General features: G+C 41.8%; 3 protein-coding genes and 1 pseudogene across 3 annotated transcripts; all 4 read left to right on the top strand.

Annotated features, from left to right (window-relative positions):
* The first annotated feature begins 8,556 nt into the window (after positions 1–8,556).
* LOC103300947 (olfactory receptor 7A10-like) lies at positions 8,557–9,510 on the top strand. The gene has a single exon (XM_008157874.2). It carries the CDS (start codon positions 8,557–8,559, stop codon positions 9,508–9,510), a length of 954 nt encoding a protein of 317 aa, XP_008156096.2.
* A 19,839-nt stretch (positions 9,511–29,349) lies between these two features.
* LOC129149273 (olfactory receptor 7A10-like) lies at positions 29,350–30,303 on the top strand. Its single transcript, XM_054716834.1, has one exon. The coding sequence runs from the start codon at positions 29,350–29,352 to the stop codon at positions 30,301–30,303; it is 954 nt and encodes a 317-aa protein (XP_054572809.1).
* A 25,939-nt stretch (positions 30,304–56,242) lies between these two features.
* Positions 56,243–57,196, top strand: LOC103304480 (olfactory receptor 7A10-like). The gene has a single exon (XM_008161358.3). It carries the CDS (start codon positions 56,243–56,245, stop codon positions 57,194–57,196), a length of 954 nt encoding a protein of 317 aa, XP_008159580.2.
* A 6,852-nt stretch (positions 57,197–64,048) lies between these two features.
* On the top strand, positions 64,049–65,328 carry LOC129149556 (spindle and kinetochore-associated protein 1-like; annotated as a pseudogene).
* Positions 65,329–72,089: the final 6,761 nt, after the last annotated feature.

Genomic DNA, 72,089 nt, shown 5'->3' with positions numbered 1-72,089 from the left:
GTCATACTGAGCAGTTGAGCGGCCTTAGCATATCAATAGCATATTTTGCTATGATTGGTGAATGGATGACGGGACACTTCACATATTAGGCTTTTATTATATAGGATAGATGTCTTTGAAACAGATGCCTCATACATCAAAAGTTTAATGTCAGGTATTTACACTAGTATCATGCTACTAGGATTTATAACTAATCTCCTAGTTTTATCATCTTATTAAACTCAGTGTCCAGAATTCCTAGAATACTACCTGGGACGATTGATTATCAAGTATATATGTCAAAGTGGCTTCTATATGGATATGAGGCAGGAGAGAAAGAAACCAAAACCCCCACATCTGGGCATGATCAAAGAGAAAACAGTTTATGGCAGGAAACCCCTGCAGTGGTTAGAGGTCACAACTACAAGGACTGACTAGAACCAGATCATTCCAAGATGGAAGAAAATTGACCAAAGACCTACCCCAAAGCTCATTATACCATCATTACAATGAAAAGTGACACCACAAATAGAAAGGTGGCCAAGGGGGACAAACTCCATGACACTTCCACAACAACCCTGTTAGGAACAAGGCTCCCTTCCACCCAAAAGGCAGAGTCAGAATTTGGTGCCACAGCGCTTGGAGACCACCACCCCCCTCTTCCACCTTGAACACACATAAAATCCCAGGAACTAACTGACCACCGGTGCAACTCACTCTCACGTTGGTCCACTCATATGGGTACATTTCTTCTACAGTGGCACACACGCCCAGGCCTCTTTCTTTGTCTCTCTACCAGAATAAAACTTGCTGTATTCTCATTTTTATTCATCCTTGAAAACTTTCCTGGATGAATCAAGAAACTGAAGGTCACCTGACACTCGAAAGTTCCGGATTGTGTTGGGGCAGGGCCAGCCCCCAGCATACAAGCGGTCCAGTAGCACATACATTCATGAGAGGTACAGAGACAAAGAGGAAATGAGGCATATGTGACATTCTGAGCAAAAGATGAAGTATTGGAGATACTACCCTTTCCCCATTGGGTACTCTTGGCTCCTTCTTCCTAAATTAATGACCTTATGTGCATGGGTTTATTTCTGGGCTCTCTGTTTTCTGTTTCTTTGATCTGTGAGTCTGTTTTTATGCCAGTACTGTACTGCTTTAATTATTATACCTTTGTATGTAGTTTGAAACCTGTGAGCATGATGATTCTAGCTTAGTTTTACTTTCTCAAGATTGCTTTGGCTATTCAGGATTTTTTTGTAGTGCCCTACAAGTTTAAGAACTGTTTGCTCTATTTCTGTGAAAAATGACATTGGAATTTTGATAGAGATTGCATTGAATCTATAGGTTGTTTTGGATGTGTTTTTAATTCAATCTAATAAATTTGAAGATCTAATTGCTTTATTAAGTGATTCAGGAATCAGACAACATCCCACCTAACAAGTAAGACAAATTTCTGAAGGGTTGTACAAGAGTAGAAGGTTTTTACAGAAAAAAAAAATGTAGCATAAGGAAGCTCTTAGTAACAGAAAAGAAAGGATTTGCAGGGGGGGAGGGGGTAGGGGGACCTTGACATCTTTTCTTTGAGAGAGGAGAACAAGAAGGTTTTATCATGCAGATTCCTTCTTCTTTCGACAGGGATGGAGAGGGCCCATGTGACAGATTACCTCACTGGTGCTTCACCAAAAGATTCCAACCTGGCTGATTAAAATTGTATTTCTGGGAGATATAGAAATTTCCATTAGATCCAGTATTAAATCTGGGTTTGGCATCCTGGACTTTTAGCATGAGTGATGCCAATATTAATTCTTCCTATCAGTGGCCAGCATATACCTTTCCATTTTTGCATCTTCTTCAATAACATTCAGCAATATGTTATAGTTTTCAGTGTACAGATCTTTCACTTCCTAGGTTATGTTTACTCCTAGTATTTTATTCTTTTTGATGCAGTTCTAAGTGGATTATTTTCTTAATTTCTCTCTCTCACAGTTTGTTATTAGACACCACAGATTTCTGTAAATTCATTTTGTATCCCACAATGTTCCTGACATTCATTTTCTGGTTCTAAAAAATTGTTTTTATTTTAAATAACTTATTGGAATTAATGAATGAAATAAACTGAACTTATTTAAAATGCAAACTTTTCTGAATTAAAGGAGCCATACAGAAATTAAGAGTACAAGTAATTATCCTGATCCTCTGCTTCCTTATTTCTGGTGATGATGTGAGGTGATAAACCTAATTCAGTCCATTTTGTTAATAAATAAAATATTTAGAAATATTTGGTGAGTCTAAGAACTCCTTCACAGGTAACAAGTATATGTATGCATACATGTGTGTGCATTTTATCTGAATTTCTTTCTACTAAACGCACACACATATATGTCCAACACAGACTCATTAAAATTTTAATCTCTCATGTTGAAAGAGAACTTGAAAAAATTTGGAGCGAATGGAAGATAAAAGAACAAATGGTTAAATTAAAGTGAAATTAAAAGAAAGTAGAAATGTAAACACAAAGATTTAAAGTAAAATTGTTGAGGAAGATGGCAGCAGAGCTGGGAGAAGTTGCTCTCTCCTCTCCCAGCCTGGACTTGGAATCACAACTAAATTATACAACAATCAACCTGGAGATCCAACTGAAAAATATTTGTAGAAGAAGCCACATCGGGACCAGTGCCATCTTTCCTGGGGCAAACACTCCCCTCCAATCTGCACCAGCCTAGGGGACTGCACAAGCCCCATGCTCCAGGCCCCCATGCCATCCTGTCTGAGCTCACACCACACAAAGAAGGGTGCTGTCTGAGCCTGTACTAGGAATGGTTAGGCAGTGACCTTATTTCTAGAAACTCATATCAATGCAAAAGACAATTACTTTAACCTGCATAACAACATTAGCCTGTTTACTGTAATCTCCCATATCTGACTCCCCTCCCTCAACACCTTGTTCTGTCTTCAGCTAATGATGGTGGCTAAGGTGGTATTTTCAGGATTACTTAATTTTCCACGGTTTCCATCTAGGTTTTCTGATGTGCACTAAGTGACAAAATAGCCTATGGATGGATTTCTCAGAACATATCCCTGTTCGTTAAGCAGTGCATGACTGTATATCTCTCATTCAAAATCTTAAGCAAACACAATTTTTGGTGAAGATGGCCTACAACTACTTGCCCCTTACTCTACAACAGGACCAAAACTTGCTACTTAAAGAGTGGTCCTCAGACCAGGACCTCAAAACCAGCATTTTCCTGGAACTTATGAGAAATGCAGATGCCCCAGGCCCACCAGCACCTGCTGAATCAGCATCTGTACTTGAACTACAATCGTGGGTGACTCATATTGATAAAGACTAACAGGAACTTAAGCAAACATAACCAGTCAGGAGGGTCTATGGGAGGAGCTAGCACTAATGGAATTTCTCACACTGTCTGTAATCATGAGAGCCCTACAGGAAGAATTCTATGTTGATAAAACTCCATGGTTCTAACTTCCCCTACCCTCTTCCTTTCCCTCCATAAGGACCCCTCCATCTTGGCACACAGGCCAGAGTGTGCATGTAGCTTGTCATGTCTGCATGCATGAGTTGCAATACTTTCTTTTTCCTGAATAAGTCCTTTTGGTGATGAAACACCCAGTCAATAATATTGTTTACTCAATAATATGCACTGTGAAATTGGAGAAGGGCTCATCTAGACTAGGAATTTTTACCTTCTAAATATGACATAATTATGTGTGTTGGGTATTGCAAGTATTAGCAGCCTACCTTCAGATTTTCCCTCGTTGGGAACCACTGCACAGTTTGAGAACTGAAAGCATCATGACATCTAATCAACATCTATTCCTTACTCTGATTATAATTTTAGGTTGGTCACTAAACTTCTTCAAGCCCCACTAGTGCAATGGAGAATGAAGTTGATACTTTGATCACTTCAGAGAAAAGACTTTTATAAACTTTAAATCAAATAATGCATATAAGGTACTAAACACAGATTGTATAGCATTAAATTATATAATTATGTCTCATAATTAACACAGGTCTTACAATGTGGGACTAAATAGTAGCTCTTATCTTCTAATATAAGTATGAAATTTCTCATTGATTTGGCAAATGTGTCATGAAGCCAAGGAGGGTGGTGCACAAAGCTTTACATCAAAGTCACACAGTCCTCTCCCTTGTTGAAGAGAGAAATTGCAATTCTCTGGACGTATCATGGCTTGTGCCTCGCAACAATTCAGCACTTTGAAAATCCAAGGTTCCTAGTCAAGCCAGTCTCCACGGTCTTGGACTTTAGAGAAAATTTAATTCAAAGTTGGATAAGGTTCTGGGAGATGAAACCACAAGAGGGACATGAAGAAGGAGTAACAAAAACAAGATTCACTTAACATCTAACCTGGTCCCTTGGGAACAGAGAACAGCTGGAAAATTTTCCATTCTATTCAGACCAGTTTGTCCCACAGGGAAACCGTGTCTCAGAGGTGGGAGCAACAATGCAAACAGGTATCTAATGAGCAGATAAAGGGAGGAGTAATATCTCCTCTAGGGCAGACTCCCAACCTGTTTGAGGTTAGGCTGGAACAGAACATATTTGTTTCTTTTGGAGTCTCAAGTCTGACTCTGAGACTAATGCTTGACTCCTTCCTGCTCTTTTGTCTGAGAACAGAGCTTCAGTCTCCCACATTAACCATCCAGGGAGCAATTCAGACTTCTACAAGGAGCCCTTCCTTTCAGAGACCCATCCAGGTGAGTCTGAGAGTGCAGCAGATGCTGTGGGAAGATTCAAGGAATGCATCCCAGAATTTCTCCCTGAGGTAACCTGAGAGCCTAACCAGGCCAGCTCAGAGCTGAGAAACTACCATATCTGCTTGCTAGGTAGGCGAATATATAGTTAATACATTTAGTATGCTAAATTAGTTTTCTCCTAAAAACATTGCTGTTTGGCATAGAATTCCTTTATATATGTATGATGGATTTAGGAGAATGGATGAAAATGTATTAATTTTGTGTGGTCAATTCCATCAGTCTGTCATATTGTGTCTTCTCCCATTATTTTTAAACGTAAACAGTTCTACATCTTTCACCTTGGCAAAAACATTCTTTTGCATTCAATTAATGATCTTTTCCATCCAATTTCTAAGCATAATCTATTTATGTTTACATAGGTAGAAATTATAACTGTAGACACTGCTTACACAACTGCCCTTTAAAAGTATATTTCTGTATTTTTATTTGCACACCCTTTCCCATATATCTGGCATTGAAGACCTATATTGATGTGATTAAAGACTTGGGGGGGGTGGGGGGGTTGGCGTTTCTTTTGTTTTACAATTTTATTCAATTTTAGTAATGTCATTATTTGAATACACAATATTTAACCATGTTTATTTTCCCTGCCATTTTTATATTACGAATATTTCATTCCTTAACTTTTTTTCCACATGAAAGCACACATTTATAAAACTACATAAATGAACAAAGTCAGTGGGCTCCCTGCTCATTTGACCTCACATTATACAAAGAAGCCCCAGTACAATAAGATAAATGTGCTATGATATCATATTCTCAGGGGTAATATGTGAAGAAAGGAGATCAATTAAGCAGGATTTTATAAAAAGTATTCGGGGATGATTTGAACGTTGACAAGGAACATAACCAGGACTAATGCTCACCCATCAGTTGTGTCACAAAAGAGATGAAACCTCAAAGCCAAAAATAACAAAGGAAAGATGCTATGGAGCCATATAAACACCAGAGTGATCTAATAAACGTGGCATAGGTGCAGGAATCACAATTAGATCAGAGGCTGGGGAGGACGCTGTGATGAGGCCAGTGGAGCAGGGAAGGTCCAGTTGGAGTGTGGTCCCTTGAGTCCCAGGTAACTTCAGCACCCACGCTGGCTGCATCTTCTCTCTGCACCTGGCTCTCTGCTGGGCTTTTCACTGTTATTTTCCCCTCATTATCAGGAAATGGCCTTTTAAGGTGTCCTAGCATTTATTGTGTTAAATTCCAGATTTGTTTCACTGTTTCCCAAAATAAGACATGCCTTTTACATTGTGACCCAGCATTTTTGCACACAGACAAAGAAACACGCGCACACACACACACACACACACACACACACACACACATGCATGAGTGAACAAAGGGAGCCATGAAATGATTATGTATGTACCCTCACTGTGTATGACACACTCTAACACTTTCTTTTGTGCCTCCTTGATTCCATTCTATTTCATTCTTACAACTGTAATCTGACACCCTAAATGGCTCCTGATCTCAGAATATAGAGAACTTCCTCAAGCTTGTCCTCCACACCTAACTTCATAGAATACATGTTTGTTCGGTCACACTAAACTAAATCTGAAGGGGGAGAATGAGTATCTATAACAGGCTATTTGCCTCAGGTACTCACAGTCTAGTAGGGAACAAAGACATGGAATTAAATAAAAGTCTCAACGTGGGTGCCCTAACACTTAGATTAAGAGCATGAGAAAGTGACATTTTCCTGTGCTAATGTTAGAAAAAGAAAAGATCCATGCAGGAGAGGATCCAGTCGCTCTGAAGAGGACTTGGGAGTTTGGAGGGTGGAGAGGGGGGTGAAAAATTCCATAAAGGCCAGTGGGGTGACCCCAAGCAGAGGAAAGCAAGCCCATAAAGGCTCTGAGCCCTGAAGCTGTGGTGTCAGGTGAAGCTGAAGTCAAGCTCAATGTTTAGGAGAGCAGTGTGAGGGAAGTCAGGGCTCTGTGAGGGTGGAGCTGGCTAAAAGTTCAGACACTTCAGCTTCGTGTTTGAAGCTACGAAATTTTGGCTTCTATCTCCAGTGCAGTATGACTAGGGGAGGAATTTTAATCAGAGAGTTCAAAGATCAGCATTAAAGTACTCTCTGAGTCAATGTGTGAATATGGCTAGAGGGGTGCCCACCTGTTAGATGGGAGAGATGACAGGGAACTGAAATATGTCTGTGGATTGGAGACCGAGGTGTTGGTAAGCAATAAAGACATTTGAGATGTAGAATAATCAGCCTCATCCCATCACAGTGGTAACCATTCATTTACCAACAAGAAGGAAGTACACCAAGCTCTCTGCATACAGTATATTGATTATCTGCCCCACCATCAAGGGCCGATGCATACTGCAATCTTCACCTTCAGGTGAGGATATTAACAATTATTAGGCTGTAGCCCTAACTGGTTTGGCTCAGTGGATAAAGCATCAAACTGAGACTGAAGGGTCCCAGGTTCAATTCCGGTCAAGGACACATTCCTGTGTTGTGGGCTCCACCCCCAGTAAGGGGTGTGCAGAAGGCAGCTGACCAATGACCTTCCTTCATCATTGATGGGTTTCTATCTCTTTGTCTCCTTCTCCTTTTCTCTCTGAAATCAATAAAAATATATTTTTAGAAAAAGACAAAGAGGGAATCTTAAAAGCAGCCAGAGAAAAGAAGTTAGTTACCTACAAGGGAGCACCCATACAACTCTCAGCTGACTTCTCAACAGAAATGTTGCAGGCCAGAAGGGAGTGGTAAGACATATTCAGTGATGAATATCAATGACCTACAACCAAGATTACTCTATCCAGCCAAGTTACCATTTAAAATTAGAGGACAGATAAAGAGCTTTACATGCAAGAAAAAGCTAAAGGAGTTCATCACCATCAAACCAGTATTACATGAAATGTTGAAGGGTATTCTTGAAGAAGAAGAAGAAGAAGAAGAAGAAGAAGAAGAAGAAGAAGAAGAAGAAGAAGAAGAAGAAGAAGAAGAAGGAGAAGAAGAAGGAGAAGAAGAAGAAGGAGAAAAGGAAGAAGGAGAAAAGGAAGAAGAAGAAGAAGAAGAAGAAGAAGAAGAAGAAGAAGAAGAAGAAGAAGAAGAAGAAGAAGAAGAAGAAGAAGAAGAAGAAAAAGAAGAAGAAAAAGAAGAAGAAAAAGAAGAAGGAGGAGGAGGAGGAGGAGGAGGAGGAGGAGGAAGAAGAAGAAAAAAAGGAGGCAAAGAAAAATATCGCAAACGTGAACAATAGAATGGCAATAAAAACATATCTATCAATAATTGAAACTAAAAATCAAGATAAATGAACAAAGAATCTAATGAACAAAATAAACTGATGAACAAAATAGAACCAGAGGCATGGAAACATGGAACAGACTGATGAATCTCAGAGGGAAGGGGGAGAGTAGGAAAGATATTATCCAAAGAACTTATATGCATATATGTATTACCTATGGATACAGACAATAGGATGGTGAAAGCCTGCAGTGGAGTGGGAACTGTGTAAAGGGGATGATGGGATGAAAAAGGGGGACATCTGTAATACTCTCAATTATAATGATTTTAAAACAAACAAACAAAAACCTGTGTAATCCATGACCACCTTGGGGAAAAGGTCTGAGGAGGACAGAAATTACTAATCAGAGATGTCATGGGTTGGGATGTGTGTTTTAAAGGGTTTGATATGTTGAAAAATAGATATTGATTACTTTACTGCAAAATATAATTATAGCATATCAACTATGTTAGTAATAGCCATTTGTTTAAAAATTGATCATGCTATTTTTCCTTTACTGCTAGTCACCTACACCACATGGGACACAGCAATGATACCCCAATTTCAGAATTTGTTCTTCTGGGATTTTCAGAGGAACCAGCACTGCAGCCCCTCATATTTGGGCTTTTCCTCTCCATGTACCTGATCACTGTGTTGGGAAACCTGCTCATCATCCTGGCTGTCAGCTCAGACTCCCACCTCCACACACCCATGTACTTCTTCCTCTCCAACCTGTCCTTGGTAGACATCTGTTTCACCTCCACCACCGTCCCAAAGATGCTGGTGAACATCCTGACACAGAGCAAAGTCATCACCTATGAAGGCTGCATCACCCAGATTTATTTTTTCCTACTATTTGCAGTGTTGGATGACATCCTCTTGACCGTGATGGCCTATGACCGGTTTGTGGCCATCTGCCACCCCCTGCACTACATGGTCATCATGAACCCCCGACTCTGTGGACTGCTGGTTCTGGTGCCCTGGATCACAAGTGGCCTGAATTCCTTGTTACAAAGTGTAATGGTGTTGCAGCTGTCCTTCTGTACAGATATTGAAATCACACACTTTTATTGTGAAATGAAACAGGTCGTCCAACTTGCCTGTTCTGACACCTTTCTCAATAACATGGTGATGTATTTTGTAACTGCACTACTGGGTGGTGGTCCCCTCGCTGGGATCCTTTACTCTTACTCTAAGATAGTATCCTCCATACGTGCAATCCCATCAGCTCAGGGGAAGTATAAGGCATTTTCTACGTGTGCATCTCACCTCTCAGTTGTCTCCTTATTTTATGGTACCAGCCTAGGAGTGTATCTCAGCTCTGATGCTACCCACAGCTCACACTCAAGTGCAGCAGCCTCAGTGATGTATGCCGTGGTCACACCCATGTTGAACCCCTTCATCTACAGTCTCAGGAACAAAGACATAAAGAGAGCCCTGAGAAGATTCTATGGGATGGCAGGTACAGAAGGGACAATCATCCTGAGGTAGAAAAAGTGCTCCAAGACCCAAAACCAGAAATTGAGATTCTTTCATCAGATGGTAGTTTTCAGACCTGTTCCTTTTATTCTGTCTTTGAATTTCCTTTTTTTGTTTCAACTCTCCTATACAATTTAAGTAACCATTTTATTAAGCTTTCTGCTCTGTCTGTTATATGGACAGTAGTCCCCTTTGTCTTTTTTGACCTTCACAACGTTTTTTCCAACCTTGATTAGAAATATTTGGAAGTTTTCATTTAATTCACTGGCAACATTGATGTCTTAACAATAATTTCTTCTCAAATGACATGTATCATTGTACATAACATGTTCTTGTATTCACCATGTGTACCTCATTCTTTGTACATCAGTACCTTAACTGATCTTCCTGATACTGTAGACTTTATGGTTGTTCCCTATAAGTCTCATTCTTTTGATAGTGATGCAATAAGATAGGAATGCCTGGGCACTGGCCTGGGTCCTACTACTTATTCCTCAGACCAGAGCCATTGTTATGACTAGATGGATCTTTATGGTCCTTATTATGATTGCAACAACCATCATGGAGCTATGAAAATGTAAGGTTTATCACTCACAGGTGTAGCATGCTCACATGCCACACAGGAAAGTGAGTGAGTGTGTGTGTGTGTGTGTGTGTGTGTGTGTGTGTGTGTGTGTGAAAGAGACAGATAGACAGACAGACAGACAGACAGAGGGATAGAAAATGGACTTCGACTGAAGGGCTCTCCCTGTATTGAGGTCCAAGACAGGATGTCTAGGCTTTTGTGGGTTCACTTTTTCTTTAAAACATAAGAGTTGGAATTAGGGCGGCTGAAGGAAAAGCAGGATCACCCCTGTGGTCAGTCATCTAGGTTACTCAGGGTTTTCTACAAGGAGAATATTATAATATGTTAATCTTATGTAAAAATCACAAAAATTCTGTGTTTAATTCCAAATAAACTTTGCTCCCTAGATATATCCTTTGTTTAATGTGAACTTCCTTTCTTTGCTTGTATTGAAATTCCTTCTCATTAAAAATAAAATGGCATATATTTCAAGTTCCAAAGCAAATTAAAAAGAAAAAGAAAACTTCATGGGTGGCGGCAACATGAGTGCTTATTTAGTAGCACTGTCATACATTTGGCAATATGATTATCTGAGATGGATGTCTTTGAAAAAAAGCTTAGTCAGGTACTTGTGCTACAAACATGCTCCTGTATTTCATACACAATTTCCAGATTTTATAGTCTTATTTAGATGAGGGTCCAATTGTGGCGATTACAATAAGGACCACAAGGGTCCATCTAGTCACAATATTGACTCTGGTCTCAGAAAAAGTAGTAGGACCTAGGACAGTGGCCAGGCATTCCTACCCTATTGCATCATTATCAATAGACTGAGATTTATAGGGAACAATCATGAACTACCATAGTTACTGGCAAAACTTGGTTACCAAATATCTATCTCCCAGTGGAATCTACTTGGAAGCATACATGAGAGGTTCACAGACAGAAAGAGACAGTGAGGTAACATTTATATGACCTTCTGAGCTGAAGATGAGGTAAAGCACCTGGAGCTACAGAAGGGAGGAAGGACATTGTAGATGCTCAGTAATTAGAAATTTGCCCTGCCCTAGATATAGGTCACAAAATATTATCTCTAGTGATAACTCTTATTATTGGCAAGACTCAAAATTTAAATTCTTTAAGGGAGAGGTAAAAGTTCCTCTCTGGCAACTAAAGGGGAGCTCAAAGGAGATGTACAAAATAGAAGGTTTTTATAGGAAAGCGGGAGGGACAAAGGAGCTATTAAAAACAGGGGAAGCCCTTAGATGGGCTGAACCCCCACCTAATGTTGTCACCAATAATACCAAATACCTTGGTCATCCAGGAGGACCATGGGTGTGGCAAGGAAGTATAATTACACAGGGTTTGCCACCCAGCTTCCCTTTTGTAGGACACAAAATCAAACCATGGCTCCTTTGTGTGTAAAATTAAAAAGAGGTTTCTGGGAGAAACCAAGATGGCGGCATAGGTTAAATACCTAACCTGCAGCCTGGCACAACAATTTCAAAAATACAACTAAAAGTGAAAACGGACATCATCCAGAACCACAGGAAAGCTGGCTGACTGAAATGCCCACAACTAGAAGGAAAGAGAAAACCACAAGCAAAATCAGAGGAGCCTTAAAAGCCTGAGGTATGGAGACATGGGCGGAGACACGGGTGCGCGCACGTGCGGCGAGGACGGAGCCGGAGAGGACAGGGCGTTGACTGCCTGGCCGGCGTTCTCTAGAGGGAAGGAGATAAAAGCTCCAGATTGCATTGAACCCCAGCTCCGACTGCACTGAACCCCAGTTCCGGGCGAGACCCTGGGAAGCCAGGCTCATACTGGGGGAATCTGGGCTGTAAGGCGGAAACACAGAGGAGCGGCGAAAGGCAGAGCTCCGGAGGCGCGCATGGGAATACGCGCAGAGGATGGTCTGTTGATTATGCCGCTGAATTGCCCTAGTGGGAAGGAGACAAAAGCTCTGGACTGCACTGAGCCCCAGTTCCAACTACACTGAACTCCAGTTCTGGGCGACAATCTGGGAATCCAGATTCATTGGGGGAGAGACTAGACTGTTTGGCAGTGGGCGAAACTCCAGGGTGCCTTTCTCTCAGAGGTGTTTGCAGGGAATACAGAGGGACACTGAGACCCAGGAACCTCATAGGGCGCGGCTGATGGGAAGCCAAGGCTGTAGGCTCCACCCTGAAACTCCGCCCCATCCAAGCTGAGCACAGAGGCTTACACAATTTTGCAAGTCTAGTTGAATAAGGCTGTCTCCCAGCGTAGACACAGCTGATCCTCACAGCCAATTGGACTGGAGGTCAAATCTTCCCAGTGTACCAACAGCAATCAAGGCTTAACAACACCAAGACTTTGCACTCAGTCCACAAAGGGGGGTACCAAGAGCGACCACCTAGGGAGATTGGGGAAGCTGAGCTACCGACCCCTATAGGTCACTGACCACACAAAGCCACTCCATCAACTTAGGAAGGCAGCCAAAATGTGGAGACACCGAAGCAGGTCACAAATAGAAGGGATGGAGGAAAGTAAACTAATGGACGACACAGTGTTCAGAACCACATTTATAAGGTTACTTAAGAATCTTCTGAAGGACCAAGATGGCGGCATAGGGCAGATGCCTGATTGTTGCCTACCACAACAATTTTGAAACTACAACTGGAAAACAGAGCAGACACCATCCAGAACCACTGGAGGGCTGACTGAGCGGATGCTCTACAACTAGAATAAAAGAGAGGGGGACGCGGGATGATGTTGATGCCGGTGAGCCAAAGATCACACTTTAAGAACTACAGCTCTGGTGACACAATGGCGGCCTGGAACATTCTTGGTGCGGTTCTCCCGGCAGTCTCCAGCTGAGGGGACGGCTCCGCTCGCTGCCAAGCATGGACAGATGAGCGCCTGGGGCATATGGGTGGGAGACTCCACGCTTGCTGACCTCTGAGTCATTCGAGAATCTCTGCACCCCAGAAGCGGCCAGTTGCGCTCGCCCGGTGACTGGTCGCCGCTGCAGACCCGAGTGCCGCCGCAGCGACCTCGGACCAGCCTACCGCCGCTCACCAGGTGCACCGGAGCTTCGCCGAGCCCGCCGCCCAGTGAGTTCCGTGGCAGCCTCCCCAGAGGTTTGAGAAAATGGCCGAAGGAATTGCTGAGAGGGAATTGACTGACAGGAATTGGGATCAAGAAGACGAAGCCCTGCTGGGTCCCGGGTCCGGGTGGGGCCACGCGCCCCTGGGTCCAGGCGAGGCTGGGACCCGGGTCTGGGTGAGGCCGTGCCCCTGGGTCCGGGTGAGGCTGGATCTGGGTCTGGGTGAGGCCACGCGCCCCTGGGTCCGGGTGAGGCTGCACACCCCTGGGACCAGGTGAGGCCACGCGCCCTTGGGTCCAGATGAGGCTGGAGCCCGGGTCCGGGTGAGGCCGCATGCCCCTGGGTCCGGGTGAGGCTGGATCCCGGGTCCAGGTGAGGCCGCGCCCCTGGGTCCGGGCAAGACCGGACCTGGGGGAGTTGGACCTGCATTGACACCATTTGTCCACCATCCAGAACTGAGGAGTCGGTGCTGACATGTACACATAAGGAACTGGTGGACATTGTGGTTGGGTCTCAAAAGAACTGTTGGTCCAGAGGGAAACTCACTACAGACTGATTCATTTGCCTGTCAGCATAACTATTGTTGCTCGTCTCACATTCGGTTCTTATAAGTATATTTCTGGTGACACATGGTCTCACTCATCTAGGGGAAATGATGAACAGCGTAGACTGATGAACAAGAACGGACCGAGAGACAGGGAGGCATCGATCGGACTGTCGGGCCTCAGAGGGAGGGTGGAGGGAACTGGGGGTCGGGGGGAGGGATCAGCCGGGGGACTTGTGTGCATGCATGCGAGCCTGGCCGGTGGTTGGGGACGGCAGGGGGGAGGGGGCATCCGTGGGGGGGGGTGTGGGATGGAGTGGGGGGATGGGGACGAATGTGTGACACCTTGATCAATGGAGAAATTTTAAATAATAATAATAATAATAACAAAATAAATAAATAAAAAGAGGTTTCTGGCTTGTGTGGACACCAAAGGAAGGGACTATCACTACTTGCTCCTGGGAGAGGTGCAGAAAATATAACTAAGACATTGTCTATACAAAATAAATTGAGCTGAAACCAGTTTGGATCAGTGGATAGAGTGTCAGCCTGCGGACTGAAAGGTCCCAGGTTCGATTCCGGTCAAGGGAATGTACCTTGGTTGTGGGCACATCCCCAGTAGGGGCTGTGCAAGAGGCAGCTGATCGATGTTTCTCTCTCATCGATGTTTCTAACTCTCTATCTCTCTCCCTTCCTCTCTTTAAAAAACTCAATAAAAATATATTTAAAAAAAAAAAAAGAAATTGACAGCAAGTTTGAAATGGAATTGCCATGGCCTAGAGCAAAGAATATCCTTACATGATATTATTCTACAATGTCATTATAATTTTCCCCAGATTTGTGTTAGCCCCATTACCTATAATAGTACCTCGCACCCTTGGGAATCAATAAAACATCATCTTTTTGGTGATTGGATGCCCCGACCTGCGGGTAAAGTCAATGCAGACCCTAGAGGGGGAGTGGGAATGAAAGGACAAGAGGCACGAGAGACGGAGACAAGACAGGCTTTCTGATCAAGTCTCGTTTATTGCAAGGTATACGGGGATAGATATAGGCAGGGAGAGAGTGAGGGAATTCCTCTAATGATGTCAGCGGGAGGGTAGTTAGGCCATAAATATCAAGAATAGGTTATCTCAACAGAGAGGTCTATTTGGGGCCAGGATGTCTGCCGCCAGGGTGCCTAAGTAATAACTGTCAAGAGCCCCCTATTGTGCAAAAAATGTTATCTTTGGTCATCCAGATGCAGTCCTGGGAGCACAGTTTCCCACAGGTCCCCTTTTTTATATTATATTGGCCAGGGAACGCTCCTTGAGGGGGCTGTGCCTGTCTTAGGTCAGGAGATCACATATACCCGGCCTACACACCTTACCCGTCATGGGCTGACTGGGCAGCTTTTGGCCCAGTGCTGTCTTAGGTGGTGTGGAGGTCCTGTTTCAAATTTTGGGTATACTCTCCAGTTGCCCATCTTTGGCTATCCAGCCCAGCTCACCAAGGGTAGGAAAGAGGAACGTTTACCTTCAGACAGCGTCTGAGTAAGTTCCCATATACGCGTCCCTGTCAGCCATTTCAACTTTGTGGTAATGGACCTGTATGGGTTTCATTTGGATGGCTTCTATTTGTTGCTTAAGAAATGCCATGAGTTGGTTGAATAAGAAAGGACCTAGCGATAGTAGGATCAATAGGCCAAGCAGGGGTCCTAATAAGGGAAGGAGATAGGGGAGGAATCCATTCAGCCCACTCCAAAGAGGGTTTTCGAACAGCTCCTTTCGCCTTTTCACCAGGTCTTGTAATTTCTTTATCTTGTCTCGGACGATTCCGGATTTGTTGGCGTAGAAGCAACAGCGTTCCTGTAGGGCTAAGCATATTCCTCCCTGTTCTGCTGTGAGTAAGTCTAACCCCCTTCTGTTTTGTAGGACAACCTCAGCCAGTGAATTAATCTGGTCCTGGAGATCATTAATGGTACCAGAGAGAGCTTGGACATCGTCGATCAATTGGTTAGATAATTTTGTATAGGAATGTATTGCTACCCCTAGACCTGCTGTGCCAGAAGCCATAGCTCCAGAGACCCCTAGACCTACAAGTAAGGGGATGAGCTGGATAGCTCGCTTACTGCGTCCAGCAATGTGGTCAAGGCTGGGTATGGGAATAGGCTCGTTCCCCGGAATAATATCAATATCGGGGAGAACAATGGCCTGTACACATAGCCCCGTCCAGTTTGTAAGTAGGGCCATGAAGGCCATGTTTCCTCCGCACACAAACACTTGCCCGTGAGCGGGACAGAGAGATGAGGTATAGTTGACAATAGAGGAGCAATTTGTAAAGGTAGTGAATCCTACTTCTAAATCATAGTTATCATTTTTGGGGTGGCTTTGTAAGCACAGGGATGTATTAAATCCTATAGGTTGGATCCTAAAAGGCAAGCCAACACTACAGTTCCCCTTAGGTTGTACATCGGTAGTATTTGCTGGGATGGCAAGGGGCATGGGTGTACCAAGGGTCATACACAACCAGCAGTCCCCCTCAAGGGTTGGGTTGGTAACATTCAGAGCTCTGAGTGTAGCCTCCAAGATGTTGGAGGTTTGGGTGTCAAGATCTATGCCCCGAGATTTGGGCAGAGCCAAAGGGTGGTACTGTAGGGGAGGATACATGTGCTTAATAATTTCTTCAGTCTGTTTCTGAACCATGGCTTCCCTTACCCTGTCTGTTGGCCCACCACCATCAGACACGTGGATCGGTGCTTGCGGTGGCCAGCAAATATCCTTGCCAACCGTGCCGCGGCAGGAGGCTTGGGCATATTTAGAGTGCCCCAGAGGGTGGCTATAATCATACTCGCCTCCAAAGGAACCACTATAAGTTCTTTGTAAGACGGCTGTTAGATATATTTTGCCATCTGTGTGAGATCACTGCTGGACACTGTTATAACAGGTAGAGTGTAGCTCTATGGCCTTTTGACAATCTCTGGGGCAGGGCCCTGGTTCGCCATTAACCATAGGTATGATTTTGGGCTTTCCAACACATTTCTAGCTTTGTTCGTATCCTCCCCCTATTTGTCTCTTATAAATTAAAAAGGCTGTACTGCTGCCACAATTGGCTATCCGGGTGTAAGAAGTGGGAGTCACCCCACTGTTACCTCCTCTGCAGTCGCAAGGGTTTCCAAACAGCTCCAAAAGTAACTCTTGCTTGTTTATTGGGGGTCCCAGTCTGCCGTTAGTCATAGGTATCAGGATCAACATTATTCCTTGTAGTAGGATCTGGGTAATTGTCTCCATGACCTGTAAATAAAGAAAAGCTTGTCTCAGGGAGAGTCTTCTTCCCTGGAGTCTGTTAACTCATTATCGTTCTCAATGCTCTTATCCACTTGTTTTACTAGGCGTTCAGGGAGCCATCTGGCTGATTTCATTTCTTTGGAGTAAATGCATACTGACCCTCAGCCCCAGATGAGCACAGGGTCTGGCCCGTGCCATGACTTGTTTAGGGGATCCTTCCACATTACTGAGGCGAATTGTCTCTTTGTTTCCGTTTGCCAAAAGCGAGTAGCCGCTGATGACCCATTGGCATCCAAGTTTAAAAAATTAAGAATAAAGAGTGCATGTGATATTAGATTTCTGGGGGACCCCTTGATGAGGTACCATTCCCCCTTTTTTATTTTATCTATAGTAATTTTGAGGGAAAGGTTAGCTCTTTCTACAATACCTTGGCCTTGAGGGTTATATGGGATGCCTGTTATCTGGGTAATATTCATTTGTTTGCAAAATTTAGAGAAGCCAGAGCTGGTGTAACCAGGACCATTATCAGTTTTAATTTGTTGAGGGCAGCCGAGAACTGAAAAGGTAGTCAAAAGGTGAGCTGTTACATTTTTTGTAGCTTCTCCGGTTTGTAGAGTTGCAAATATAAATCCACTATAAGTGTCAATGCTGACATGTATATATTTGAGATTTCCAAACTCAGGGAAGTGTGTGACGTCCATTTGCCATAGAGCATTAGGAATTAAGCCTCGTGGGTTTACCCCTAGATGAGGGGTAGGGAGATGTAGAGTGCAAATAGAGCAAGTTTTAACAATTTGTCTAGCTTGTTCTCTGGTTATTTTAAACATAAGCCAGAGGGTGCAAGCGTTAAGATGATGTAACTGATGAGCTTCTTGTGCTCGGGTTATTTGGGAGGGATTATCAACAATTAGTGAGTAGGCTGATGTGGAGGGACGAGTGGCCAGGTCTGCTAGCTGATTACCTGTTGTCAGTGGCCCAGGTAGGTCAGAATGGGCACGGAGGTGTCCGATAAAGAAAGGGTAAGACCTTTTTCTGATCAAATCCTGTAATTGGCTAAATAATTTGCCAGTCTGAGAGCTATATTTTATCTGTCCACATGTCTCTAATTGAGGTACAGCCTGGGCGATATAAGCACTGTCTGTGTATAGATTAAAGGCTTTCGTGGGGAAGGCTGAAAAAACTGCTATGACAGCATGTAGCTCGGTTATTTGGGCGGAGGAGCATAACATGTAATGAACCTAAAGCAATCATATTTTAGTGCAAAAAATTAAAATGTAAAACCTATCAAGACTACATTATAAAATTCCCAAAAACCTCCTAATATTTAAATTTTAAAAGGGGGGTGATAGTAGAAGAACATCATGTAAGGAAAAATATCCTGTAAGTAAATTACATCTAGAAAATTTGTACTTTAGAAAATTTAGTTTCATTTGTAATGCTAACAGCAAGAAACCCATGAAAAACACACATGGTGTCAAAACAAGCCAGAGGAAAGTCATTTGGGCAAAAAATGAAAAAGGACCCCAAGTCAAATTTATAGAAAATATTCCATTACTAACTTTTGGTCGAGAATATGTTTGTATATTTTCAGAAAATAACTCCAAGACCATGTGGATCCCTGCAATAGAGAGGAATTGACAGGACTGCTCCAGCCAGGAAGACAGAAGAGAAACAGTCCAGAGATGGAAGATGCTGACAACGCCTTGCCATACTAGCAGACAGCAGCTGTGCGCCGCTGAAGGATGCCCAGGACCAAACCAGAGACAGTCAGACTTGCATCACTACTATTTATCCACCACCCAGAACTGAAATATCATTGCTGACATGTACACATAAGGAACTGTTCGATACTGAAATTGGGACTCAAAAGAACTTTGGCCCAGAAAGAAACTAACTACAGACTGATTCATTTGCCTCTCAGCATAACCATTATGGCTTGTCTCATTTTCGGTTCTTATAAGTGTATTTCTTGTATCATATGATCTCACACATCTAAGAGAAATAATGAACAACATAAACTGAAAAACAAAAACAGACCCGGTGACAGGGAAGCATCCATCAGACTGTCGAACCTCAGAGGGAAGGCAGGGGAGGGTGGGGGAAAAGGGGAGAGATCAACCAAAGGACTTGTATGCATGCATATAAGCCTAACCAGTAGTCATGGACAACAGGGGGGTGGGGACATAGGTGGGGAGGGGTTTAGGATGGGAATAGGGGGATGAGGACAATTATGTGATACCATGATCAATAAAGAAATTAAAAAAAAAACAATAGGGGAAAATGATTATTTGGGGGCCATGACACCTTTTATTTGGAGGAAGAGAGGAAGGATTTCTATCAGACAGATTCCCTCTTCTTTCTGTATGAGATGGGGAGGGCCCAAGTGACAGATTACCTTACTGGTTCTTGATCAGAAAATTCAAGGCTGGTTGATTAAAACTAAGCTTCTGGGAGAGATTGAAACTTCCATTAAATCCAGTATGAAGTCTAGATTTAGCATCATGGGTTTGTAACTGGAGTGATGCCATTTTGGGCCTGTGGTTTTCTCTTTAACAGTAGTATGGACATTAACAATATTAAACACAGAATAGCCATAAGCACAGAATATCTTTCCATTTATTTGTGCCTTTTTCAATATTTTTAGCAATGTTTTATACTTTATTTCTAGGTATTTAATGCTTTTTGATGCAATTAGAAGTGAAATTGTTCTCTTAACTTCTCTTCTGACTGTTCATATAGATGCAAATGTATATTACATATTTTGTATCATGTATCATTATTGAACCTGTTTATCGGCTCTAAGAAATTTTTAAAATAATTTATTGGAGTATAATAACATAAAATAAACTGAACATACTAGTAGTTAACAGTAATATTTGCTGAATTAAAGGAGTTATGCAAAAATTAAGGGTTCATACTGCATGGGTTCATATATATAACTCAAAAGACATACAAAAGCTTTAATTGCTTTGTTATGTAATTATAAAACATGTAATTAGCCTGATTCTCTGTTTCCTTATTTCTGCTGCTGATGTGGAATAATAAACTTAATTCCGGTAGATATTGGTAGAAATAAATAAAATGTTTTTAAACATAGAGTATGTCTAATAACTCTTCCATAGGTAGGAAGTGTATGTACATTTGTATGTGATTTTCTTTCAAATAAACAAAACACACAAAGACATAACACAGACACACTAATATTCTCACCTTTAATGTTGAAAGAAATTTTTAAACAAATTTGGTGACAATAGAAATTAAAGAATGAATGATTAAATTAATATGAAACTAATATAATTTAGATACAATGGTGTAACATAGAAGGTTGACCTTAGTTTTAGTAACAAATTATATTTCCTATATTAATGCACAAAGACCTCAAAGTCAAAACCACATTTACTTCTGTAACTGAAGCGTTTGTCCACACGGCACCACATGAGTCACACACACTGAACATGAGATTTGTAGTGGAGAGATTAGATTCACTTTATTGGTAGCCCTGTGCAAGGAAAATGGAAAAGCTAGTGCTCAAAATCTGAACTCCTGGTTCCTTTATCGGCAGCTGGTTTTAATGGGTGAAATTGGGGGTAAGGGTCTTCAATGGGTGATCAGCTCATGTGTATATTCTGATTGGTTGGAGCTGGTGTTACAATGATATACTTTAGGAGTTCTGATCATCAGTCATTCAATGGAGCTAGTCTGGGGTTTATGTCACTGTGATCCATGATAGTCAGTGGTTTTTCTACCTGGTAGGACATTTTAGTTCTTATAAAACCAACTCAAGTATATGTCCCTATGTAATCACAGATTCCAGAGGGGGGACTAGTGTCACAAGACCCTGACTTATGTCTGAAAAAGTAACTTTGGTGAATATAAGGAAAGGGTATTCAGGTCTGTTTCCTTACAAGTGAGCCGTTGGGGGTAGGAGTTTGGTTGAGAAAGGATTCTGGCTTGGTTTCAATTTTATGAAATTGGGAATTCAAGAGATCAGTTAATGGAGCAGAATCACCAACTTGACTTTAGAATTCTTTTCTTCTACTTAATGTGTACTTTCAACACAAATGCCCTTATCAAAGAAAGCTAATAGAACGAATTAAGAGCTACGATTGCATTTTCTCCAAAAAATTGTTATTTGATAAATGTATTAAATTCCTGCTGCTGCTATAACTAATTACAGCAGTGGGGTACAAAAGAAACAATTTTATGCTTTTACTATCTTTGCGATCAGAAGCCTGAAATGCATCTCAATGGACTAAAATCAAAATGTCCAAAGGGCTTGGATTCTTCTGGAAGCTTCATGGGAAAATCCAGTTCTTCTCCCATTCCAATTTCTCATGGCCACAAGCATTCCTTGGCTCATGACCCCTTTTCTGTCTCTAAAGCCAGCAGTGTAGCATCTTTCCTCTGATTTCAACTATTCTTCCATGTTCGATGACCACGGTGATTACATTATTTCCACCTACATAGTCACAACCAACGTCCTAATTTTTTGGAATGTTTATGAATTTATTTGAGCCAAACGGACAACTTCTGGGAAGCCAAATCTCAAGGGGCTGAGAAAATGCTCCAGAGAACGGAAAGTTTGCAGATTATTTCATACTTTAGAATCAAAGGATGAGATGTCAGGGGGTTACATGTAATCCATTGCTGGTAGATTAAGAGGATGGAAGAAAGCAAAGCAGAGAAGTCTCTGAGATTGGATAAAAAGTAAAACAAACAGATACACACTCTCTTACATTGGTAGGTACATGATAGTTGACTTTTACAGCACATAGGGATGGTATGTGGGCAACAAAATAACCTTGTGGTCTTGTGGTCTGGTGCCATGGTTGTGCCTTCGAGGGGTCTGGAAAAGAAGATTATGTTGACATTTCAAAGGTATGCTATCTTAAATGCACAGAGGAAATAGACAATTTCAAAGTTCAAGATTAACTTATGTCAAGGAAGCTACAGGCCTAGGACATGACTACCCACCATGACCCGCATTTAGTAAAGAAAAATTTACATTCAGACCACCTATGCGGTTACTTTGCTCTCTGGGCTTGTAAGGCCCACCACGTGGGTTTCCCCTGAGCTTGTCAGGTTTAGTATGTGGTGCCTACTTTATCTATACTTATATAAATTAACTAAACACAGCATTTATCACATCCTCTGGGTCATTTCAGTCAATGATGGACCATGTATACAAGGTGGTTGCCAGATGGTAGGGCAAAGATGTAACGGCCACCATAAGGTGAAATTATCTTAAGATGAAGAAACAAAGCAGGCAATGCTGTAGGATATAACAGAATTTACTATAAGGTAATTTATTTACAGAAGATTGGGTTGGAGTGGAAGAGACAACCCGGAATTTTGCGCAGATTATTCTCCACTAACAGACTCATTAGGTGATTATTTTATAGTATAACAAGCATGTTAATGATTGACAAGACAAAGGCCCAAAGACTGTCAGGGACCACACCTCCTGGTGGTCTTGTGATAGATGGTTGTTTACAATCACCAGATTGATATTTATCTCAGTTGTCATGCCATTCCAGCTATTATTAACAAAAATATTCATAGCTATATTTTAAGAAATTAGAAAGCTTCAATATGCTTACCAAGGACAGTGAGGTTAGTCAAAAGTCACAGCATGAAACTTGAAAATCAAATGAAATGCAGCGCACAGAATTGAAATTAGTCTGGTTCACATCTATATCTATACAGTGATTCTGTGAGATTTTAATGCTGCTGAAAAATCGCCATCACCTATTGACATCATAACCACGGTAATCTCATAATGTAATGCTTGAGAGAAATACTTACCATCATGTAACAGTTGCCTACCGTATTCAGTACAGTAACATTCTGAACAGGTTTATAGCCTAGGTGCTGTAGGGGAACAGAGTTTGTCACCCCAAAATATGTCTCTTTGGCATAACAATTATTTTAAGCTGGTTAATTTTAAGTGACAACAGACATGGTAGAAATAAAAGTTGCCTTCTGCAAGAGACATTTATATTTGTAAGAAAAAACTCCATTTGTAAGGATGTCTTCCTTACCATACCGGGAGTGGATGATGCAAATTAATTAATTAATGCAAAACACAATGACCTACATATGCATAAGAACTTGACCCCATTTACTGGGCTTTTTCCAGGTAACCTCCAAAAACTGACTATCTCCTATTACAATAGCTTCTTAAAGATGGTAGTTAATGTGTTAGCTCAGGCATTTCAAGGAGTTACTTTTCCTAAGTCTGTCCCAGGTATACAGAGGCTATACCTGTTATTAAACTTTAATAAGTTTTGCTCCTATTAATGTATTTTATTATAAGGATGTGTCAGCCAATAATTCAGAAAGTAAGAGGTAAAATTATTTTTCCTCCTCTACACAGCAATAGGCTATAGACATCGCTTAGTTGTGCAGTAGGCTATACCAACTAGGTGTGTGTAAGTGACTCTACGATGTCACCTAACCTAATGATGCATTTTCAGAATGTATCCCATCCTTTACTGGTACATGACTATACAGTTTTTATTCAAAATGTTATGCCAACACAAATACATAGAAGAAAACATAGGTACAGAATTTATGAACCTTGGTCTTAGAATTTTATGAATTTGACCCTAAAGCAGTGATGGCGAACCTATGACATGCGTGTCAGCACTGACTGCATAGCCACTTCTGATGACACACGGCCGCATGCCGAGGATGAAACCTTTGCGACTAGAGTCTTGGAGTTAGTTTTTTCCTCAGAGTGACACACTACCTGAGTTATGCTCAGTTTTTTGGCGAAGTTTGACACACCAAGCTCAAAAGGTTGCCCATCGCTGCTAAAGTCAAGAGAAGCAAAAGCAAAAATAAATAAATAGGCCTGGCCAGGTGGTCCCATTAGTTGGAGCATTGCCCTGTACCCAACCCCACTTTTGGGTACCTACCTGAAAAACTTGAAAACATTTATTTGCAATGATATATGTACCCTATATTTATTGTAATATTATTCACAGTGACCAAAACATAGAAACAACCAAAGTGTCCTTTGATAGGTGATTGAATAAAGTATGGTACATATATACAATGAAATACTACTCAGCCACAAGAAAAGATGAAATACTGACATTTGTGACAACATGCATTGATCTTGAGAGTATCATGCTAAGCAAAATAAGTGAGATGGAAAAAGTCAATGACTATATGATTTCACTTATATGTGAGATATAAAACTGAAAGCAATAAAAAAGACCAAAAAAAAAAAACTAACAAAAACCCATAGACAAAAACAACAGTATGGTGATTACTAGAGGGAGAGGGGTTGGGGGCATGTAGAAGAGAGAAAGAAGACCAGCTATATGGTGACAAGAGGAGACTTATTTTCTGTGGTGAGCACACAATACAAACTACAGAGGATGTATTATAGACTTGTACACTTGAAACCTGCATAATTTTATTAGCCAGTTTCTCTCTCGTATCAATGCTTCTCTCTCCTATACTCTCTCTCTCAAATCAATTCTATATAATAAAGAGGCAATATGCTAATTCACCATCACCCTCACAAGATGGCGGCACCCACAGCCACAAGATGGCAACACCCAGTCCCCTCAGCCCCGCTGGCAGTGAATTTTCATGCAACCATTACCTTTTTAAGAAATCCTTATCCAAGATTATGATTATTTCTTTTAGATCATCTGTTCTCAGGGAGCAGGTGGACATCCCATAGCCAGCAGGTGGACATCCCATAAGGGTCCCAGACTTTGAGAGGGCACAGGCTGGGCTGAGGGACCAACTCCTCGTGTGCATGAATTTTCATGCACCGGGCCTGTAGTAAACACATATTTTTCAAAGGAAAGGAAAAGTTGAAGTGTGCAGACAGAATTCCAATCAACACCTATTCCTTATTCCAATTACAACTTTGGGTAGATCACTAAACTCCTTCCAGCCCCATTCCTGCAATGGAGAATGAAGTTCATAGAATGGACTTTTCTAAAATTTAAATCAAACAAAACCTGTAAGATACTAAAAACAGATGATATGGCATAAGTTATATAACTATGGCTCCAAATTAACAAAGGTCTTACAATGTGGGACTAAATAGCAGCTCTTATCTTCTGATACAAGTATGAAATTTCTCATTGATTTAATAAATGTGTCATGAAGCCAAGGACTCTGACTTTACATCAAAGTCACACAGTTCCCTCCCTTGTTGAAGAGAGAAACAGCAATTCTCTGGAGGTATCATGGCTTGTGCCTCACAACAATCAGTGCTTTCAAAATCCAAGGTTCCTAGTCAAACCAGTTTCCTTAGTCTTGGACCTTTGAGAAAATGTAATTCAACGTTGGGTAAGGTGCTGGGAGATGAGACCTCAAGAGGGTCATGGAGAAGGAGTAACAAAAACAGGATTCACTTAACATCTAACCAGGTCCCTGGGGAACAGATAATCGGCAGGAAGTATTTCCATTCTGTTGAGACCAGTATATCCCACTGGGAAACCAGGTGCTCAGAGGTGGGAGAAGCAATACCAACAGGTATCTAATGAGCACATAAAGAAGGAGTAATATCTCCTCTGTAGCAGACTGGCAACATGTGCAAAGTTAGGCTGGAACAGTACATAGTTGTGGGGTTTTTTGGAGTCTCAAGTCTGACTCTGAGACTAAGGCTTGACTCCTTCCTGCTCTTTTGTCTGAGAACAGAGCTTCAGTCTCCCACATTAACCATCCAAGGAGCAATTCAGACTTCTACAAGGAGCCCTTCCTTTCAGAGACCCCAACCAGGTGAGTCTGAGAGTGCAGCAGATGCTGTGGGAAGATTCAAGGAATGCATCCCAGAATCTCTCCCTGAGGTAGCCTGAGAGGCTAACCAGGCCAGCTCAGAGCTGAGAGACTGCCATATCTGTTTGCTAGGTAGGCGAATACATAGTTAATACATTTAGTATGCTAAATTAGTTTTCTCCTAAAAACATTGCTGTTTGGCATAGAATTGCTTTATATATGTATGATGGATTTAGGAGAATGGGTGAAAATGTATTAATTTTGTGTGGTCAATTCCATCAGTCTGTCATATTGTGTCTTTTCCCATTACTTTTAAACATAAACAGTTCTACATCTTTCACCTTGGCAAAAACATTCTTTTGCAATCAATTAATGATCTTTTCCATCCATTTTCTAAGCATAATCTATTTATGTTTACATAGGAAGAAATTATAATTGTAGATACTGCTTACACAACTGCCTTTTAAAAGTATATTTTTGTATTTTTATTTCCACATCCTTGCCCATATATCTGGCATTGGAGGCCTATACTGATGTGATTAAAGTTTTGTGGGGCGGGGGGTTTGGCTCTTCTTTGTTTTACAATTTTATTCCATTTTATTAATGACATTATTTGAATACACAGTATTTAACCATGTTTATTTTCCCCTGCCATTTATTATATTATGAATATCCCATACCTTAAGGTTTTTCCATATAAAAGCACACATTTATAAAACTACATAAATGAACAAAGTCAGTGAGTTCCCTGCGCATTTGACCTCACATTATACAAAGAAGGCCCAGTATAATGAAATAAGTGTGCTATAATATCAAATTCTTAGGGGTAAATATGTAAAGAAAGGGGATCAATTGTTGTGGCATAAACAGGATTTTATAAAAAATGTTCAGGGATGATTTGTACGTTGACAAGGAACAGAACCAGGACTAGTGCCCACCCATCAGTTGTGTCACAAAAGAGATGAAAACTCAAAGCCAAAAATTGCAAAGGAAAGATGCTATTGAGCCATATAAACACCAGAGTGATCTAATAAACGTGGCATAGGTGCAGGAATCACAATTAGATCAGAGGCTGGGAAAGACACTGTAATGAGGCCAGTGGAGCAGGGAAGGTCCAGTTGGTGTGTGGTTCCTTGAGTCCCAGGTAACTACAGCACCCACGCTGGCTGCATCTTCTCTCTGCACCTGGCTCTCTGCTGGGCTTTTCACTGTTATTTTCCCCTCATTATCAGGAAATGGCCTTTTAAGCTGTCCTAGCATTTATTGTGTTAAATTCCAGATTTGTTTTCACTGTTTCCCAAAATAAGACATGCCTTTTACATTGTGACCCAGCATTTTTGCGCGCGCACACTCACACACACACACACACACACACGCATGCATGAGTAAACAAAGTGAGCCATGAAATGATTTTGTATGTACCCTCACTGTGTATGACACACTCTAACACTTTCTTTTGTGCCTCCTTGATTCCATTCTATTTCATTCTTACAACTATAATCTGACATCCTAATGGCTCCTGATCTCAGAATATAGAAAACTTCCTCAAGCATGTCCTCCACACCTTACTTCATAGAATCCTGTCATAGAATACATGTTTGTTCACTCACACTAAACTAAATCTGAAGTGGGGAATGAGTTTGTATAGCATGCTATATGCCTCAGGTACTCACAGTCTAGCAAGGAACAAAGACATGGAATTAAATAAAAGTCTCACCATGGGTGCCCTAACACTTAGATTAAGAGCATGAGAAAGTGATCTTTTCCTGGGCTAATGTTAGAGAAAGAAAAGGTTCATGAAGGAGAGAATCCAGTCGCTCTGAAGAGGACTTGGAGTTTGGAGGGTGGAGGGGGTGGTGAAAAATTCCCAAACACCAGTGGGGAGACCCCAAGCAGAGGAAAGCAAGCCCATAAAGGCTCTGAGCCCTGAAGCTGTGGTGTCAGGAGAAGCAAGAGTCAGGATCAATGTTTAGGAGACCAATGTGAGGGAGGCCAGGGCTCTGTGAGAGTGGAGCTGACGGAAAGTTCACAGACACTTGAGCCTCATGTTTGAAGCTATGGAATTTTGGCTTCTATCTCCGGTGAGGTATGACTAGGGGTGGAATTTTAATCAGAGAGTTCAATGATCAGCATTAAAGTTCTCTCAGAGTCAATGTGTGCATTTGGCCAGCGGGGTGCCCACCTATTAGATGGTAGAGATGACAGGAAACTGAAATATGTCTGTGGAATTGGAGACCGAGGTGTTGGGAAGCAATAAAGACATTTGAGATGTAGAATAATCAGCCTCATCCCATCACAGTGGTTACTATTCATTTACCAACAAGAAGGAAGTACACCAAACTCTCTACGTACTGCATATTGATTATCTGTCCACCATCATCAACCAATGGATACTGCAATCTTCACCATCAGGTGAAGATATTAACAATTATTAGGCTGTAGCCCTAACCGGTTTGGCTCAGTGGATAGAGCATCAACCTGAGACTGAAGAATTGCAGGTTCTATTCTGGTCAAGGACACATTCCGGGGTTGAGGGCTCCATACCCAGTAAGGGGTGTGCAAAAGGGAGCCGATCAATGATCCTCTCTCATCATTGATGTTTCTATCTCTTTCTCTCTTTCTCCTTTACTCTCTGAAATCAATAAAAATATATTTTTTAGAAAAAGACAAAGAGAGAACCTTAAAAGCAGCAAGAGAAAAGCAGTTAGTTACCTACAAGAGAGCACCCATATGACTCCCAGCAGATTTCTCAACAGAAATGTTGCAGGCCAGAAGGGAGTGGCAATAAATAAACAGTGATGAATATCAAGGACCTACAACAGAGATTACACTACTCACCCAAGTTACCATTTAGAATTAAAGGTCAGATAAAGAGCTTCACATACAAGAAAAAGCTAAAGGAGTTTATCACCATCAAACCAGTATTACTAGAAAGATGAAGGGTATTCTTTAACAAGAAGAAGAAAAAGAATAGGAGGATGAGAAAGGAAGGAGAAGAAGGAGGAGGAAAGGAGGAAGAGGAGGTTGGGGTGGAGGAAAAAAAGAGGTAAAAAAAAGATCAAAAACATGAACAATAAAAAGGCAATAAAAACATATCTATCAATAATTGAAACTAAAAATCAACATAAATGAACAAAGAATCTAATGAACAAAATGAACTGATGAACAAAATAGAACCGGAGGCATGGAAACATGAAACACACTGATGAATCTCAGAGGGAAAGGGGAGAGTAGGAAAGAGATTAACCAAAGAATTTATATGCATATATGCATTACCTATGGACACAGACAATAGGATGGTGAAGGCCTGAGGTGGAGTGGGAACTGTGTAAAGGGGATGATGGGGTGAAAAAGGGGGACATCTGTAACACTTTCAATTATAATGATTTTAAAACAAACAAACAAAAAACCTGTGTAATCCATGACCACCTTAGAAAAAAGGTCTGAGGAGGACAGAAATTACTAATCAGAGATGTCATAGGTTGGGGTGTGTGTCTTAAAGCAGATGATATGTTGAAAAAATAGATATTAATTACTTTACTGCAAAATACAATTGTAGCATATCAACTATGTTAGTAATAGCCATTTGTTTAAAAAATGATCATGCTATTTTTTCTTTATTGCTAGTCACCTACACCCCATGAGACAAGGCAATGATACCCCAATTTCAGAATTTCTTCTTCTGGGATTTTCAGAGGAACCAGCACTGCAGCCCCTCATATTTGGGCTTTTCCTCTCCATGTACCTGATCACTGTGTTGGGAAACCTGCTCATCATCCTGGCTGTCAGCTCAGACTCCCACCTCCACACACCCATGTACTTCTTCCTCTCCAACCTGTCCTTGGTAGACATCTGTTTCACCTCCACCACCGTCCCAAAGATGCTGGTGAACATCCTGACACAGAGCAAAGCCATCACCTATGAAGGCTGCATCACACAAATGTATTTTTTCATACTATTTGCAATGTTGGATAACATCCTCTTGACCGTGATGGCCTATGACCGCTTTGTAGCCATCTGCCACCCCCTGCACTACATGGTCATCATGAACCCCCGGCTCTGTGGACTGCTGCTTCTGGTGTCTTGGATCATAAGTGGCCTGAATTCCTTGTTACAAAGTGTAATGGTGTTGCAGCTGTCCTTCTGTACAGACATTAAAATCACCCAGTTTTTTTGTGAAATGAAACAGGTCGTCCAACTTGCCTGTTCCAACACTTTTGTTAGTGACATGGTGATGTACTTTGTAACTGCACTACTGGGTGGTGGTCCCCTAGCTGGGATCCTTTACTCTTACTCTAAGATAGTGTCCTCCATACGTGCAATCCCATCAGCTCAGGGGAAGTATAAGGCATTTTCTACCTGTGCATCTCACCTCTCAGTTGTCTCCTTATTTTATGGTACCAGCCTAGGAGTGTACCTCAGCTCCGCTGCTACCCAAAGTTCACACTCAAGTGCAGCAGCCTCAGTGATGTATGCCGTGGTCACACCCATGCTGAACCCCTTCATCTACAGTCTCAGGAACAAAGACATAAAGAGGGCCCTGAGAAGATTCTATGGGATGGCAGGTACAGAAGGGACAATCATCCTGAGGTAGAAAAAGTGCTCCAAGACTCAAAACCAGAAATTGAGATTCTTTCATCAGATGGCAGTTTTCAGACTTGGTCCTTGTGTTCTGTCCTTGAATTTCCTTTGTTTCAACTCTCCTATACAATTTAAGTAACCATTTTATTAAGCTCTCTGCTTTGTCTGTTATATGGACAGTAGTCCCCTTTGTCTTTTTTGACCTTCACAAAGTTTTTTCCAACCTTGATCAGAAATATTTGGAAGTTTTCATTTAATTCAATGGCAACATTGATGTCTTAACAATAATTTCTTCTCAAATGACATGTATCATTGTAAGTAATTTGTTCTTGTGTTCACCATGTTTCCCTCATTCTTTGTACATCAGTACCTTAACTGATCGTCCTGATACTGTAGACTTTATAGTTGTTCCCTACAAGTCTCAGTCTTTTGATAGTGATGCAATAGGATAGGAATACCTGGGCACTGGCCTGGGTCCTACTACTTGTTCCTCAGACCAGAGCCATTGTTATGACTAGATGGATCCTTATGATCATTATTATGATTGCAACAACCATCATGGAGCTATGAAAATGTAAGATTTATCACTCACAGGTGTAGCATGCTCACATGCCACACAGGAAAGCGAGTGAGTGTGTGTGTGTGTGTGTGTGTGTGTGTGTGTGTGTGTGTGTGTGAAAGAGACAGATAGACAGACAGACAAACAGACAGACAGAGGGATAGAAAATGGACTTCGACTGAAGGGCTCTCCCTGTATTGAGGTCCAAGACAGGATGGCTAGGCTTTTGTGGGTTCACTTTTTCTTTAAAACATAAGAGTTGGAATTAGGGCAGGGGAAGGAAAAGCAGGATCACCCCTGTGGTCAGTCATCTAGGTTACTCAGGGTTTTCTACAAGGGGAATTTTATAATATGTTAATCTTGTGTAAAAATCACAAAAATTCTGTGTTTAATTCCAAATAAACTTTGCTTCCTAGATATATCCATTGTTTAATGTGAACTTCCTTTCTTTGCTTGTATTGAAATTCCTTCTCATTAAAAATAAAATGGCATATATTTCAAGTTCCAAAGCAAATTAAAAAGAAAAAGAAAACTTCATGGGTGGCGGCAACATGAGTGCTTATTTAGTAGCAGTGTCATACATTTGGCAATATGATTATCTGAGATGGATGTCTTTGAAAAACAGCTTAGTCAGGTACTTGTGCTACAAACATGCTCCTGTATTTCATACAAAATTTCCAGGTTTTATTGTCTTATTTAGATGAGGGCCCAATTGTGGTGATTATAATAAGGACCACAAGGTCCATCTAGTCACAATATTGACTCTGATCTCAGAAAAAGTAGTAGGACCTAGGACAGTGGCCAGGCATTCCTACCCTACTGCATCATTATCAATAGACTGAGATTTATAGGGAACAATCATGAACTACCATAGTTACTGGCAAAACTTGGTTACCAAATATCTATCTCCCAGTGGAATCTACTTGGAAGCATACATGAGAGGTTCACAGACAGAAAGAGACAGTGAGGTAACATTTATATGACCTTCTGAGCTGAAGATGAGGTAAAGCACCTGGAGCTACAGAAGGGAGGAAGGACATTGTAGATGCTCAGTAATTAGAAATTTGCCCTGCCCTAGATATAGGTCACAAAATATTATCTCTAGTGATAACTCTTATTATTGGCAAGACTCAAAATTTAAATTCTTTAAGGGAGAGGTAAAAGTTCCTCTCTGGCAACTAAAGGGGAGCTCAAAGGAGATGTACAAAATAGAAGGTTTTTATAGGAAAGCGGGAGGGACAAAGGAGCTTTTAAAAACAGGGGAAGCCCTTAGATGGGCTGAACCCCCACCTAATGTTGTCACCAATAATACCAAATACCTTGGTCATCCAGGAGGACCATGAGTGTGGCAAGGAAGTATAATTACACAGGGTTTGCCACCCAGCTTCCCTTTTGTAGGACACAAAATCAAACCATGGCTCCTTTGTGTGTAAAATTAAAAAGAGGTTTCTGGGAGAAACCAAGATGGCGGCATAGGTTAAACACCTAACCTGCAGCCTGGCACAACAATTTCAAAAAAAAACTAAAAGTGAAAACGGACATCATCCAGAACCACAGGAAAGCTGGCTGACTGAAATGCCCACAACTAGAAGGAAAGAGAAAACCACAAGCAAAATCAGAGGAGCCGTAAAAGCCTGAGGTATGGAGACATGGGCGGAGACATGGGTGCGCGCGCGTGCGGCGAGGAGGGAGCCGGAGAGGACAGGGCGTTGACTGCCTGGCCGGCGTTCTCTAGAGGGAAGGAGATAAAAGCTCCAGATTGCATTGAACCCCAGCTCCGACTGCACTGAACCCCAGTTCCGGGCGAGACCCTGGGAAGCCAGGCTCATACTGGGGGAATCTGGGCTGTAAGGCGGAAACACAGAGGAGCGGCGAAAGGCAGAGCACCGGAGGCACGCACGGGAATGCGTGCAGAGGATGGTCTGTTGATTATGCCGCTGAATTGCCCTAGTGGGAAGGAGACAAAAGCTCTGGACTGCACTGAGCCCCAGTTCCAACTACACTGAACTCCAGTTCTGGGCGAGAATCTGGGAATCCAGATTCATTGGGGGAGAGACTAGAGTGTTTGGCAGCGGGCGAAACTCCAGGGTGCCTTTCTCTCAGAGGTGTTTGCAGGGAATACAGAGGGACACTGAGACCCAGGAACCTCATAGGGCGGGGCTGACGGGAAGCCAAGGCTGTAGGCTCCACCCTGAAACTCCGCCCCATCCAAGCTGAGCACAGAGGCTTTCACAATTTTGTAAGTCTAGTTGAATAAGGCTGTCTCCCAGCGTAGACACAGCTGATCCTCACAGCCAATTGGACTGGAGGTCAAATCCTCCCAGTGTACCAACAGCAATCAAGGCTTAACAACACCAAGACTTTGCACTCAGCCCACAAAGGGGGGTACCAAGAGCGACCACCTAGGGAGATTGGGGAAGCTGAGCTACCGACCCCTATAGGTCACTGACCACACAAAGCCACTCCATCAACTTAGGAAGGCAGCCAAAATGTGGAGACACCGAAGCAGGTCACAAATAGAAGGGATGGAGGAAAGTAAACTAATGGACGACACAGTGTTCAGAACCACATTTATAAGGTTACTTAAGAATCTTCTGAAGGACCAAGATGGCGGCATAGGGCAGATGCCTGATTGTTGCCTACCACAACAATTTTGAAAATACACCTGGAAAACAGAGCAGACACCATCCAGAACCACTGGAGGGCTGACTGAGCAGATGCTCTACAACTAGAATAAAAGAGAGGGCGACGCGGGATGATGTTGATGCCGGTGAGCCAAAGATCACACTTTAAGAACTACAGCTCTGGTGACACAATGGCGGCCTGGAACATTCTTGGCGCGGTTCTCCCGGCGGTCTCCAGCTGAGGGGACGGCTCCGCTCGCTGCCAAGCATGGACAGATGAGCCCCTGGGGCACATGGGTGGGAGACTCCACGCTTGCTGACCTCCGAGTCATTCGAGAATCTCTGCACCCCAGAAGCGGCCAGGTGCGCTCGCCCGGTGACTGGTCGCCGCTGCAGACCCGAGTGCCGCCGCAGCGACCTCGGACCAGCCTACCGCCGCTCACCAGGTGCACCAGAGCTTCGCCGAGCCCGCCGCCCAGTGAGTTCCGCGGCAGCCTCCCCGGAGGTTTGAGAAAATGGCCGAAGGAATTGCTGAGAGGGAATTGACTGACAGGAATTGGGATCAAGAAGACGAAGCCCTGCTGGGTCCCGGGTCCGGGTGGGGCCACGCGCCACTGGGTCCAGGCGAGGCTGGGACCGGGGTCTGGGTGAGGCCGTGCCCCTGGGTCCGGGTGAGGCTGGATCTGGGTCTGGGTGAGGCCACGTGCCCCTGGGTCCGGGTGAGGTCACACACCCCTGGGACCAGGTGAGGCCACGTGCCCTTGGGTCCAGGTGAGGCTGGAGCCCGGGTCCGGGTGAGGCCGCATGCCCCTGGGTCCGGGTGAGGCTGGATCCCGGGTCCAGGTGAGGCCGCGCCCCTGGGTCCGGGCAAGACCGGACCGGGGGGAGTTGGACCTGCATTGACACCATTTGTCCACCATCCAGAACTGAGGAGTCGGTGCTGACATGTACACATAAGGAACTGGTGGACATTGTGGTTGGGTCTCAAAAGAACTGTTGGTCCAGAGGGAAACTCACTACAGACTGATTCATTTGCCTGTCAGCATAACTATTGTTGCTCGTCTCACATTCGGTTCTTATAAGTATATTTCTGGTGACACATGGTCTCACTCATCTAGGGGAAATGATGAACAGCGTAGACTGATGAACAAGAACGGACCGAGAGACAGGGAGGCATCGATCGGACTGTCGGGCCTCAGAGGGAGGGTGGAGGGAAGTGGGGGTCGGGGGGAGGGATCAGCCGGGGGACTTGTGTGCATGCATGCGAGCCTGGCCGGTGGTTGGGGACGGCAGGGGGGAGGGGGCACCCGTGGGGGGGGGGGTGTGGGATGGAGTGGGGGGATGGGGACGAATGTGTGACACCTTGATCAATGGAGAAATTTTAAATAATAATAATAATAACAAAATAAATAAATAAAAACAGGTTTCTGGCTTGCGTGGACACCAAAGGAAGGGACTATCACTACTTGCTCCTGGGAGAGGTGCAGAAAATATAACTAAGACATTGTCTATACAAAATAAATTGAGCTGAAACCAGTTTGGATCAGTGGATAGAGTGTCAGCCTGCAGACTGAAAGGTCCCAGGTTCGATTCCGGTCAAGGGAATGTACCTTGGTTGTGGGCACATCCCCAGTAGGGGCTGTGCAAGAGGCAGCTGATCGATGTTTCTCTCTCATCGATGTTTCTAACTCTCTATCTCTCTCCCTTCCCCTCTTTAAAAAACTCAATAAAAATATATTTTTTAAAAAAACACAAAAAGAAATTGACAGCAAGTTTGAAATGGAATTGCCATGGCCTAGAGCAAAGAATATCCTTACATGATATTATTCTACAATGTCATTATAATTTTCCCCAGATTTGTGTTAGCCCCATTACCTATAATAGTACCTTGCACCCTTGGGAATCAATAAAACATCATCTTTTTGGTGATTGGATGCCCCGACCTGCGGGTAAAGTCAACGCAGACCCTAGAGGGGGAGTGGGAATGAAAGGACAAGAGGCACGAGAGACGGAGACAAGACAGGCTTTCTGATCAAGTCTCGTTTATTGCAAGGTATACGGGGATAGATATAGGCAGGGAGAGAGTGAGGGAATTCCTCTAATGATGTCAGCGGGAGGGTAGTTAGGCCGTAAATATCAAGAATAGGTTATCTCAACAGAGAGGTCTATTTGGGGCCAGGATGTCTGCCGCCAGGGTGCCTAAGTAATAACTGTCAAGAGCCCCCTGTTGTGCAAAAAATGTTATCTTTGGTCATCCAGATGCAGTCCTGGGAGCACAGTTTCCCACAGGTCCCCTTTTTTATATTATATTGGCCAGGGAACGCTCCTTGAGGGGGCTGTGCCTGTCTTAGGTCAGGAGATCACATATACCCGGCCTACACACCTTACCCGTCATGGGCTGACTGGGCAGCTTTTGGCCCAGTGCCTGTCTTAGGTGGTGTGGAGGTCCTGTTTCAAATTTTGGGTATACTCTCCAGTTGCCCGTCTTTGGCTATCCAGCCCAGCTCACCAAGGGTAGGAAAGAGGAACGTTTACCTTCAGACAGCGTCTGAGTAAGTTTTCATATACCCATTCCCGTCGGCCATTTCAAGTTTGTGGTAATGGACCTGTATGGGTTTCATTTGGATGGCTTCTATTTGTTGCTTAAGAAATGCCATGAGTTGGTTGAATAAGAAAGGACCTAGCGATAGTAGGATCAATAGGCCGAGCAGGGGTCCTAATAAGGGAAGGAGATAGGGGAGGAATCCATTCAGCCCACTCCAAAGAGGGTTTTCGAACAGCTCCTTTCGCCTTTTCACCAGGTCTTCTTGTAATTTCTTTATCTTGTCTCGGACGATTCCGGATTTGTTGGCGTAGAAGCAACAGCGTTCCTGTAGGGCTAAGCATATTCCTCCCTGTTCTGCTGTGAGTAAGTCTAACCCCCTTCTGTTTTGTAGGACAACCTCAGCCAGTGAATTAATCTGGTCCTGGAGATCATTAATGGTACCAGAGAGAGCTTGGACATCGTCGATCAATTGGTTAGATAATTTTGTATAGGAATGTATTGCTACCCCTAGACCTGCTGTGCCAGAAGCCATAGCTCCAGAGACCCCTAGACCTACAAGTAAGGGGATGAGCTGGATAGCTCGCTTACTGCGTCCAGCAATGTGGTCAAGGCTGGGTATGGGAATAGGCTCGTTCCCCGGAATAATATCAATATCGGGGAGAACAATGGCCTGTACACATAGCCCCGTCCAGTTTGTAAGTAGGGCCATGAAGGCCATGTTTCCTCCGCACACAAACACTTGCCCGGGAGCGGGACAGAGAGATGAGGTATAGTTGACAATAGAGGAGCAATTTGTAAAGGTAGTGAATCCTACTTCTAAATCATAGTTATCATTTTGGGGGTGGCTTTGTAAGCACAGGGATGTATTAAATCCTATAGGTTGGATCCTAAAAGGCAAGCCAACACTACAGTTCCCCTTAGGTTGTACATCGGTAGTATTTGCTGGGATGGCAAGGGGCATGGGTGTACCAAGGGTCATACACAACCAGCAGTCCCCCGCAAGGGTTGGGTTGGTAACATTCAGAGCTCTGAGTGTAGCCTCCAAGATGTTGGAGGTTTGGGTGTCAAGATCTATGCCCCGAGATTTGGGCAGAGCCAAAGGGTGGTACTGTAGGGGAGGATACATGTGCTTAATAATTTCTTCAATCTGTTTCTGAACCATGGCTTCCCTTACCCTGTCTGTTGGCCCACCACCATCAGACACGTGGATCGGTGCTTGCGGTGGCCAGCAAATATCCTTGCCAACCGTGCCGCGGCAGGAGGCTTGGGCATATTTAGAGTTCCCCAGAGGGTGGCTATAATCATACTCGCCTCCAAAGGAACCACTATAAGTTCTTTGTAAGACGGCTGTTAGATATATTTTGCCATCTGTGTGAGAGCACTGCTGGACACTGTTATAACAGGTAGAGTGTAGCTCTATGGCCTTTTGACAATCTCTGGGGCAGGGCCCTGGTTCGCCATTAACCATAGGTATGATTTTGGGCTTCCCAACACATTTCTAGCTTTGTTCGTATCCTCCCCCTATTTGTCTCTTATAAATTAAAAAGGCTGTACTGCTGCCACAATTGGCTATCCGGGTGTAAGAAGTGGGAGTCACCCCACTGTTACCTCCTCTGCAGTCGCAAGGGTTTCCAAACAGCTCCAAAAGTAACTCTTGCTTGTTTATTGGGGGTCCCAGTCTGCCGTTAGTCATAGGTATCAGGATCAACATTATTCCTTGTAGTAGGATCTGGGTAATTGTCTCCATGACCTGTAAATAAAGAAAAGCTTGTCTCAGGGAGAGTCTTCTTCCCTGGAGTCTGTTAACTCATTATCGTTCTCAATGCTCTTATCCACTTGTTTTACTAGGCGTTCAGGGAGCCATCTGGCTGATTTCATTTCTTTGGAGTAAATGCATACTGACCCTCGGCCCCAGATGAGCACAGGGTCTGGCCCGTGCCATGACTTGTTTAGGGGATCCTTCCACATTACTGAGGCGAATTGTCTCTTTGTTTCCGTTTACCAAAAGCGAGTAGCCGCTGATGACCCATTGGCATCCAAGTTTAAAAAATTAAGAATAAAGAGTGCATGTGATATTAGATTTCTGGGGGACCCCTTGATGGGGTACCATTCCCCCTTTTTTATTTTATCTATAGTAATTTTGAGGGAAAGGTTAGCTCTTTCTACAATACCTTGGCCTTGAGGGTTATATGGGATGCCTGTTATGTGGGTAATATTCATTTGTTTGCAAAATTTAGAGAAGCCGGAGCTGGTGTAACCAGGACCATTATCAGTTTTAATTTGTTGAGGGCAGCCGAGAACTGAAAAGGTAGTCAAAAGGTGAGCTGTTACATTTTTTGTAGCTTCTCCGGTTTGTAGAGTTGCAAATATAAATCCACTATAAGTGTCAATGCTGACATGTATATATTTGAGATTTCCAAACTCAGGGAAGTGTGTGACGTCCATTTGCCATAGAGCATTAGGAATTAAGCCTCGTGGGTTTACCCCTAGATGAGGGGTAGGGAGATGTAGAGTGCAAATAGAGCAAGTTTTAACAATTTGTCTAGCTTGTTCTCTGGTTATTTTAAACATAAGCCAGAGGGTGCGAGCGTTAAGATGATGTAACTGATGAGCTTCTTGTGCTCGGGTTATTTGGGAGGGATTATCAACAATCAGTGAGTAGGCTGATGTGGAGGGACGAGTGGCCAGGTCTGCTAGCTGATTACCTGTTGTCAGTGGCCCAGGTAGGTCAGAATGGGCACGGAGGTGTCCGATAAAGAAAGGGTCAGACCTTTTTCTGATCAAATCCTGTAATTGGCTAAATAATTTGCCAGTCTGAGAGCTATGTTTTATCTGTCCACATGTCTCTAATTGAGGTACAGCCTGGGCGATATAAGCACTGTCTGTGTATAGATTAAAGGCTTTCGTGGGGAAGGCTGAAAAAACTGCTATGACAGCATGTAGCTCGGTTATTTGGGCGGAGGAGCATAACATGTAATGAACCTAAAGCAATCATATTTTAGTGCAAAAAATTAAAATGTAAAACCTATCAAGACTACATTATAAAATTCCCAAAAACCTCCTAATATTTAAATTTTAAAAGGGGGGTGATAGTAGAAGAATATCCTACCTTATAATAGAGAAACATGCAAATTGACCGCACCTCCGCTATGCCCACAGCCAATCAGAGCGAACAAGATGGCGGTTAATTTGCATATGCGGGCGCTGAGCAGCCTGGGTCCAGGAAACATCCTCCGGACCCAGGCCGCTCCTAGCCTGTAGGCCTGTGCTTAGGTCCTGAGCGGCAGGGGTCCCAGAACACCCCCTGGCCACTCAGAGCCTATGGGTGTAGGCGCCAAGCAACCTGGCGGGTGGAACATCCCCACGTCGCTATAGCCCCCAGTGGCTTGCAAAGGCTCCTTCACAAAGCGGCGGTTTGGGGCCACGCCCCCAGCCAGACACCCAGGACCGGGGGCTGCCGTTGGCCTCTGGGGTGTGCCAAGACCCTGGCGGCCACTGCTGTGTGCTGCCCAGGGTCCCTGCAAGCCCCGAGCCTGAGCGCCTGGCTGGGGGCATAGCCCCAAACCTCCGCTTTGTGCAGGAGCCTTTGCAAGCGGTTTGGTGCCACGCCCCCAGCCAGGCGCTCAGGACCGGGGGCTGCCGCTGGCCTCCGGTGTGTGCCAAGACCCTGGCAGCCACTGCTGTTTGCTCCTGGGGTCCCTGCAAGCCTCGAGCCTGGGGCCCATGGTGGGGCTGGCTGCTGGCCTTGGGGCGTTTGGAGACAGGGATGTTCCCACCCTGCCCCAGAGGCTTTCCAAGCTCCAGCACCAAGTGGCAGATTGTGTCCATGCCCCAAGCATAGCACCCTCCACAGGGGGATGGCTGCTGGCCTCTGGGGTGTGCGGAGACCCCAGCAGCCACCACCAGGTGGCAGAGACACACCCCTAGCCCAGTGGACACAACCCAGGGGCTGCATGAGCTGCAGAGGATACACCTTTTTTTTAAAAAAAATTATTGATTTTTTTTTTTTTTTTTTTTTTTTTTACAGAGAAGAGGGGAGAGGGATAGACAGTCAGAAATATCAATGAGAGGGAAACATCCATTAGCTGCCTCCTGCACACTCCCCACTGGGGATATGCCTCCAACCAAGGTACATGCCCTTAACAGGAATCAAACCTGGGACCCTTCAGTCTGCAGGCCCACGGTCTATCCACTGAGCCAAACCATTTTGAGAGTAAATACCTTTTCTGACAACTCATTGGCTAAGCTCCCTGTAGGCCACCAATTGCAGTGTTCTTGGTAATTTGGGTTATAAGAATCCAAGAAGGTAATCTAGGATTTTTCCACCACACTCTTGAAGGAAAAAATGAAGGTCCCTTGAGGGGTCCCAGATTGGAGAGACTGCAGGCTGGGCTGAGGGACAACACCCCCCGCTACCCCCCTCCCCGCCCTGCACGAATTTCGTGCACTGGGTCTCTAGTCATGTAAGGAAAAATATCCTGTAAGTAAATTACATCTAGAAAATTTGTACTTTAGAAAATTTAGTTTCATTTGTAATGCTAACAGCAAGAAACCCATGAAAAACACACATGGTGTCAAAACAAGCCAGAGGAAAGTCATTTGGGCAAAAAATGAAAAAGGACCCCAAGTCAAATTTATAGAAAATATTCCATTACTAACTTTTGGTCGAGAATATGTTTGCATATTTTCAGAAAATAACTCCAAGACCATGTGGATCCCTGCAATAGAGAGGAATTGACAGGACTGCTCCAGCCAGGAAGACAGAAGAGAAACAGTCCAGAGATGGAAGATGCTGACAACGCCTTGCCATACTAGCAGACAGCAGCTGTGCGCCGCTGAAGGATGCCCAGGACCAAACCAGAGACAGTCAGACTTGCATCACTACTATTTATCCACCACCCAGAACTGAAATATCATTGCTGACATGTACACATAAGGAACTGTTCGATACTGAAATTGGGACTCAAAAGAACTGTTGGCCCAGAAAGAAACTAACTACAGACTGATTCATTTGCCTCTCAGCATAACCATTATGGCTTGTCTCATTTTCGGTTCTTATAAGTGTATTTCTTGTATCATATGATCTCACACATCTAAGAGAAATAATGAACAACATAAACTGAAAAACAAAAACAGACCCGGTGACAGGGAAGCATCCATCAGACTGTCGAACCTCAGAGGGAAGGCAGGGGAGGGTGGGGGAAAAGGGGAGAGATCAACCAAAGGACTTGTATGCATGTATATAAGCCTAACCAGTAGTAATGGACAACAGGGGGGTGGGGACATAGGTGGGGAGGGGTTTAGGATGGGAATAGGGGGATGAGGACAATTATGTGATACCATGATCAATAAAGAAATTTAAAAAAAAAACAATAGGAGAAAATGATTATTTGGGGGCCATGACACCTTTTATTTAGAGGAAGAAGAGAGGAAGGATTTCTATCAGACAGATTCCCTCTTCTTTCTGTATGAGATGGGGAGGGCCCAAGTGACAGATTACCTTACTGGTTCTTGATCAGAAAATTCAAGGCTGGTTGATTAAAACTAAGCTTCTGGGAGAGATTGAAACTTCCATTAAATCCAGTATGAAGTCTAGATTTAGCATCATGGGTTTGTAACTGGAGTGATGCCATTTTGGGCCTGTGGTTTTCTCTTTAACAGTAGTATGGACATTAACAATATTAAACACAGAATAGCCATAAGCACAGAATATCTTTCCATTTATTTGTGCCTTTTTCAATATTTTTAGCAATGTTTTATACTTTATTTCTAGGTATTTAATGCTTTTTGATGCAATTAGAAGTGGAATTGTTCTCTTAACTTCTCTTCTGACTGTTCATATAGATGCAAATGTATATTACATATTTTGTATCATGTATCATTATTGAACCTGTTTATCGGCTCTAAGAAATTTTTAAAATAATTTATTGGAGTATAATAACATAAAATAAACTGAACATACTAGTAGTTAACAGTAATATTTGCTGAATTAAAGGAGTTATGCAAAAATTAAGAGTTCATACTGCATGGGTTCATATATATAACTCAAAAGGCATACAAAAGCTTTAATTGCTTTGTTATATAATTATAAAACATGTAATTAGCCTGATTCTCTGTTTCCTTATTTCTGCTGCTGATGTGGAATAATAAACTTAATTCCGGTAGATATTGGTAGAAATAAATAAAATGTTTTTAAACATAGAGTATGTCTAATAACTCTTCCATAGGTAGGAAGTGTATGTACATTTGTATGTGATTTTATTTCAAATAAACAAAACACACAAAGACATAACACAGACACACTAATATTCTCACCTTTAATGTTGAAAGAAAATTTTAAACAAATTTGGTGACAATAGAAATTAAAGAATGAATGATTAAATTAAAATGAAACTAATATAATTTAGATACAATGGTGTAACATAGAAGGTTGACCTTAGTTTTAGTAACAAATTGTATTTCCTATATTAATGCACAAAGACCTCAAAGTCAAAACCACATTTACTTCTGTAACTGAAGCGTTTGTCCACACGGCACCACATGAGTCACACACACTGAACATGAGATTTGTAGTGGAGAGATTAGATTCACTTTATTGGTAGCACTGTGCAAGGAAAATGGAAAAGCTAGTGCTCAAAACCTGAACTCCTAGTTCCTTTATCGGCAGCTGGTTTTAATGGGTGAAATTGGGATAGGGGTCTTCAATGGGTGATCAGCTCATGGGTATATTCTGATTGGTTGGAGCAGGTGTTACAATGAGATATTTTAGGAGTTCTGATCATCAGTCATCCAATGGTAGCTAGTCTGGGGTTAATGTGACTGTGATCCATGATAGTCAGTGGTTTTTCTACCTGGTAGGACATTTTAGTTCTTATAAAACCAACTCAAGGTATATGTCACTATGTTATCACAGATTCCAGAGGGGAGACTAGTGCCACAAGACCCTGACTTATGTCTGAAAAAGTAACTTTGGTGAATATAAGGAAAGGGTATTCAGGTCTGTTTCCTTACAAGTGAGCCGTTGAGGGTAGGAGTTTGGTTGAGAAAGGATTCTGGCTTGGTTTCAATTTTATGAAATTGGGAATTCAAGAGATCAGTTAATGGAGCAGAATCACCAACTTGACTTTAGAATTCTTTTCTTCTACTTAATGTGAACTTTCAACACAAATGCCCTTATCAAAGAAAGCTAATAGAACGAATTAAGAGCTAAAATTGCATTTTCTCCAAAAAATTGTTATTTGATAAATGTATTAAATTCCTGCTGCTGCTATAACTAATTACAGCAGTGGGGTACAAAAGAAACAATTTTATGCTTTTACTATCTTTGCGATCAGAAGCCTGAAATGCATCTCAATGGACTAAAATCAAAATGTCCAAAGGGCTTGGATTCTTCTGGAAGCTTCATGGGAAAATCCAGTTCTTCTCCCATTCCAATTTCTCATGGCCACAAGCATTCCTTGGCTCATGACCCCTTTTCTGTCTCCAAAGCCAGCAGTGTAGCATCTTTCCTCTGATTTCAACTATTCTTCCATGTTCGATGGCCACGGTGATTACATTATTTCCACCTACATAGTCACAACCAACGTCCTAATTTTTTGGAATGTTTATGAATTTATTTGAGCCAAACGGACAACTTCTGGGAAGCAAAATCTCAAGGGGTTGAGAAAATGCTCCAGAGAACGGAAAGTGTGCAGATTATTTCATACTTTAGAATCAAAGGATGAGATGTCAGGGGGTTACATGTAATCCATTGCTGGTAGATTAAGAGGATGGAAGAAAGCAAAGCAGAGAAGTCTCTGAGATTGAATAAAAAGTAAAACAAACAGATACACACTCTCTTACATTGGTAGGTACATGATAGTTGACTTTTACAGCACATAGGGATGGTATGTGGGCAACAAAATAACCTTGTGGTCTTGTGGTCTGGTGCCATGGTTGTGCCCTCGAGGGGTCTGGAAAAGAAGATTATGTGGACATTTCAAAGGTATGCTATCTTAAATGCACAGAGGAAATAGACAATTTCAAAGTTCAAGATTAACTTATGTCAAGGAAGCTACAGGCCTAGGACATGACTACCCACCATGACCCGCATTTAGTAAAGAAAAATTTACATTCAGACCACCTATGCGGTTACTTTGCTCTCTGGGCTTGTAAGGCCCACCACGTGGGTTTCCCCTGAGCTTGTCAGGTTTAGTATGTGGTGCCTACTTTATCTATACTTATATAAATTAACTAAACACAGCATTTATCACATCCTCTGGGTCATTTCAGTCAATGATGGACCATGTATACAAGGTGGTTGCCAGATGGTGGCGCAAAGATGTAATGGCCACCATAAGGTGAAATTATCTTGAGATGAAGAAACAAAGCAGGCAATGCTGTAGGACATAACAGAATTTACTATAAGACAATTTATTTACAGAAGATTGGGTTGGAGTGGAAGAGACAACCCAGAAATTTTGCGCAGATTATTCTCCACTAACAGACCCATTACGTGATTTTTTTTTTTTATAGTATAACAAGCATGTTAATGATTGACAAGACAAAGGGCCAAAGACTGTCAGGAACCACACCTCCTGGTGGTCTTGTGATAGATGGTTGTTTACAATCACCAGATTGATATTTATCTCAGTTGTCATGCCATTCCAGCTATTATTAACAAAAATATTCATAGCTATATTTTAAGAAATTAGAAAGCTTCAATATGCTTACTAAGGACAGTGAGGTTAGTCAAAAGTCACAGCATGAAACCTAAAAATCAAATGAAATGCAGCGCACAGAATTGAAATTAGTCTGGTTCACATCTATATCTATACAGTGATTCTGTAAGATTATAATGCTGCTGAAAATTTGCCATCACCTATTGACATCATAACCACAGTAATCTCATAATGTAATGCTTGAGAGAAATACTTACCATCATGTAACAGTTGCCTACCATACTCAGTATAGTAACATTCTGAACAGGTTTATAGCCTAGGTGCTGTAGGGGAACAGAGTTTGTCACCCCAAAATATGTCTCTTTGGCATAACAATTATTTTAAGCTGGTTAATTTTAAGTGACAACAGACATAGTAGAAATACAAGTTGCCTTCTGCAAGAGACATTGACATTTGTAAGAAAAAACTCCATTTGTAAGGATGTCTCCCTTGCCATACTAGGAGTGGAAGAGGGGACCTTATTAATGCAAAACACAATGACTTACATATGCATAAGAACTTGACCCCATTTACTGGGCTTTTTCCAGGTAACCCCCAATAACTGACTATCTCCTATTACAACAGCTTCTTAAAGATAAGTAGTTAATGTGGTAGCTCAGGCATTTCAAGGAGTTACTTTTCCTAAGTCTGTCCCAGGTATACAGAAGCTATACCTGTTATTAAACTTTTTTGTTTTGCTCCTATTAATGTATTTTATTATAAGGATGTGTCAGCCAAGAATTCAAAAAGTAAGAGGTAAAATTACTTTTCCTCCTCTACAGAGCAATAGGCTATAGACATCGCTTAGGTGTGCAGTAGGCTAATACCAACTAGGTGTGTGTAAGTGACTCTATGATGTCACCTAACCTAATGATGCATTTTCAGAATGTATCCCATCATTGACTGGTACATGACTATCCAGTTTTTATTCAAAATGTTATGCCAACACAAATACATAGAAAAAAACATAGGTACAGATTTTATGAATCTTGGTCTTAGAGAGAATTTTATGAATTTGACCCTAAAGTCAAGAGAAGCAAAAGCAAAAACAAATAAACAGGCCCTGGCAAGGTGGCCCAGTTAGTTGGAGCATTACCCTGTACCCAACCCCACTTTTGGGTACATACCTGAAAAAATTGAAAACATTTATTTGCAACTAGAGGCCCGGTGCACAAAACTGGTGCACAGAGGGGTGTTGCCCCTCAGCCCAGCCTGTACCCTCTCCAATCTGGGACCCCTCGAAGGGTGTCCGACTGCCCATTGTAAAACATCCCTCTCACAATCCAGAACTGCTGGCTCCCAACTGCTTGCCTGCCTGCCTTCCTGATTGCCCCTAACCGCTTCTGCCTGCCAGCCTGATCACCCCCTAACCACTCTGCTGCCAGCCTGTTTGCCCCCAACTTCCCTCCTCTGCCGGCCTGGTCACCCCTAACTGCCCTCTCCTGCAGGGTTGATCACCTCCAACTGCCCTCCCTTGCAGGCCTGGTCCTTCTCAACTGCCCTTCCTTTCAGGCCGGGTGCCTCCCAACTGCCCTTCCCTGCTGGCCATCTTGTGGTGGCCATCTTGTGTCCACATGGGGGCAGGATCTTTGACCACATGGGGGCAGCTATATTGTATGTTGCAGTGATGATCAATCTGCATATTACTCTTTTATTAGATAGGATAGAAGCCTGGTACAGGGGTGGGGGCCAGCTGGTTTGCCCTGAAGGGCATCCCGGATCAGGTGGGGGTTCCCTTGGGGTGTGGGGCGGCCTGAGCGAGGGTCCTGTGGTGGTTTGCAGGCCAGCCACGCACCCTGGCAATGCAAGCAGAGGCCCTGGTATCTGGAATTTATTTTCCTTCTACAATTGAAACTTTGTAGCCTGGAGCAGAGCCAAGCCTGGGGCTCCCTCCGCAGCTGGCAGCCATTTCTGTTGGGGTTATAATTGAAACTTTGTTGCCTTAAGCAGGTGGGCCCAGCCAGGGTGTGCGGAAAGCTTTGCTTCCCCTGTTTCCGGCGGTAACCCTGGCCTTCTCTCTCAAGCTCCATTCTGCTGCCATTTGTTTGAATTTGTTAACCTTCTATAATTGAAACTTTGAAGCTTGAGTGGAGGCTTAGGCCTGGCAAGGGCAGGTGGAAAGCTTGGCTTCCTCTGTTACCTAGGAAACCTTGCTCTCTGTGGCTGTAGCCATCTTGGTTTGGGTTAATTTGCATACTTACTTTGATTGGATGGTGGGCATGGCTTGTGGGTGTGGCTTGTGGGTGTCTAGGAGGTATGGTCAATTTGCATATTTGTCTATTATTAGATAGGATGATATATGTACCCTATATTCATTGCAACATTATTCACAGTGACCAAAACATAGAAACAACCAAAGTGGCCTTTGATAGGTGATCGCATAAATATGTGCTACACATATAAAATGAAATACTACTCAGCCACAAGAAAAGATGAAATACTGACATTTGTGACAACATGCATGGATCTTGAGAGTATCAAGCTAAGAAAAATAAGTGAGATGGAAAAAGTCAACAACTATATGATTTCACTTATTGTGAGATATAAAATGAAAGCAATAAAAATGACCCCAAAAAATCAAACAAAAACCCATAGAAAAAGACAACTGTATGGTGATTACTAGAGGGAGAGGGGTTGGGGGCAGGTAGAAGAGAGAAAGAAGATCAGCTATATGGTGACAAGAGGAGACTTATTTTCTGTGGTGAGCACACAATACAAAATACAGAGGATGTATTATAGACTTGTACACTTGAAACCTGCATAATTTTATTAGCCAGTTTCTCTCTCATATCAATGTTTCTCTCTCCCTCTCCTTTCCTACCTCTCTCAAATCAATCCTATATAATAAAGAGGCAATATGCTAATTCACCATCATACCCTCACAAGATCGCGGCACCCACAGCCACAAGATGGCAACACCCAGTCCCCTCAGCCCCGTCATCAGTGAATTTTCATGCGACCATTACCTTTTTTAAAATCCTTACCCATGGATATGATTATTTCTTTTAGATCATCTGTTCCCAGGGAACAGGCCTAAGCCAGCAGGTGGACATCCCCCAAGGGTCCCAGACTTTGAGAGGGCGCAGGCTGGGCTTAGGGACCGACCCTTTGTGTGCATGAATTTTCATGCATTGGGCCTCTAGTAAAAACATATTTTTTTAAAGGAAAGGAAAAGTTGAAGTGTGCAGACAGAATTCCCATCAACACCTATTCCTTATTCCAATTATAACTTTGGGTAGATCACTAAACTCCTTCCAGCCCCATTCCAGCAATGGAGAAGGAAGTTCATAGAATGGACTTTTCTAAAATTTAAATCAAACAAAGCCTGTAAGATACTAAAAACACATGATATGATGTAAGTTATATAACTATGGCTTCAAATTAACAAAGGTCTTACAATGTGGGACTAAATAGCAGCTCTTATCTTCTGATACAAGTATGAAATTTCTTATTGATTGGATAAATGTGTCATGAAGCCAAGGAGTATGACCTTACATCAAAGTCACACAGTCCTCTCCCTTGTTAAAGAGAGAAATTGCAATTCTCTGGACGTATCATGTCTTATGTCCCACAACAAGTCAGTGCTTTGAATATCCAAGGTTTCTAGTCAAGCCAGTTTCCTCAGTCTTGGACCTTTGAGAAAACGTAATTCAAAGTTGGGTAAGGCACTGGGAGATGAGACCTCAAGAGAGTCATGGAGAAGGAGTAACAAAAACAAGATGCAATTAACATCTAACCTGGTCCCTTGGCAACAAAGAATCGGCAGGAAAATTTTCCATTCTGTTCAGACCAGCGTGTCCCACAGGGAAACCAGGTGCTCAGAGATGTGAGCAACAATGCCAACAGCATCTACTGAGCAGATAAAGAAGGAATGATATCTCCTCTGCAGCAGACTCGCAACCTGTGCAGCGTTAGGCTGGAACAGAACATATTTACTTCTTTTGGAGTCTCAAGTATGACTCTGAGACTATTGCCTGACTCCTTCCTGCTCTTTTGTCTGAGAACAGAGCTTCAGTCTCCCACATTAACCATCCAAGGAGCAATTCAGACTTCTACAAGGAGCCCTTCCTTTCAGAGACCCCAACCAGGTGAGTCTGAGAGTGCAGCAGATGCTGTGGAAAGATTCAAAGAATGCATCCCAGAATTTCTCCTTGAGGTAACCTGAGAGGCTAACCAGGCCAGCTCAGACCTGAGAGACTGTTATTAATATCTGTTTGTTGGGTAGGCGAATATACAGTTAATACATTTAGTATGTTAAATTGGTTTTCTCCTGAAAACATTGCTGTTTGGCATAGAATTCTTTTATATATGTATGATGGATTTAGGGGAATGGATGAAAATGTATTAATTTTGTGTGGTCAACTCTATCAGTCTGTCATATTGTATCTTCTCCCATTATTTTTAAATGTAAACAGTTCTACATATTTCACCTTGGCAAAAACATTCTTTTGCATTCAATTAATGATCTTTTCCATTCATTTTCTAAGCATAATCTATTTATGTTTACATGGGTAGAAATTATAACTGTAGATACTGCTTACTCCACTGCCTTTTAAAAGTATATTTTTGTATTTTTAATTCCACACCCTTGCCCATATATCTGGAATTAGAGACCTATATTAATGTGATTAAAGTTTTATACTTTTTCTTTTCTTTTGAAATTGGTTTTACAGTTTTATTCAATTTTATTAAAGCCATTATGTGAATACACAATATTCAACCATGTTTATTTTCCCTGCCATTTTTATATTATGAATATTTCAAACCTTAACTTTTTTCTATATAGAAGCACACATTTATAAAACTATATAAATGAGGAAAATCAGTGGGCTCCCTGCTCACTTGACCTCACATTACACAAAGAAGGCCCAGTATGATGAAATAAGTGTGCTATGGTATCGTATTCTCAGGAATAATTATATGAAGAAAGGGGATCAATAGTGTGGCATAAGCAGGATTTTATAAAAAATGTTCAGGGATGATTTGTACGTTGACAAGGAACAGAACCAGGACTAGTGCCCACCCATCAGTTGTGTCACAAAAGAGATGAAACCTCAAAGCCAAAAATTGCAAAGGAAAGATGCTATTGAGCCATATAAACACCAGAGTGATCTAATAAACGTGGCATAGGTGCAGGAATAACAATTAGATCAGAGGCTGGGGAGGACGCTGTGATGAGGCCAGTGGAGCAGGGAAGGTGCAGTTGGTGTGTGGTCCCTTGAGTCCCAGGTAACTTCAGCACCCACGCTGGCTCCCTCTTCTCTCTGCACTGGCCCTCTGCTGGGCTCTTCACTATTATTACTTTTCCTTCATTAGCAGGAAATGGCCTTTTACGCAGTTCTTGCATTTCTTGTGTAGAATTCCAGATCTGTTCTACTGTGTCTCAAAATAAGACACGCCTTTTATATTGTTATCCAGCATTTTTGCACGTACACACATACACACACACACACACACACACACATACACACGAGAGAACAAAGAGAACCGTGAAATGATTATGTATGTACCCTCACTGTGTATGACACACTCTAATACTTTCTTTTGTGCCTCCTTGATTCCATTCTATTTCATTCTTACAACTGTAATCTGGCACCCTAATGGGTCCTGATCTCAGAATATGGAGAACACTCCTCAAGCTTGTCCTCCACACCCAGCTTCATAGAATCCTGTCATAAAATACATGTTTATTCAGCCACACTAAACTAAATCTGAAGGGGGAGAATGAGTTTGTATAACATGCTATATGCCTCAGGTACTCACAGTCTAGCAAGGAACAATGACTTGGAATTAAATAAAAATCTCACCATGGGTGCCCTAAACACTTAGATTAAGAGCATGAGAAAGGGACCTTTTCCTGTGCTAATGTTAGAAAAAGAAAAGGTTCATGAAGGAGAGGATCCAGTCTCTCTGAAAGATGAGTTGGAGTTTGGAGGATGGAAGGGGGTGAAAAATTCCAAAAAGGCCAGTGGGGAGACCCCAAGCAGAGGAAAGCAAGCCCATAAAGGCTCTGAGCCCTGAAGCTGTGGTGTCAGGTAAAGCTGGAGTCAAGCTCAATGTTTAGGAGACCAGTGTGAGGGAGGCCAGGGCTCTGTGAGGGTGGAGCTGGCTGAAAGTTCACAGACACTTGAGCTGAAGCTACAGAATTTGGGCTTCTATCTCCAGTAAGGAGTCACTAGGGGAGGAATTTAAATCAGAGAGTTCAATGATCAGCATTAAAGTTCTCTCAGAGTCAATGTGAGTATTTGACTAAAGGGGTGCCCGCCTGTTTGGTGGGAGAGATGACAGGGAACTGAAATATGTCTGTGGAAATGGAGACCAAGATGTTGGGAAGCATTAATGACATTTGAGATGTAGAATAATCAGCCTTATCCCATCACAGTAGTAACCATTCATTTATCAACAAGAAGGAAGCATACCAAGCACTCTACATATAGTATATTGATTATCTGTCCATCATCATGGGCCGATGGGTGCTGCAATCTTCACCATCAGGTGAGGATATTAATAATTATCATGTTGTATACCTGGAACTTAGATAATGTCATAAACCAATGTTACCTCATTTTTTAAAAAGGCATATAGTTCTGGCCAGTGTTGCTCAGTGATAGAGTGTTGTCCTACACACCCAAGGGTCATGGGTTGAATTCCCAGTCAAGGCCACATACCTGGGTTGCAAGTTCATTCCCTGGCTCCAGGTCAGGGCAGGTGCAGGAGGCAATCAATCAATGTTTTTCACATCGATGTTCCTCTCTCTCTCTCTCTCTCTCTCTCTCTCTCTCTCTCTCTCTCTCTCTCTCTCTCTCCCTCTCCCTCTTTCTCTCTCTCTCCTCTTCCTTCCTCTACTGTCTCTAGAATCAATGGAAAAAATATTCTCAGGTCAGGATTAACAAAAAAATAAATTAGCTTGGCCAGTGTAGCTCAGTGGTTGAGAATCAACCTATGAACCAGGAGGTCACAGTCTGATTCCTGGTCAGGGCATATACCTGGCATGCGGACCCCATCCCTGGTGTGGTGGTGCAGGAGGTAGCCAGTCAATGATTCTCTCTCATCATTGATGTTTCTATCTCTCTTTCCTGCTCCCTTCCTCTCTGAAATCAATTTTAAAAATTTATTGATAAAAAAATGATTCATAAAAAATAAAGAAAGCATGTAAAAACCATGTAGGCTGTACCAACAAATATAATTAATTTAAAGAAATGAAATGGTTCAAATGGCCTGCAAGTTTAAACAGCTAATATGTGGTAGTTAAACTGAAAAGTCAGTCATTGAATTACAAAAGGCTGGCATGTATTATTACCATTTACAAACTGTTTTCCATTTCATCAATAACCCCCATTATTGTATGCTGTATTTGCTGATGTAGATTGTGTGTTTGTTTCCTTTGCTCCTTTTTCCAAAGGAATGTTCAATCTGTACAGCATCTTGACAATGTAAAATGTCACTTTTTTCTCTTGGATAAACTGCTTTTTTGTTGCTTCATTAGTTATTCTGGGCATCAGGGGACCCGACTGGGGTTGGAATTCTGCCAGAACTAAGGAGCTTTGCCTCATCTCAGTCACTCACCTGCGCTATTAGATCTTTTCTCTCTTTATGTCCATTTTTTTTCTCTTTGTTTTTTAACCAATTTTTAAAGTTTCTTTAAATAGGGGACACAACATAGCCATAAGAAAATAGAGTCCCCTGCTTACATGTCCACAGGAGGCTTACCAACTGGAATTTGATACTATTTCTATATTCTTCAGGATAAAGATAAACTGGTGTTGACATTATTCCTTGTATCATTATTTTTCCAATTATTATGACGGGGGGAGAAAAGCCTGGTGATAACATGGCCCCAGATAGTAATTAGTAGTGCACTCTCATGTTTGGGGGGTGGCGGGATGTGTGTGTGTGTGTGTGTGTGTGTGTGTGTGTGTGTGTGTGTTATGGGGCAGTTGGATCTGAGCACATATACTCCAAAATGTGTTCCTTAACCATTTGTACGCTGTAAGAGTCCACAGACGCAAGCGGCAGACCATTTTTAATTAAATTTAAAATATCGTGGCAGTTAACTGGTTAAAATACAGATGCCAGAATGTTAACCAACACATGAATATGAAAGGGGAATCCATTAGTATTTACAATATTTTTTGAGACAAAATTAATAAAGTGCAGAGAACAACATGTGAACAAGGCATTCTTTGTGAGCACAGAGGCCACCTTGTTCCTTCACATTCTCTGACACCACCTGTTATTGTCCCCTCTCGATCATTCCCCTCACCACGCTGGATCCTTTTGAGTCTTGAATATCGGGAACAAGTGTCATCTCAGGCCTTTTGCACTGACTCTTTTCCTGCACCCCTAATCACCTTGTGTCCCCCACTCTGACTTCCTTGAGGTCCCTGTTCAAATGTCACCTTGTTTGCAGGGCTTCCTGAACTCACAGTATAAAATAACATCCCATCCACTCTATTTTATACGTATTTTCTTTTTCTTCACATGACACCATATGGCATGGTATATATGACCTATATTTTATGTATATTGTTTCATCATTATTATATCTTAAAGATTTTTTTTTCTCAGCATCCTGTATCCTTTCTCTAGAGATGGCCATTACTCAACATATATTCCTCAAGTGCATGAAAACATTTCTCATTCAAACTGTGTAGAAGAACCAAGATGGTTGCATAGGTAAACACAGTACTCACTGCCTCCCACAACCACATCAAAATTACAACTAAAATACAGAACAACCATCGTTTAGAAGTGCCTGAAAGCTGTCTGAATGGAAGTCCTAGAACTAGAGAAGTAAAAAAGAAAGCACACTGAGACGGGCAGGATGGGCAGAAGGGCTGAATGGGCTGGTCTGACACCACGTGTGCCATTTTTTAGAACAGGATGGATATCTCAGCTGTGAAGGCCTCCCATGAGGAGCAAGGGGTCCCAGTCCCACACCAGGCCCCTCAGCCCAGGGTTACAGTGCCAGAAAGAGAAGTTCCTATAACTTCAGGCTATAAAAACCAGTGGGAATTGTGGCTGAGTGGCATGGAGGCTGTGGGAGCCCCAGAGTTCCTCTTAACAGGCCAAAACATGAACTTACCCAGACTCGCTCCCTCTGAGCCCCAGAATTAGGGCAGCAGAATTGGGGGGGGGGGGGGAGAAATCATAGGACATACAGAGAAGAACTGGATTATCTGGCATCAGGGCAAGAACTTGGGGGTGGGTTTCTCACAGACTGGGGTGCTCACAGAGCTCATTATTCCTAGGCTGAGACCTCCCCCATCACAGAGCTGACTGGCAACCATATCTGATTCTCCTTCAGCCTAGAGCACACTGTTTGCTCCACCCTATTGATTCCCTGAGACCTCACCCCACCAAATTTGCAGCCCCACCCAAGCTATTTTCAGCAGCTTTTCCATATGAATGGCCTGTCCTGGCTCAGGCTTCAGACTTCCCTAAAATCTCTCAAACAAGCAACAGCTACAATCAGCATGCCCCATACCTTTCAATAAAAGGCCCAAGACCTGGCACTAGCAACAGCCTGCCTTGCTTCACAGTTCAGCCTCTCATAGGCACTGGTAAGCCCAGCACAGGTAGCAACCATCTGCAAATATCTCTGTGGCTCCTGCCAGGTGGCCCCAGGAAGTGGCTAACTTTGCACCTTCTGGGAGGACTCAGAACCAATGCACCCAGTGGACAGCTTCAGACCACAGCAGATTACAACTCTACACATCCACAAGCAGCACGCTCAAGGGGCAGACTCATTGAGCACCAAAGCCCCACTGAAGCAAGTTCTGCTCCATAGGGGTTTTTCCTACACAGCAACTCTTCTGCTATAGAAATAGCTGGTCCTCACAGTCAATTGTCTTGGAGCTCAATTCTTCCCAGTGATTCCAACAGCAATCAGGGCTCAACTACAACAAGACTGTGCACACAGCCCACATAGGGGCGCACCTAAAGTGCCCAGCTCAGGTGACTGAGGAGGCTGAGCCACTGGCCCTACAGGACACCTACTATACAAGGCCATTTTACCAATTCCAGGAGACATAGCAGCTCTACCTAATATATAGAAACAAATACAGGGAAGCAGCCAAAATGCAGAGGCGAAGAAAGATGTCACAAATGAAAGAACAGAAGAAATCTCCAGAAAATGAACTAAATGAAATGGAAGAAAACAAACTACAAGATAAAGAGTTCAAAACAATGGTTATAAGAATGCTCAAGGATCTTGATGAGAGCCTCAAGGGCCTTAGTGACAATTTCAAGAATCTTAGTGAGAACAGCAAAAACATGAAAAAGAACCAGTCAGAAATTAAGCACTATATGAAGTAAAGAAGAATTTACAGAGATTCAACAGTACAATAGAGGATGCCAAGAATCAAATCAGTGATTTGAAATATGAGGAAACAAAAACACCCAATCAGGAGACCAAAAAGAAAGAAGAATCCAAAAATATGAGGATAGTGTAAGGAGCCTCTGGGACAACTTGAAGTGTACCAACATTCCTTATGGGGGTGCCAGAAGGACAAAAGAGAGAGCAAGATATTGAAAACTTATTTGAATAAACCAAATTACGTATGCACTTATATGCATAGCCCATGGACACAGGCAATAGAGTAGTGAAGACCTGGGGGGCTGGGAGGAGGAGTAACGGGGGCATGGGAGATATCTGTAATAGTATCAACAATAAAAAATACACTTAAAAATAATAATAATGACAGAAAACTTCCCATACCTGGTGAAAGGAACAGACTTACAATTTCAGGAAGTGCAGAGAATCCCAAAGAAGAGGAACCCAAAGAGGCCTACACCAAGACACATCATAACCAAAGGTTAAAGTCAAAGAGAGAATCTTAAAAGCAGCAAGAGAAAAGCAGTTAGTTACCTATGAGGGAGTGCCCATACAACTGTCAACTGATTTCTCAACAGAAACGTTGAAAAAGAAAAAGATTTTTAAAAATATGGACAATAAAATGGCAATAAATACATATCTATCATCAATGGAATCTAAAAATCAAGATAAATGAACAAGGAATCTAATGAATAAAATCAACTGATGAATAAAATACAACCAGAAGCATGGAAACATGGAACAGACTGACCAATCTCAGAGGGAAGCGGAGGGGGCAGGGGGGCGGGCAAGAAGAGATTAACCAAAGAATTTATATGCATATATGCATTACCTATGGACACAAACGGTAGGGTGGTGAAGGACTGGGGTGGGGTGGGAACGGAGTGGAGGTGTGTAATAAGGGGAGAAAGGGGGACATCTATAATACTCTCAACAATAAAGATTTGAAAACAAAATAAAAACACTATGTAATCCATGACCACCTTGGGGAAAAGGTCTAAGGAGGACAGAAAATCCTAATCAGAGTTGTCATGGGCTGGATTGTGTCTTAAAGGCCATGATACATACAAACAGTATATATTACTTCACTGCAAAATATAATTGTAGCATTTCAACTATATTAGTAATGGCCGTTTATATAAAAACTAATCATGCTATATTTTTCTTTCCTACTAGTCACCTTCACCACATGGGACGAGGCAATGATACCCCAATTTCAGAATTTCTTCTTTTGGGATTTTCTGAAGGACCAGAATTACAGCCCCTCATATTTGGGCTTTTCCTCTCCATGTACCTGATCACTGTGTTGGGAAACCTGCTCATCATCCTGGCTGTCAGCTCAGACTCCCACCTCCACACACCCATGTACTTCTTCCTCTCCAACCTGTCCTTGGTAGACATCTGTTTCACCTCCACCACCGTCCCAAAGATGCTGGTGAACATCCTGACACAGAGCAAAATTATAACCTATAAAGGCTGCATCACCCAGATGTATTTTTTCATACTCTTTGCATTGTTGGATGACATCCTCTTGACCATAATGGCCTATGACCGCTTTGTGGCCATCTGCCACCCTTTGCACTACATGTTCATCATGAACCCCCGACTCTGTGGACTGCTGGTTCTGGTGTCCTGGATCATGAGTGCCCTGGATTCCTTGTTACAAAGCATAATGGTATTGCAGCTGTCCTTCTGTATGGACTTGGAAATCGCCCACTTTTTCTGTGACCTTAAACAGGTGGTCCAACTTGCCTGTTCCGACACCTTCCTTAATAACATGGTGATGTATTTTCTAACTGTGCTACTGGGTGCTGGTCCCCTCGCTGGTATCATTTACTCCTACTCAAAGATAGTGTCCTGCATACATAGAATGCCATCGTCTCAGGGGAAGTATAAAGCATTTTCTACCTGTGCATCTCACCTCTCGGTTGTCTCCTTATTTTATAGTACAATCTTAGGTGAGTACCTCAGCTCTGCTGCTACCCACAGCTCTCACTCAAGGGCAGCAGCCTCAGTGATGTACACGGTGGTCACACCCATGCTGAACCCCTTCATCTACAGTCTGAGAAACAAAGACATAAAGAGGGCCCTGAAAAGATTTTTTGGGATGGCAGGTACAAAGGGGACAATCATCCTGAGGTAGAAAAAGTGGCCTTGATTTTGAGGCTCCAAGGCTCAAAATCAGAAATCGTGATTTTTTAATCAGATTGTGGTTTTTCAGACTCGCTCCTTTTATTTCTGTCCTTGAGTTTCCTATCTTTGTTTTAACTTCTTTATACAATTTCAGGTACCATTTTATTAAGCTTTCTGCTTTGTCTATTATGTAGACAGTTTTTCCCTTTGTCCTTTTTTCCAACTGTGATCAGAAATATTTGGAAATTTTCATTTACTTCATTGGCAACATTCATGTCTTAACAATAATTTCTTCTCAAATGACATATATCATTGTAAGTAAGTTGTTCTTGTATTCACCATCTGTCCCTCATTCTTCCTACATCGGTACCTTAAATGATCTTCCTGATACTGTAGACTTTATGATTGTTCCCTATAAGTCTCAGTCTGTTGATAGTGATGCAATAGGATAGGAACGCCTGGGCACTGGCCTGGGTCCTACTACTTGTTCCTCAGACCACAGTCAATGTTGTGACTAGATGGACCCTTTTGATCCTTATTATAATTGAAATAACCATCATGGAGCTATGAAAATGTAAGTTTTATTACTCATAGGTCCTGCAAGCCTGAAAGCCATACAAGAAAGTGTGTGTGTGTGTGTGTGTGTGTGTGTGTGTGTGTGTGTGTAAGAGAGAGACAGAGAGAGAGAAAATGGACTTTGACTGAAGGGCTCTGCCTTTATTGGAGGCCAAAGGCAGGATGGGTAGGGTTTTGTGGGTTTGCTTTTTATTTAAAATATAAAAGTTGGAATTAGGGCAGGGGAAGCAAAAGCAGAGTCACCCCTATGGTCAGTTATCTAAGTTACTCAGGGTTTTATACAAGGGCAATTTTATAATATGTTAATTCTTGTGTAAAAATCACAAAAATTCTATATGTGATTCCAAATAAACTTTGTTCCCTCAATATATCCATTATCTAATGTGAACTTTCTCGCTTTGCTCTTATTGAAAGTGCTTCACATTAAAAATAAAATTGCATATATTTCAAGTTCCAAAAAAATAATTAAATCAAATCCTATATAATAAAGAGCTAATATGCTGATTAGACTGGACGGCGGAATGACCTTCTGGAATGACCTTCCAGAACAACCAGTGGGCGGGGGATGGGGCCACAAGGCAACTGGGGCCGCAAGGGCCTATTCTTGCAGGAATTTTGTGCATCAGGCCTCTAGTTAAAAATAAAAGGAGAACTTCATGGGTGGGGGCAACATGAGTGCTCATGTAGTAGCTGTTTTGTATTCATTAAAAAGATTCAGCTCTATGGCAGTAGCTAAAACCTTGCCACATTCATTCCTGAGAGAAACATTTTACAGTATCATCTTTCATTGACTATTCACATAAAAATATTATTTAGTAAGTCTAAAAGAGAATACTAAATAATTTTACTTTGCAATTATTTTATTCCTGGTACAAATGTTTATATTTAGAGTTATAAGCCTTATACTTCACTGTAAATTGTACAAGCTCTTTACACAGTTTATACAGTGAGAGCTGGTTTCTTGTTGTGGTTTTGAATTCCATACTTTCAAACAAAATTGGAGTTTCTGTCAAAGTAGTTTAGTGTTTGACAGTGTATTATTTTATATGTGTGTAGATGTATTGGGGGAATGTGTGAATTTAATAAATTTTGTGTGAAAAAAATAAAATAAAAATAAATAAATAATAAATAAATAAATAAATAAATAAATGACTTTTGTGTGGTCAGTTTTGTCAGTCAGTCATATTATATCGCCCCATTATATTTTTTAATTTAATTCTTTATTGTTTAAAATATTACATATGTCTTCTTTTTTCCCCCATTGACCTCTCTCCGGTCATCCTCCCTTCCCAAACTCCCCAGCACCTGTCCTCACCCCCCCTGCTGTCTGTGTCCATGGGTTATGCTTATAAGCATGCATACAAGTCTTTGATTGATCTTTCAACACCTCCTACCCCCCACACCCCACTCCCGCCTTCCCTATGAGGTTGAATGGTCTGTTCAATACTTCTATGTCTCTGGATTCATCAACAAAATAACAAGAGAGCCCACTGCATGGGAGAACATATTTGCCAATGTTACTAGTATATCCGACTAGTATATCTGATAAGGATTTAATCTCCAAAATTTATAGGGAACTCATACAACTTAACAAAAGGAAGACAAACAATCCAATCAAAAAATGGGCAAAGGACCTGAATAGACCCCTTTCAAAAGAGGACATACAAAAGCCCAAGAGACATATAAAAACATGTTCAAAGCCACTAATCATCTAAGAGACGAAAATCAAAATGACAATGAGGTACCATCTCACACCTGTCAGAATGGCTATCAACAAATCAACAAACAATAAGTGCTGGCAAGGATGTGGAGAAAAAGGAACCCTGTGCACTGCTGGTGGGAATGCAGACTGGTGCAGCCACTGTGGAAAACAGTATGGAATTTCCTCAAAAAAATTAAAAAATGAAACCCCCATTATATTTTTTAATTGAATTTTTTTGGGTGATGTTGATTTGCAAAACCATATAGGCTTCAAGTGTACAACTCAAGAAAACATCATCTGCACACTACATTGTGATCCCATCATCCCAAACAAAGTCTCTTCCATTTCCATTTCCCCCCTCTTTGCCCACCTTCCCCTAGCCTCCACCCCCCTTTCTTTCTGGATGTCACCACACTGTTGTCTGTGTCTATATGTTATGCATATATGTTTTTGGCTAATCCCTTCATCTTTTTTCTTCCAGTCCCCCCACTCCCCTCTCCTCTGACAGCTATCAGTCTATACCACGTATCCACGTCAGTATTTCTATTTTGTTCTTAAGTTTATTTTGTTCATTAGATTCCACATATAAGTGAGATCACATGGTATTTGTCTTTCTCTGATTGACTTATTTCACTTAGCATAATAGTCTCCAGGTCCAAGGGTGTTCAAGATAGTAGTGGGGTGCCGGAGGCTAAAGCAAACAGCAGTTAACATATTAATGCAAAAAGAAACATTGGAATACCAATGGACTCTGATATTCAGCAGGGTGAAAATCAGCATAATATTACCCTGCTATGGGCTCAATGGCTCAAGGCAATTTCCTAACCTGATTATCGTTATACTGTTTACCAAACTTTACCTTTGATCTGCCTGTATGCATTGCTAAAGGGAAAATGTGTATTCAAGTAAATGAAAAGCTGACCAGGCAAGAGGTCAGTCTGCCTCTTCAAGAAAGAGGTCTCCACCTGGCCTCCAATGCCTTCTAAATTCAGATATCTTGTATAGTATTTTCATTTGTGCATTGGCCCCGCCTTCAGATCCTGAACCCTGCCACGAAGGTCGCAGCAGTGGATCTTTATTGCACCTCCTCTCAGATCCAAACTGGAAATAAAACTATATTGGGGAACATTTACTCTGAATTAGCAACTGAAGACTAGCTGAAGAAGAGACTTTTTTAAAAAACCCTCGTATTAAAAAAAAAAAAAAAAAAAAACCCTCGTATTTATTTATTTATTTTTAAATTCTTTTTTCTAATTTTTTTTATTTTTATTATATATTTTATTGTTAATATATTACAGATGTCTCCCATTTCCCCACCCCCTTTACCCCCTTCCTCCCAACCTCAACCCCCCACCCCCACCCAGGTCTTCATCACTCTATTGCCTGTGTCCATGGGCTATGCATGTAAGTATATAAGTGCTTTGGTTTATCTCTTCTTGTCCTCCCATCCCCACATCGAGGTATGTCAGTCTGTTCCATGCCTTCATGCTTCAGGCCTCATTTTGTCCATTAGATTCCACAATAAGTAAGATGATGTGATATTTGTCTTTCTCCGATTGGCTCCTTTCACTTAGCATAATAGTCTCCAGGTCCATCCATGCTGTCCCAAACAATAAGGGATCCCTCTTTTTTACAGCTGCATAGTATTCCATTGTGTAAATGTCCCACAGCTTTTTTATCCATTCATCTACTGCTGGGCACTTAGGCTGTTTCCAAATCTTAGCGATTGTAAATAACATAGCTTAGCTGGCCTAAGAAAATAAAGAACAAAGACCCAATTAAAGCCATTTGTGCCAGCGAAACCCAAGGACAAATGAAGTCAGAGGAACAAATAACAAAAACCCCATTAAAGCCAGACAGACCTAAGATAAAAGTAAAACAGTAAATCAGACCAAAGAATAAACCAACACTCCCCTATACACTCATTTTAATGCATCAGCATATTACAAATGCACCTGGAAAGCTGATGAATAATCTACCAAATCCTCCCCTTAAGATTCTTGCCTGCAGGGGAAAAAAGGATAAAAAGCCCTCAGGACAAAGACTCAATGTGAGCTTGCCCTAGAGCACACCCATGCCCCTTCCCAGGCATGAATTTTTTATTTCTAAGGGTCCCCACGCGACTTGCAGCCAGGGGAACATGGGCAGTGGTAACTCCACCCCTGATGCCTTCTCCAAGGCCCCCTTTATCTCTGACCTCTCAGTGAGCTAGAGCAGCCCCACTAGGCTCACTTCTTTCCTGTAACATTTCTAGAGAGCCAAGAAAACAGCCTAGTCAGAGGAAAGGCGGTGTAAGGGCGCATCTCTCCTCTCCCCCTAGCATCTCAACAAAATAACCACCGGCAATTCAATAAAGAAGTCCCTGCTCGACACAAATGCACGCCTGAGAGACCCGCACACAGGAACAACTAAGGTGGGCTCCTTGGAATAAGCAGAGAGACGAGAAGGGAGGGGTGCCAAACAGGGCTACAGCGCAGCAGCGTGTCTGCGCGGCTGGAAACTGGCAGGGGCAATTGTGGGCACTTCCCTCCGCTGGTTGGGAGGAACGGAGAGCTAACCGGGCAAGTGGCTAGCTGTTGGAGGTGCCACTGGAGTAGCGGCATTGTGCGGTCGTGAACGCAAGCAGTGAGTGTCTGAAGCTGAGGGCGTGTTGTGAATGGGGTCTAAGTTGCATGCGTGAGCTGCGGGTCAGCAGACACCCGCCCTACAGAGCTGCTCTGCAAAGGAAGGAAATCGCAGAGCCCTGCCAGGATTGGACTCCCAAATCTCGCTTCCCATCGCCCTTGGAGTTGGCTCCAGGACTTGGCTCCAGGAGTGTATTATCTGTACGCCAAGAGCTATTGCAGTAGAAACACAATTTCCCTCTGTGACTGAACCCCAGGGAGGGGTGCTTGGGCTGGACCTGCGGAGATCAGGAGTAGCTCTTACTGTCAGGGAAAAACAAACCTCACCCCCAAGCAACAGAGGCTCAAAACTCTGAGGCCACAGAGGATAAAAATCTTGCAATTCAGCGCCATCTGCTGGAATAGAGTAGAAAGACCTCCTCAGAGATAAATGGGAAAACAAAGAACAGTGAATTCTGTGAACAACCACAAGGATGAACAGAAAGGAAAGGAAAAATCCCCAGAAAACAGGCTGGAACACGTGGAATCATGCAAGTTGAATGACAGAGATTTCAAGGTTTCAGTTCTGAAAATACTCAATGAGATGCGAGAAAATGCTGACAGGCAATTCAGCACACTCAGAAAACAAATCAATGAACATAATGAGTATTTCTCCAAAGAAATTGAAATTTAAAAAAAGAATCAAGCAGAAATCCTGGAAATGAAGCAGGCCATTAAAGAAATTAAGAGTGAGCTGATGAGCATAGAAAATAGAACCAACCAGTTAGAGGAAAGAATTTGTGATATTGAAGATAGGAATCAAGAAATGATGCATTGCCAAAACCGGTTTGGCTCAGTGGATAGAGCGTCGGTCTGTGGACTGAAAGGTCCCAGGTTCGATTCCGGTCAAGGGCATGTACATTGGTTGCGGGCACGTCCCCGGTGGGGGATGTGCAGGAGGCAGCTGGTCGATGTTTCTCTCTCATCGACGTTTCTAGCTCTCTATCCCTCTCCCTTCCTCTCTGTAAAAAATCAATAAAATATATTTAAAAAAAAAAAAAAGAAAGAAATGATGCAGAGGGGAGAAGAGCGAGACCTGAGAATAAAGAAGTATGTAATGGCCCTATGAGACCTCTTTGATTCCATGAAAAAAAAATAACATCAGAATCACAGGCATAGTGGAGGAGGAAGAGAGAGAGTATGGAATGGAGAGTCTATTAAAACAAATAGTGGATGAGAACTTCCCAAATCTATGGAAAGAACTAGATCCTCAAATCCAAGAAACAAACAGAACACCTAGTTACCTCAATACAAAGAGGCCCTTTCCAAGGCACTTGGTAATAAAGCTGTCAAAAATTAGTAACAAAGAAAAAAAATCTTCAAAGCATCCAGGGAAAAGAAGGAAGTGACCTACAAAGGAAAACCTATCAGAATTTCACCTGACTTCTCAGCAGAAACTCTACAAGCCAGAAGAGAGTGGAACCAAATATTCAAATGTCTGAAAGAGAGAATTTACCAGCCATGCATATTATACCCAGCAAAATTATCCTTTAAATAACAACATTCCCAGACATACAGAACCTGGGGTATTTTATCAGTAGAAAATCTCCATTGCAGGAAATACTTAAGGAAATTATTCTACCTGAAACAAAGAACATAAGGTCATAACATTATCAGTAGGATTGCCAAAAAACTCTTAGCATAAATAGGGATAATTTGTGACAACAAAAACATACAAGGGGAAGAGGAACAGGTCTGAATAGGTAAAGGAAGATGAAGATCAGATGCACTCAAAAAGGGTAAAAACTATGGTATATATGCAACTTCACTTTTTATAAAACTAATGGCAATCACACACAAAAATCCCCCAAACAAGAGAGCTTGAATGGCTCACCTCTAGGCCCTGAGTGGGCCCTTTGCTCCTGGAACCACGTGAAATTGAGGATCCTGACATCGGAAGCAGGCAGAAGAGGCTTAAAGGATGTCCTCTTCAGATCTGGACCAAATATGTTTTCATATTAATGAAAAGATTGGCAATATTTAAAAATCTCTGTCATTAAGAAACTGCAGTCAAGAACCTAACTCGAAGACTATCCTACATAATAAAAGCGTAATATGCAAATTGTCCCCTCGACTGGGAGTTCATCCAGGGGGCGGAGCTAGCTGGGGGAAGGGAAGGAGGCCCCAGTGGTGGCAGGCGGCCAGGGGAATGGAGGGAGTACCTGGCTGGCAGCCAGCAGCTGCTAGGGACCGTACCAGTGCACGAATTTTGTGCGCTGGGCCTGTAGTCTACCTAATAAAAGAGTAACATGCTAATTAACCGTACCTTTGTGACACCCACCAGCCAATCAGGAGTGAGTATGCAAATTAATCCAACAAAGGTGTAGGGTTAATTTGCATACGCAGGTGCCAAGCATGGGGCAGGACGCTTGTGTCGTTGCCATGGAGACAACGCAGGTGTTCCGCACAACCCGAGCCTCTCCAGGCCTCTGGGCAGCATGGGAAGGCAGAAAGGCGACTCCAGCCAGAGCAAAGGCAATGCCAGCAGCCAGGAGAATGAAGGCCCATTCTTGCACAAATCTTCATTTGTGCATCAGACCACTAGTATTAAATAAAATAGGAGATGAGATCATGGTAATAAATGAACTTCTAAATAATTTGGAATTAGAAATTTAATTTCAAGAACAGACTACCAATTCACTCAAGGAACTCTGTGCATCTCTTGAAGAAGATTATAAAGATGTGGAGCATCTCAAAGAAAATATTCTTCCCCATTTTCCTCAAGTAACAGTAACCCAGAACTCTGGTAATGTAGCAGATCTTGACTCTGAAGAACCTGTCAAAGTTGAGGAACCTGGAGTCACAAAGAAGCCCTCTAAAGAGCAGAGGAATATTAAAGAAATGCCATTTATAACTTCTGAGGAGTTTAATGGCATTCCTGCATACATGAAATTCCGCTTAACCTATTGTCAAATTCATGATGCTATTAAAGAAATCAACAAGGCAGTAGTTAGTAAATATAAGATCCTACATCAACCAAAAAAGTCGATGAGTTCTGTGGCTAGAAATCTCTACCACAGATTCATTGATGAAGAAACAAAGGATACCAAAGGTCATTATTTTATAGTGGAAGCTGACATAAAGTAGTTCACAGCTTTGAAAGTTGACAAGAAGTTTCATGTTATACTGAATATCTTATGACACTGCCAGAGGCTGTCAGAGGTCCAAGGGGGAGGACTCACCCGATACATTATAATCTGAGGCCCTTTGAGCTTTTGAACAAGCCAACAGTAGGGTATAGAGGCTATTCCTATAGTGTCCTTATATGTAATTTTTTAAAATATATAATTTATCTTTCCTTATTTCTTATACAAATAAAACTTCTTTAAAATAAAGCATATAGGAAAATGGAAGATATCTGTAATACTATCAACAATAAAAACTATATTATAAATAAATAAATAAATAAATAAAGCAAAGCATATTTTAAAACAAGACATATAGCTTTAAAAAAAAGGGGGGGTGGGGGGGACATGTATGGAATACCACCAAACAAAAACAACATATAGAAGCATAAAGGAAAAGAACCAATGGAAGCACAGAGTTACCAGAAAACAAAAGATAAAATAGCTATAGGAAATCCTCATACATCAATAATTACCCTAAATGTAAATGGTCTAAATTCACCAGTAAAGAGGCACAGAGTAGCAGAGTGGATCAAAAAACAAAACCCAACCATATGTTTCCTACAAGAGACTCACCTAAGAGCAGAGACAAAGGTAGATTCAAAGTAAAAGGGTGGAAAATGATTCTCTAAGCAAAAAACATTTATAAAAAAGCAGGTGTAGCCATACTTATACCTGATAAAATAAATCTCAAGGGAACAAGAGACAAAGATGGACACTTTACAATGATAAAAGGAACACTACATCAAGAAAACATAACACTTCTTAATATTTATGCACCCAACCAGGGAGCACCAAAATATATTAAACAGCTACTCACAGAACTAAAGGGACAAACAGATCAAAACACAATTATAGTTGGAGACCTTAATACTCCATTGACAGCTCTAGACAGATCAACCAAATAAAAAATCAATAAAGAAATATAGGCCTTAAATGAAACACTAGACCAAATAGATACAATCAACATTTACAGAACATTTCATCCCAGAATATCAGATTATGCATTCTTCTCCAGTGCACATGGAACATTCTCAAGGATAGACCATATATTGGGTCACAGAACAAGCATCAACAAATTCAAAAAGATTGAAATTATTCCAAGCATATTTTCTGACCACAATGCCTTGAGATTAGAAAGCAACAGCAAAAAGGAGGTTAAAAAAAAAAACACTTACAAATACATGGAGATTAAACAGCATACTACTAAAAAATGACTGGGTCAAAGAAGAAATAAAAGATGAGATCAAAAGAAACATAGAGACAAATGAGAATGATAACACAACATATCAAAACCTCTCGGATGCAGCGAAAGCTGTAATAAGAGGGAAGTTTATATCACTACAGGCCTATCTCAAGAAACAAGAGAAGTTCCAAGTAAACAACCTAATATCACACCTTAAAAGACTAGAGAAAGAAGAACAAAAGCAACCCAAAATTAGCAGAAGAAAGGAAATAATAAAAATTAGAGCAGAATTAAATGAAATAGAGAACAAAAAGACTATACAAAAAAAATCAATAAAACAAAGAGCTCGTTCTTTGAAAAGATTAATAAAATTGACAAACCCCTAGCTAGGCTCACAAGGAAAAATGGGGGAAGACCCATATAAACAAAATCAGAAATGAGAGAGGAGAAATCACCACAGACATCAGAGATATACAAAGGATCATACTAGAATATTATGAAAGCCTTTATGCCACCAAATTCAATAACCTAAAAGAAACTGATAAATTCCTAGAAATATATAACCTTCCTAGACTAAATCATGAAGAACTGGAAAATCTAAATAGACCCATCAGCAGTGAGGAAATTGAAACAACCATCAAAAACCTCCCAAAAAACCAAAGTCCAGGACCAGATGGTTTCACCAGTGAATTCTACCAAACGTACAAGGAAGAATTAAAACCTATTCTTTTCAAACTCTTTCAAAAAATTGAATAAGAGGCAATACTTCCTAACACATTCTATGAAGCCAATATAACCCTGATACCAAAACCTAAGCAAAGATAACACACAAAAAAAGAAAACTACAAACCAATATCCCTGATGAATATAGACACAAAAATCCTAAACAAAATACTAACTAATTGAATACAATAGTACATCCAAAAAGTAATACATCACGATCAAGTGGGATTCATTCCAGGGGTACAAGGATGATTCAATATCCACAAATCAATCAACATAATACACCACATTAACAAAAGAAAGGATAAAAATCATAGGATCTTGTCAATAGATGCAGAAAAAAGCATTTGATAGGATACAACATCAATTTATGATTTAAATGCTCAATAAAATAGGAATAGAAGGAAAGTACCTCAACATAATAAAGGCCATATATGATAAACCCTCAGCCAATATTATAGTCAATGGTGAAAAACTGAAAGCTTTTCCCCTAAGATCAGGAAAAAGACAAGGATGTCCACTCTTATTCAACATAGTACTGGAAGTTCTAGCCAGAGCAATAAGGCAAGAGAAAGAAATAAAAGGCATACAAATAGGGAAGGAAGAAGTCAAACTGTCACTTTTTGTGGATGACATGATGCTGTATATAGAAAACCCTAAAGACTCTACCAAAAAACTACTGGAAATAATAAACAATTACAGTCAAGTTGTAGGATACAAAATCAATGTGCAAAAATCCATGGCCTTCCTGTATACTAGCAACAAAACTTCAGAAAGAGAAATGGAGAAAACAATTCCTTTTGCAATAGCAACCAAAAGAATAAAATACCTAGGAATAAACTTAACAAAGAATGTGAGAGACCTACATACTGAAAATTACAAAACATTATTAAAAGAGATTGAAAAAGACACAAAGAAATGGAAAAATATCCCGTATTCATGGGTTGGAAGAATCAACATAGTTAAAATGGCCATTTTACCCAAAGCAATATACAGATTTAATGCAATCCCCATAAAAATCCCAATGTCATTTTTTTTAAAAATAGAATGAGAAATCATTAGATATGTATGAAAGCACAAAAGACCCAGAATAGCCAAAACAATCCTGAAAAAAAAAAATAACAAGGCTGGAGGTATCACGCTACCTGATTTCAAAATATACTGCAGAGCTACAATACTCAAAACAGCATGGTATTGGCAGAGAAACAGTTACACAGATCAATGGAACAGAATAGAGAGCCCAGCTATAAAACCACACATATATGGACAGATAATTTTTGACAAAGGAGCCAGAAATGCATATTGGAGTAAAGATAATCTCTTCAATAAATGGTGCTGGAAAACTGGAAAGCCACATGCAAATGGATGAAACTGGATTGCAGTCTGTCCCCATGTACAAAAATTAATTCAAAATGGATCAAAGACTAAGACCCAAAACTATGAGTCACATAGAGAAAAATATAGTACCAAACTTATGGACCTGGGTGGTAGAGAACATTTTATGGATTTGACCCCCAAAGGCTAGGGAGGTAAAGGCAAAAATAAATGAATGGGACTATATCAAACTGAAGAGCTTTTGTACAGCAAAAGAAACGGACAACAAAACAAACAGGCAGCCAAACAGATGGGAGATAATATTTGCATACAGTAGCTCTGACAAAGGTTTAATTTCCAAAGTATATAAAGAACTCATGCTGAAACCGGTTTGGCTCAGTGGATAGAGCGTCGGCCTGCGGACTGAGGGGTCCAGGGTTCAATTCCGGTCAAGGGCGTGTACCTTGGTTGTGGGTACATCCCCAGTGGGGGGGGGGGTGCTGGAGGCAGTTGATTGATGTTTCTAGCTCTCTATCCCTCTCCCTTCCCCTCTGTAAAAAATCAATAAAATATATTTAAAAAAAAAAAAAATAAAAAAGAACTCATAAAACTCAACACCAAACAAATAAGCAATCCAATCAAAAAGTGGGCAGAGGACCTGAAAATACACCTCTCCCAAGAAGACATACAAATAGCCAATAGACATTAGTATATGAAAACATGTTCAACCTCACTGGCAATTAGGGAAATGCAAATTAAAACTACAATGAGACATCACCTTACACCAGTTAGAGTGGCCATTATCAACAAGACAAGCAACAAGTGTTGGAGAGATTGTGGGAAAAAGGGAACCCTCACTCACTGCTGGTGGGAATGTAGACTGGTACAACCACTATGGAAAGCGGTCTGGCAATTCCTAAAAAATTAAAAATAGAGCTACCATGTGACCCAACAACCCCACTCCTGGGCATGCACCCAAAAAACTCAAAATCATTTATATGCAAAGATATATGCACCCCTATGTTCATTGCAGCATTATTCATGGTGGCCAAGACTTGGAAACAGCCAAAGCACCCTGCGATAGAGGACTGGATAGAGAAGATGTGGTATATACACAATGGAGTACTACACGGCCATAAAAAAGGATGAAATAGCGTCATTTACAACAACATGGATGGGCCTTGAGAACATTATGCTAGATGAATAAGTCAGACAGAAAAAGCTAAGAACTATATGATTTCACTCATACGTGGAATATAAAACTGAAACTTATGAACACAATCAGCAGTGTGATGGTTGCCAGAGGGAAGGGGTGGGGGAAGAAAGGGGTCCTAATATGAGGTGACAGGAAAATATTTGACTTTGGGTGGTGGACACATGGTCCTATATACAGATTTTGTAACTTAGTCATCCACACATGAAACCTATATGTTCATGTTGACTAATGTCATCCCAATAAAATTAATTTAAAAAAATAAAACAGCCTAAGATGATCTCAAAAAAAAAAAAAATCATGCACCACCTAGGCTCTCCCCTGTTGTTTCTTCTACCCGTGTTTCTTCCTTTGTTTCACTGTCCCCAGCGTTAATAAACATACTCTCAAGTCCGCCTGGACTCAGGTTGTGAAATCTTTCCTACAGGAAGTCAAGGACCCACACACTACAGGCCAGCCTGAGGCAAACCCACGCCAGTAACAAAGGGATGGGATAAATGTAGCTGGCCTCTAAAATGACCCCAAGGGTACAAAACTAGAAGAAAAAAAGTTCTGTTTTATTTTTGTTCCTTCACTCATGGGAACCAAATTGCTCAGAGAATAGAGTAACCATGGAACAATTAATTTAATGAAGATTTGTGAGAAGTCAATCCCTAAAGCCCCAGAAGCAGTACCTATGTCCCTACTTCTCTCACCTACAGATCAACTATTCCAGGAAGGAGGGAGTCCAACTGTGCTTTTCGGAGCACAGACGCCTGATGCCCCCTCCCTGCCCTTCCTTGGAGCTGGGTTAGATATCCATCACCTAGGGAAGGAAGGACCAAGGAAACTAGTGGTTCGGCAATACCATCAGATATCTGCTGTGGCAAACAGGTATGGAGGCAGGCAGAGCTCTCAAAGGATGAACTTTGATGGTACCAATGGGGATAGCACAATAGTGAGAATCCATTTACTTAAAACATTCTATATACAATACAATTCCTGTGTCTCTCTCCATTTCTCTTTCTCTCAGCTTCCTTTTCTCCCTCTTCTGGGACTCAATTCTAAGGATCTCTGACCTTCCTAAAGGAAATTGACTTTCTGTCTGCCCCCAACATCTGTCAAGAGTTTCATACCCAGCCATCTTAGCCATTTATTCAGGAGCCACTAAAAGTTCCTCTATCAAAGATTCACCCATATTCTTCTATCTATAAAACTGTATTCAGTCATTTACTCACTCATTCATTCAAACAAGAAACATTCTCTGGAATTCTGCCTAGTGAGGACTTATAAGTTTATTCATACCTCTTGTGATCTCAACCAGTGTTTCTGTGTCTTAGTTTCCACATTTGTAAAATTAGAATACTGATAGTATCCTCTTCATAAGGATAATATGAGAACTAAAATTTAAAAGATAAACAATGGGAAGATTTTTGTGTCTATCACCTAGTGAACACCTATACATTTTAATTGTCACCATTGTATTATTGTAAGCAAATATTCATTGTTAAATAAAAAAATAGTGATGATGATAAAATAAAACAAGGCATATAAAATATAGCACAAGTTCTCAACACATGGAGAGCCTCAAGAAACTTTAGCTAATTTAGTAAATGTATCACTCTCATTTTTGTGTGTTTGCCAGTTTCCAGTCCCTGTTCCAAGACATTTAAATTTTTGTTAATATGTGAAATAATTGTAATCTATTTTCTAAGAGATTTTCCTAGACATGTAAGCACTACTGGGGTTTTTTTCCCTTGCACCCACTTTTTGTTAATTTTTATTTTTGAATAATTTTAGATTTATAGAAAACTTACAAAGACAGTACAGTGAGTTCCCATAATGATGAAATGTTTTGGAACTAGATGGAAACAATGGTTGCAAAACATTCTGAAAATACTTTATGTCACTGAATGCCACTTTAAAATGGCTACTGGTGCCCTGGCCACGTGGCTCAGTTGGCTGGATCTTTGACCCATACAGCAAAAGGTTGTCGGTTCAATTCTCCATCAGGCTACATACCTAGGTTGCAGTTTGATCCCCTAGTCGGGGCGTGTCTGAGAGGCAACTGATTGATGTTTCTCTCTCTCTCTCTCTCTCTCTCTCTCTCTTCTCTCTCTCTCTCTCTCTCTCTCTCTCTCTCTCTCTCTCTCTCTCTCTCATCAACAGCAACAAAAAAAATATCCTTGAGTGATTATTTTAAAATAAATAAATATAAAAATAAGTGGCTACTGGTTTACATATTTGTTTTGTGGTAACTGCCTTACTAAAGCTATACACAGCTAAAAGAGGTTTTCAGCTGCCAATTCATTATCTCCAGCCCATGCATCATCTTCAAACAATGAAGAGTTGCCTTTTCAATACTTAGGACTCTTATATCTTTTTCTCCTTGCATTGCATTGGTTGAAACTTCCCAAGAGTT

Source organism: Eptesicus fuscus, chromosome 6 (genome assembly GCF_027574615.1).
Source record: "Eptesicus fuscus isolate TK198812 chromosome 6, DD_ASM_mEF_20220401, whole genome shotgun sequence".
Lineage (NCBI taxonomy): Eukaryota > Metazoa > Chordata > Mammalia > Chiroptera > Vespertilionidae > Eptesicus > Eptesicus fuscus.
This window is presented reverse-complemented; position numbering and strand designations above follow the sequence as displayed.

Coding starts and splice junctions, on each gene's coding strand:
- LOC103300947 (XM_008157874.2), top strand. CDS start 8,557: ATGGGACACAGCAATGATACCCCAATTTCAGAATTTGTTCTTCTGGGA.
- LOC129149273 (XM_054716834.1), top strand. CDS start 29,350: ATGAGACAAGGCAATGATACCCCAATTTCAGAATTTCTTCTTCTGGGA.
- LOC103304480 (XM_008161358.3), top strand. CDS start 56,243: ATGGGACGAGGCAATGATACCCCAATTTCAGAATTTCTTCTTTTGGGA.